Raw genomic sequence first — 71,111 nt, forward strand, 5'->3', positions numbered from 1 at the left:
AAATTAGGCAGTTTTACAATTGGGTTTGAATGCGATGCTAACTGATTACAACTGTGTTATCAAAAGGGTGATAAGATTTATAACTTCGCGAGCACAAGCCTCTCCTCTTAATGACAATAGATGCTCAATAGCAGAAATCTGGTTTCTATTTCCCAAGAAGAGACGCTGTGTGTCTCCGTTGCCCCTTTATTATCGCAGGATTCAAGATCCTCTCTAAAACAGCTCGGCACTTGGAAATCCACAGGCCAGGAATACCTTTATGGTCCCTATTAACTACTGTGTTATTTACACTTTCGCTGGTGCTTCTCACTCAATACCCGTATCACATACGAGGGGATAACACAGCCTCTCTCCTCGCCTTTCGCTGGCTGTTTTGGGTTTATATTTTGCATTTCTTTGCTTTACAAAAGGGGTGGGGGGAAAAGGGGAGAAGGGGAAAGGGGAAAAAAAACAACCCCACAGCTCTGTCCCTTACACCCTTCTCCTCCCCAGCTCCCTAAACCAACACATTAAGCAAACTTTAAAAACTGGGTTCCTATTACAAAGCAGCGCCCAGGACTAACTGCTTTAAAATTACTGCATAATTAGATTTAGTTGAATTTCACCATTAATTAGGCAGCCGCACTGCGGGGAGCCTTTGAAATCTGAGAAAATGGGAAAAATCATCTGAAGCACGTTTTTTAAACCCAACTTCAATAAATCCTGACAAGGCCTGCATTTCTCCGTGTATCTCTTTCCATTCTACAAAGCAAAGCGAAGCGAGCGCGATCCCCAGGACCCACTAAAGTTTTAATTAAAAAAAAAAAAAAAAAAAAAAAAAGAGAGAGAGAGAGAAAGAAATAAAAATAAAAAACCCACCCATCTCCATTCCCACATCCCGCTCGTTATCAGCGGCGGTTACGGAGCGCCTCGAAACATCCCATTTTCTCCTCGCTTTGCCTCGCTACCCCTCTTTCTTCATCCCCCTTTCCTTTATTTATTATTTTTTAAATTTTTTTCCTTTTTTTCTCTTTTTTTTTTTTGGGGGGGGGGGGTGGGGTGGGCGGGGAGGGGAGGCGGATGCCGCTTTCCCTGCGGGCGCGCACACCCCGCGCTATCCCACCCGGGCTCGGCGTGACCCCGGCGCTCCGCTCTCCGCGCTCGCACGGGGGAGATGCTTCCACAGGTCATTGACATGCGGATGGGGATACGGGCTCCGGGGGAAGCGCCCGCCCGCGGCCGCGGCCCCGCTCCCGGTTGCGGGTCCCGGTTGCGGGTCCCGGTTGCGGGTCCCGGTTGCGGGCTCCGGGCGCTGCGCGGGGCGCGGAGCGGAGCCGCGGGGATCCCCCCGGGCTGCGCGGGGTGAGCGGCGGGCCCCGGGGCCGCCATGTTGCCTGGGCTCCTCCGCCCCCGCGCTTTTCCCACGCGTATCTCCCGCGGCCGCGCAGCGCCGCGCGCCTCCCCCCGCCCCTCTCCCCCCGCTCCTTTTCCTCCAAACCACCAAAAAAAAAAAAAAAAAAAAAAAAAAAGACACCTCCAGAAAGAAATAAATAATAATATAATAATAATAATAATCAAATCCTCCAAAGAAACCTCCCACCGAGGCCGGCCCGGCTCTGCCCCCACGGCAGAGCTCCGCGCACGGCCCCGCAGGCGCGGAAAGGCGGCGAGGCGCGCACGGCCGGACGGACACACGGACACGCCGCCGGTGGCACGCAGCCGTCCGCGCACACTCGCGCACACACACACACTCACACGCGCGGGCTGGCACCGCCCGCCCGGCGCCTCCTCCGGCCCCAGCCCCCGCTTTTGTCTCAACTTGGGGAGCCGCCTCCTCCCGCGCCCCCTCCGCGCCCCGCGGGGCCGCCGCCCCCCCGGCCGGGCCGGGGGAGGTTTGGGAGAGCGGCGGCGGGGAGGGGAGAGCGGAGCAGGGGAGGAGGAGGAAGGGGAAGGGGGGGTGAAGAAGACCTTTCCCGAGCTGTGGGTTGCACCGCGGGCGGCTCCGCGGCTCTCGCTGTCGTTCCGGGTCGCCTTTGGGTCTTTCCCCGCCAGTGCCGGTGGCAGGGATTGGGAGAGGGGGAAGGAATAGAGCGAGCTAAGATCAGATTAAAGCAGAAAATATAATAAAAGGGAGGGTTGGGAAGAGAGGGGGGGGGACCGCAAGGAAAAAAAAAATAAAAAATTAGAGACTTAGAGGGAAAGAGTCGCCATGTTTAACAGCTTTTTTTTTTTTTTCTCCCTTTTCTTAAAAAAAAAAAAAAAAAAAAAAGAAAAAGGATCTCCTCAATTCAACATAGAACAAGCTTCTCGATCCCAACCCTCCTCTTTTGTCCAATTCAATCTTTGGATAGATCTTTTGTTCTAACTCAGCATGAAAAGAAAAACTTTCTTTAAATGCTATAAACTTAAAACTAACTGAAGTCCCTAAACAAATCCTCCTCTGAGCATTCCAAACATATATACACGGGGCTTGTGTGTGTGCGTGCGTGTGTGTGTGTTTTTATTTAACCCTGGTGCATTTTCTGTTTACTATTATTCTCTGTGAACCAAAGCTCGCTGCAAGAAACTTATAAATACAGAGATAGCTTACAGGCTTTAAAACATAAAAAGCAGAGAATGTTTTGGATTTGAAAATCATAAATTATAATTTAATGCCAATAACAATTTACAACAAATGGTTGTTTACAATAAACTAACACAAAACAAACAAGTCAAGATCCTGTGTTCTTAGTAAGCATAAAAACTTCACACACACACACTCACATGGATAGCACTTGCAATAGAAAAAGCTAAATCTAGAGGTCAGCAATTCCCCTGCAATAATAGTATATTTATATATTTATATATATTTATATATTTATAGAAAAGGAGCCATGATTCAGATGTAAAACTCTGCTCAAATTCACAGTCATACGCCCCTCAGCCCCCAGTACAGATGTGTCTAACTGGAACACACTAAAGATCAGGGTTTAATCGACTTTACAGAATGATCTCTCTCCCTCCCTCTCTCTCTTTTTGTGAAACCACAACATGGTGTAGTTACGTGTGGTAAAAAGGGAGAGGGGGAAGCCTCAGACAAGAACAAAATTGCAAGCTTTCACATACAAAGCATCTGCTATAGACCAAGGGGAGGGCGGGCGGGGGGAGAGAGAAAGAAAAGAAAAAAAAAAAATAAATGACACGCATACACACGAAATCAAATATCAACCCCTTCCAAAAAAAAAAAAAAAACAAAACCCAAAAACAAAAAAACAAAAACCAAAACAAAAAAACCAAACCAACCAAAAACCAAAAAACCACATCATCTTGCCTTCCATCAGGTTTAGGTTGGGTTATTTTGTGGGGTTTTGTTTTTTTTTTTTTTTTTTTTTTTTTCTTTTCAATCTGCCTGCTCGGGATAGCACTGAATTCCCCAGCGGTGTGTCCGGTGCTATGCCACCCGCCCAGGCAGGTCCCAGGCCCGGTGGGAGCTGTGCCTGTGCCAGGGCTGCAGGGAAAGGGCCCTGGGCCTCCACAGGGGACATCCAGGGACGCCCACGAGTGTCTGTGTGCCAGCAGACACACAGACACATCGCCCAGATGTAAAACACAGAGAGATGACCTGTGGTCATGCTTTCACAGTCTAAGGTTAAAAAAAAAAATAATAAAAAAAAATATAAAGAGATCCACTTGAGAGTATATATACATTAAAAACCGACTCCTCAGTGCTAGAAGCTAAAGCCACTCCATTTGAAGACCTCTCAATGACAACGATAGATGGCAACTACGGAGTATTATAAAAAATCACACATACTTAAAGAAAACTCATTGCAAACAACTGACCTATATTTACAATACTGCTATTACCTTGCTTGAATGATCTTGTGCGCGTATGTCAGACATTTACAAAAGATTTTTCGCCCCATTCTGATCATAAAATAGATACTGATCTCCAGATTTCTAATACTTTTTCACAACAATACCTTTCCTACGCAGGCACTTAAGTGTGACAAAAATAAGGGCCTTTTTTTTTTTTCCTTTTTTTTTTTTTTTTTTTTCCCAGAAAATCCATTTTTAATTAACAGGAGGATTAGATGAATGGGGGTTGATGGTTTACCATTTCAGCATAGTACTTCCTAAAACCAGAGATAAACCACGAACTTAAGTCCTCCACCCCCATCCCGGAATTAAACAGGTAAATACACTACAATACATCTGCTACAAACTTACTGTGACAAGTAAACAAATCAATTGCCTATGGACTTAAATGACTGCAAACTATAGAGAAGTAATGTGGTTTCTGAAAGACATTTATGACAGCCAAACAAGTTTCAGATATCAAATAATATTTTAATTTCTGAATACTTTCAATTTTCCTTGGAATATAACACACAAAGACTCGACCAAACAGTTCAGTTATTATAACTTTTACAGTATACAGAAATGTTGCACTTAAAAAAAAAAAAAAACCTTCAGTTTTTTTAAACACAAAACTGTAAACTCTAAGATACTGAATCAATCACGTTATCTATAAGTGCCAACAGTGTTATTTTGTCATGCTGATTTCAATGGTATTTTTTAAAAAGGGAAAATATCAACAATTATTATAATACAAAGGGCTTGCAAATATACAAACAGATAGAGGAGTTTAATAACAATTCATGATGAACTATGTGGAACCCAATTCAAATTACAAAAGTTCACTTTGCTTGGTTGCTTGGTTTTTTTTGCATTTTTTTTTAAATCAAAACCATAGTGTGTCTTGGACACAAAATCCTTCTACCTATGATAAATCCCCACAGTTCATTTTCTGTCTGAAATATCAAAAAAACCTAGATTTGGGGGGAGTTGTATGACACGTGTGGTTCATTCGGGTCTATATAATTATAGCTCTCTCAGCTTCAAGCTAAATTTTGGGTCACCACCTTAAGTGCGCTTCCATCATTGTGTTGTTGAGGGTTTTTTTTTTTTCTCTCTCTCTCTCTCTCTTTTCCTTTCTTCCTATGATACTTTCGTGGACTCAGTTTTAATTCTTTCAGAACATATATTTTAAGGATACACAGTTTATTTTTTTTTTTAAAGAAGCCAAGGTTATATCAAAAATTATTATAGAACCACAGAATAAACTGGTTTGAAACCAGAAAAATACAAAAAAGAACAGCTATAGGTACATAGACACATAGGACAATTAATAATTTGGAAAAAAAAGACTTACTTTCTTCCGTTCTGCTAATTTTCTCCAAATTTCCTTTAAATGCACTTTAAGCGAGATTTTTAAAAAGTTTACCCCAAAAAGAAGCAAAAAAAAAAAAGAAGAAAAAAGAAAAAAAGAAAAAGCCCACCATCGTTTCTTTTCTTCTTCTTTCTTTTTTTCTTTCCCTCCTTTTTTTATTTTTACAAAAAAAAATGATAAGTAGCAAGTTTTTTTTCTGAACGACACGGGAGTTTTTAATGCATTCTGTAAAAGTTCATTTGACAGTCTCTTTTTTTAATTCACAGTCCATTAATTTTTTCCTCTCTTCTCTTAGCAAACTTGTAACATCCTTTTACATCCTTTCTTAGCAGAAGGAAATTTAAGAAACAACCAGAACCCCAAATGTCATTTTTGCTTTCCTTTCACTCTCATCTCCCTTCTCAATTTTGAAATTTTTTTTTTATTTTAAATTTTTGTCTTGTTTGTTTTTTGTTTGTTTGTTGTATTTTTTTTTCTTTCCTTTCTCTCTCTCTCTCTCTCTCTCTTTTGAATGTTTTATTGAATGGACATGTAAGGCCAGTTAAAACTGCTGCCAGACAGTAACATATCCCTGATTAGGGTTTCTATGGGGGTTTTACCTACCAAACGGACGAAAAACAATTGCTCTATGACAGAAGAGGAGACAGTGCGAAGGGAGGGGAGACGTAGTAATAGCTTCCCGAATCGTGTTGGCTGGTTGGGATACTGGCTCCTAACATACTCTTCCAAAGCACACTGTGACTTCTCCTGTAAACTTTCAACATGGGCTACATCAGAGAGACCACAGGCATCTAGAAGAAAGTGTATTAAATTAAAAAAAAAAAAAAAAAAGAAAGAAAAGAAAAGGAAAAAAAAAAAAAGAAAGCAATCATCAGATTAAAAAGGTTTTGGTGGTTTGTGTTGTTTTTCTTTTTTTTTTTTTTAATTTTTGTTATTTTATTTTTTTTTTTTTTGCGTTTTAAAGTATGGGTTTAAGAGTAGATCGTGTGCCATCACCTTGCCCCCCAGAGTTTAAGTGGGTTCTACCAAAAGGGACAATCTCTCTGTGCATGTGTGTGTGTGTGTTTGTGTTTCTCTCTCTCTCTTCTAGAGGGTCTCCTTTAGGACTGAGCACAGCTCCCAGAGTCGAGATTTCTAATGGCACGACAGACCTGAGGGGTTGGCAAGGAGGTGCTGACCAAGCCTGATTTCATAGATCTGTATTTTTTGGGGGAAAGGCTGGGGGGGCGGGGAAGGCTGGAGTGGAAAGGGGGGAAAGGGAGCCACTATTTCTCCACAACCCCCCCCTCCTTGGAAAAATAATTGGGGAGAGCCTAACCCTGCGATGAGAAGGAATACTACTCATAGTGATAGAAATCATAATAATAATAAAAAACTGGCCCAGCCAAAGATAATGGCGCCCCGGATCCAGCAACAGATTCTCCCCCAAAGAAGACAACGCGTTTTTCTTCAGTCTTTGAAACTGATTTAAGTGGCCCTTTAAAACTGATCTTGTCAGTTTAGCCTATTCAGAGGCAGCCATGCAAACTGTGATCTCTCTGTTCATTTGAGCTGTTTCTTTTCCCCCCTCTTTTCTTTTCTCTTTCTTTCTTCCCCCCCTCCACTCCCCCCTCTTTTTTTTTTTTTTTTTTTCCTCTTCTTCTTCTTTTTAAACCTAAAGGCCCTTACAAGAAGAAAACTCCCTGATAGGGTCTGGACATTTTTTTCTCTCTCTTTTTTTTTTTTTTCCTGATACGCTAAAATACAATAAGTTCCCTTTAAATCAGAGACGTCTGTGCTGAAAGAGCACAGGTTGTGACCTGACCTCCCTGTGGCTTTCCTAGGCACAGGGCTAACACATGCATATTCTGCGAGTCATTAGAACCCAGATTTTTTCCCCCCTCCCTCTTAAAAGAGGCTGCAGCAAACATTATATGCATCTATGTGAGTCTGCTTTACATCAGGGAGGGTTATTGGGGTGCTGCAGAAGCTGCAAGCATCACCCTATATTTTTTTGCATGCGGCTGTCTTCCCCAGAATCAGATAACAAGAAACGTTTATCTAGTTGGGAGGCAATTTACACGCCAGGCCTCCCATTTTGAAAATAGTCATAAATTAAACAGTTACGACAGGATCGGACGATTGTTTTCTCAGAAGGCTAAAAAAAAGGAAAAAAAAAAGTGATTTGGGAGAAAAGGCAGGATTGGAAATAAACTCCTTGGTGTGGGTGTGAGCTGGGCAGGGGCTGGGGAGGGATGTGAGCGTGTGTGGGATCCTCGCTGAGCGGTTGAGCGAGGGAGAGGAAAATGCATCCTAGAAAAATGATAGAAAAATAAAATAAGCACCCCACGGACACCCCTGCCCACTTGGGATCCCTGTCTCCCTGTGGCTAGATGCGCCCTGCTCATTGATCACTTTAGGATTTAGCACGAGTAATTTGGTGGGGGGGAAGGAAAAAAAAAAAAGGAGAAGTTTTTTATGTGTAAAGCAATAATATATAAAAGGAAGTTTAGGTCACGACCCAGAACCTGGACAAAGTCCAGAAAATGACTTCGTTCCCCAGACCCCCTTTAACACAACAAGGAACGGATTGTGAGCCCTTCTTTTCCCACATAAACTACATTTTTTTCCTGTTTCCTGATATCAGGCTTTAAAAAACTCTGATGAGTAATTATTTTGCAGGTCCTGCTTCCATTCATATGTTTATCGCGTGGCCACTTTCCCAAGCGTCCAAATGAGTTACAGGCGAAATAGATGTATTTTTTAATTTAATCCCCAAACTTCCAGGGCTCCAGCACACTGGGTTGCCGGTGCAGCCTCAAAGTTAGTGATCTGAGATAACGTATTGCGCAAATTAGCGAGCGGATTTTTTTTTTTCCCCCTCAGAAGGAAAAAAAAAAAAAAAATTTAGCCTCCAGAGTTAATATCAGGATTATTACTCACCCAGGTTAAACTCTAGTGCAAGCTAATTAGATTTCACAACGCACTCAATTATTGCTTTATAACTCATGCACTATTTCTAGGCAGCAAAAGTTGACACATATTTCCCCCCCTCCCTCCCCTCTTTTGATTATCTAAGAAACACCTCGAGGTCTTTTCCTCGGGAGAGTCATGGTTGTGCCACCCCGGAATTACACTGCAGAGCGGCAGCTTCAGTCTCCTCTTACTTTTCCATACTATCCCTGTCTACTTATGGTAATGATCTTTTCGCACCCGCTACTCGCTTTGGACTATGCAGTTCCTGCTGGGTACAAATGCAAACTTTTCCCCTTAGCTTAAATGACACAGAACTGCTCACTGCCACATTCTGTTTAAATCAGAGACAGCTCTTTGCAAAGTTGATTTATTTTATTTTATGGGATGGCAGGGAACATATTTTAAACTCAGATTTGTGCATTTAACTTTTTTTTTTTTTTTTTAAATTCAATTTTTAATCCTGCAGGGCTTTTTTCCCTTCCTGGCTGCCCATAAAATGATCCTCTTTTTAAAGTGGTTTCACTGATAAGACGACTTGTATTTAACAACATCAAACAGATTTTGCTGCTGTTTGGATGCGTGTCATTAAATGCAACAACCCAGAGCTATACTGTTAAATAAAATATTATTTTCAATGGGAAGAGCGCAGTCTCTCGTGGCGAATGGGTGCCTCTTCCCGGGCCCCTTCTTTCCCAGTCCCCAGCATTATTCAGCTGGGGTTGGGGTGTATTTTGGGGCTGTCTGTTTGGGTTTTTTTTTTTCTTTTAAAAAAATAAATTGTGTGTATGTGTATTTTATTTTAATTTCTTTTTTTTTTTTTTTCTTTTTTTTTTTTTTTTTTTTTCTGATTTGCACTCCCTGGAAGATGGGATGCTCAGATCCGAGGCCCTGAAGGGGAGAGAGCACAGGGCACCGCTTCCTAAAAGGAAAAGAGACCACGCTGGTTCTTGGGGGCCAGGAAGTGGGGATGGGGGTAGGCAGGCAATAACACTTTGCAAGAGCAAACAGTTCTCAAGGGGGGGCCCGGGGAAGGAGAAGAAATTAAATTAAAACAAAAAAAAAAAAAGAAAAAAAAAAAAAAAGGAGCAAAGAAATGCCGCCTACCTGAGGTGAAGAGGACTATGGCCTTTAAACAGCTATATTCTGCAGAGTCGACATGCAATGCTTTCAGTTTTTCTACTTGCTCTTGGAAGATTCGTATGTGGTCCATAAAGGCGACCACTCGGTCAGCAGACATTGGCGAAGCGTGGAGGCCAGCAGCTGCCAGGAGCGGAGCTACGTGGAGGGGCATGGAGCACTGGGCAGCGTTGAGGACAAACAACTCGCTCCAGGTCAGCCTCAGGAGGGCCACCTGGTCTGTGATCTGGAGGTCTGGGAAGAAGGGGATATTCCTGGCCCACTCCACCGCGCTGAAGAGCATCCTAGCTGCCAGTTCACAAATGTTCTCGATGCCCATGATGTTGTTGGGTTGCATGCACTGACTGCCAAAGCGGGAGGTGGGGTAGGGCTCTGCTCTCAGAAGAAGGGAGATATATCCGGATAGGTAGGAATGGCAGTTGAGAGGGTCCCCATTTGTCAAGGCGAACTGACCATGAGTTGGCTGTGTGGGTGGCATTCTGCCCCTCTGGACCGCTGCAGTAAATAAAGAAGAAACTACAGCTATTAATATCTGAATTGCGACCATCGGTTCAAATACAGCCTGCTTTGTGTGCTTGTGCGTGCCTGTGTGACCCCGGACCCGGCCAGCTTCAGGGGGAACATGCATTTTCCCAGCCAGAGTTCAGCCCCAGCCCCGCTCTAAGGCTCTGCAGTCCTCGGGTCAAGTCAAAGCAACAATAAAAGCTGAGGGACGCTGTGGGCTCGGCCAGGGCTGCTGCGGGAGCCCAGCTCCTTCACTTCCCAAAACACACCACAGTCCAGTTATCCCCCCTTCCCTCCACCGCCACCCCCTCCTTCAAGAGATGCAGGATACGTCTTTGTGTGGCTTTTTTTTCTCTCCGTTACACCTAAAACAGCTCATTGATTTGAGGCCGGGGGAGCGGGATGGGGAGGGAGGAGGGAAGAAGGAAGAAACACTTCAGTTCGAAATCCCCGGCTCTGGTCCCACACGCGTTTCTCGCCCACTGAATACATTGTTGCTGCTGGTATTATACGTCCCCCCACTCTCGTAAAAAATACCAAAGGAGGCAAAATCACCCCACGACATCCCCGGCAGGTCCCCTGGTGAGGCTGAGGGCATTATCCAAAGGCACCTTCCCCCGCTGCCCATGGAAAGTGGGCCTTTCATTTTGTTAATAAATTTACACGGTGACAGCGAGAGAAAAAGGAGAGAGAAAAAGGGCTCAGAGGCAGAGAGACGACAAGGAGGGAGAACGCCTAAAAATGTGCTTGATTTATATTTGTTATCGCCTGTATTCCAAGGTTAGTTACTCTTGCAGAAACACAAAGAGAGGAGCCTGGCGAGTCCCAAGCCCCCTCACCCTTAACCTACATAGCAGCGTCCAGACACAGAGCACGCACTGGAAAACTGCAGGCTCACATTTCCCGTCTAATTTTATATCACAAAGACTCCACTTGCAGAGATCCGAGCACCCCACACTTACTTCTGGACTGCTCCTTACACCCCCTACCCCATCCCTTCTTACCCCTTCCTGCCTCTCCCGGAGGAACAAGAAAATAAGAGGAAGAAGAGAAAAGTGAGGTAATAACAACCAGGAAAGGCAGGCACACGGCAGTGTGTACATACACACACACACACGCGTGGAGATGTGTGTGTGTGTATATATATATTTTTAAAGGAGGAAAAATCCGGCTGGGAATCCACAGTGGAGTGCTGTAGAGCCTCGGTAGGGTGAGTCCCATTGTAATAGTAATTTGAACCGCCTGTGTAAAATTGCAATCTAAGGCAGGGTGCTGGAGGATATATATATATGTGTGTGTGTGTGTGTGTGCGTGTGTGTGCATCTCGGGAGGCTCCGTGTATGTGTGTACACACACGCACAGACACACACACACACAGGGCTGCTCGGGGGACGGGGGGCTAAGGCTTAGCATGCAGGAGGAAACACGAAGGAAAAGTAACCACACGTCAGAATCATCATCTCGCTCCTAAGCAGCGTGAAACTAAAAATCCACTTTCAATAAACCTCCATCAGCAAAATCAAAACAAACACAAATCAATTACGAGTGCAGGAGAAAGCATGCGAGAGCCCCTGCCTCCCTGCCCACCCTCCCCAACACCGCTTTCTTTCATTACGAGAAAGTTTCTGGCTGGTTTATTCGAGGGGGGTGGGTGGGGGGAAGGAAAGGTTCTGGTTGGGTTTGGGGTTTGGAGAGGAAGGTTAAAAATACTAAGAGCAATTATAGATATTATTTAAAAATAATTAAAAAAGAAAAACCAAACAAACCCCAAAACGCAGCGAGTGAAAAAAAAATTTGCAAAACAAATGAAATCCCAATACCTTCCCGTCTCATGCCAACTTTGAGGCATTTTTTGAGGCGGCAGTACTGACACTGATTGCGGTGGTGCTGGTCAATGGGACAGTTCCTGTTGGCACGACAAGTGTAGCTGAGATTCCTCCTTACACTCCGCTTGAAGAAACTCTTGCAACCCTCGCAGGTAAACTGGCCATAATGTTTGCCACTAGACTTGTCCCCACAAACCACACATTCAATGTGCTGCTGCTGCTGCTGCTTGTCTCCTTGGTTCTGCTGGCTCGGCGGGTTGGTCTGGGCTGGCGTACTGGGAGGGCCCCCGGGCCCCGGGGTCTGTGGGGTGTGCGGGGCCCCGGCCGGGGGTCCCTGCACCGGCGGGGCTTGCGAAGGCTGCGTTCCCTGAGCTCCGGGCACATCGTCCTGGGGGTCTCGCCACGCACCGACTACCATTGCCATATCTATTGGACACCGTTGCCAAACTTCCTGTTCCCCCTTTATTTTCAAAGTTTGTTTGCTTTGCTTTTCAGATCAGCTTTGCAGCAGTCTTTTTATTTTTTTTGTCCTCCCCTCTCTCTCTGTCTCTTTCCCTCTCTCTCTTTTGTTGTTCTGCCTTTTTTTTTTTTTTTTTTTTTTTTTTTTTTTTTTTTTTTTTTTTCAGGAGGGTCGGGGTGGGGGGGATCTCCCGGTACCGGCGAAGGTGCAGAAGCACGGGGCGATGGAGGTGTGTGTGCGGGGGGGCGAGGTGCGAGTCGATTGTCTGGGCTCCAGGAGAGCAAAGTAAAGGGGTGGTGGGGGTGGGGGAGAGAGGGGGAGAGAGAGAGAGAGAGAGAGGAGAAAAAAAAAAAAAATCTCTTCAAAGATCTCCCTCTCTCTCTCTTAGAGCTGATCTGCAGCAGAGTAGTTGAAGGAGGAGAGGCGGGTGTCTGGGGGCCAGGTCCAGGGAAGCTCGCAGTCAGCCATTCAGGAAAGCCATCAAAATAAGAATGAATAAAAGGTTAAAGATTACACACACAGCGGAAAAAAACACGCACAGCGGAGGAGACTCTTCTCGGCGCGGAGAGCGGTCGGTCTCGCCGTAGTTTTTGGAAGTCCAGCTTGCAGCAGCAACATCAACTGCGATCGCTTTGTTTTTGTGGGCTTTTTTTTTCCTCCTCCTCCTCTTTCCTCCTCTCTCTCTGCTCTGTCTCTCCTCCCTCCTTCGCTCGCTTTAATTCTTCCTCTCCGCCGCTCCGCCCGGCCGCTGCGCTCTTGCTCTCACTCGCTCCCTCTTTTGGGCTCGGGGGTGTGGGGGGGCTGTTGGCTTTTTTTTTTTTTCCTCCTCCTCGCTCTCTCTCTTTTTTTTTTTTTTTGTTTTATAAAAAAATTCTTATTATCGTTACGATCACGATTATTATGAATTATTATTATGATTGTTTATTTGTTCCTCCTCCTCCTCCTCTCGGGCGCCGCCGCTCTGCTCCGCTCTGCCCCGCTCCGCCGGTTCGCCGCTCCCGCCGCGCCGCGTCCCCGCCGCCGCTCCCGCTCCCGCCGCCGCTCGGGTGCTGCTGCCGCCGCTCCCGCCGCCGCCGCTCCCGCCGCCGCTGCCGCCGCCGCCGCGCTGCCTTATGCTGCTTCTGCCGCCTCGCAAGTGGGCTCTCGCCTCCGCGCCGCCGGTGCTCACGGCGCGGGCAGGGGGAGGGGGGCCGCGGGGCGGGGGGGAGGGAAGGAGTCAACTCGCCAGCGCAGCAGCGCCCAGCCAGCCAGGATGATAAAAGAGGGGAGCGGGAGGAGGAGGAGGAGGAGGAGGAGGAGGAGGAGGAGAGGAGGAGGAGGAGGAGGAGGAGGAGGGAGAGAGAGAGAGGGAGAGAGAGAGAGAGGGAAGGATCATAACCCAGCGCGCAGCATCGCTCCTCAGCCGGGGAGGGAGGGAGGAGGGGAAAAAAATCACCACGGGGAGAGCGCGCCAGCGCTCCCCCCCCCCCCCCCGCCCCAAAATAAAAAGAAGCAGGGGCTCCCCCCCGCTCCCCTCCCCTCGCGGCGACGGGGAGGGGCGGCGCGGGGCGGGGCGGGCGGGCGGTGCGGGCGGCGTGTGGGCCGAGGAGCGGCGAGCGCGCTCCCCGCCGGCCGCTCGCCCCGCTGGCGGGAGAGTGAACTTTGACACGGCTGCTGCAACTCAGCGCGCGTCGCCATGGCGACCGCGCGCCTTATAAGGCAACCGGGCCGGCGCCTGACTGGCCAGGCGCGCGCGCCCCGCCCCCCGGCCCTCATTGGGCCGCGCCGCCCTTGCGCGGCCCGCCATGGCCGCCGCCGCCGCCCGCGCGGTCCTAGCGCCGCCCGCCGCCCCGCGCCCAGCCGCCCCGCGCCCTCCCGCCCCGCCGGGGCCAGGGGTTAAGGCGAGCCCGGCGTGCGGAGCGCGGCGCCGCCGCCGCCTCACCTGGGGCTGCCCGCCGGGGCACGGCCTCGGGGGTCGGAGGGGCGGCGGCGGGTGCAAAGCGGAAAGCAGGCGCTAAACCGAGGTAAAACTCCACGGAATAAAGTAAAGCCGAGCCCCGCCGCTGCCGCCGCGGGGAAGGGGCGGCCGCAGGTTCCGCCGAAAGCGGTCGGGGAGCGCCGTGAGGGCTGGCGCCGGGCGGGGGGCTCACGGCGGAGCCCCTCCGGCCCCGCTCCGGGCACCTGCGCTCGCCGCGGCCGCCCCGTGTCCCGCCGGCCGCCCGAGCCGCGCCCCGGCCGCCCGCGGAGCCGCGCCGAGCCCGGCCGGGCTGCGCCGAGCCGCGCCGAGCTGAGCGTGCCCGCGCCCGGCGCTCCGGGACCGAGCGCTCGCACAGCCCGGCCCCGGCGGGGCTCCGCCGCTCCTCCGCCCGGCCGCTCCTGGTTCCCGCTCGCCCCGGAGCGAGGGCACCGCGGCTCCGCTGCAGACAGCGCCGGAGCCCGGCACGCCGCTCCGCAGAGCGTGACCGGCCGTGCCTTTCGCACGGCATCGGCGCGGCGGGGCTCGGCTCAGCCCCTTTAACTTTATTCCGGGGTTTTGCCGGTTCGGGGGTTTGGTGAGCGCACGTCCCCCGGCACTGTAACGCGACCTCCGTGCTGTACCACCAGCAGGTAACAGAGCTAAGCACGGGGACGTGTTTATTTCCCGCTGAATGGAGCTACCGGCCAGCGCAGCGGGGACTCGAGTCCGTCTCCCGGTGAAAATGGCCAAAAGACGCTCGAACAAGCGAAGGGACGGAGTGATAAAATAGAAAACATGTTAACACAGACAGATAAATGCCCGGCCGGACCGTTCCTCCTCTGCGAACACACGCGACCGTGAGCGCTCACATCCCGGCCGGTCACCAAGCACGGCCGCGGGGACACAGACCTGGCCACGACTCTGTGAGGGATTCATTGTCCCCCTCACCTCCTCACACACACTTTTCTCATGTTGCCACATGCCCACACACTTGTGCCGCAGAAACAATACATGTGGCTAAAGCCGCAGGTGCGGAGATGGTCGGAAAGTTGTAAAAAGCACCTCGACTTGAGGGTGTCCTGCCTGGAAACCTGGTGTGTTCAGACCCCACGGGCGAAGAGGTTTTTTTGCGACTCAATTTCAAAGACAAGGCTGCAGCATTCCCACTGATCCTCACGGAGCAAAAAAAAACCCCAAACAATAAACCTTTACCCGAAACAGGGACCAGGAGAGACTGGGATGACAGAAAGCGGGAAAGGAATCTTTCCTGGTTAAAATGTGGGGACCTGCCTTATGCTTTCCAAACAACCCAGAGCTGAGGAGGTCACCTCTCGGGGAGGGTAGGAGAAGGTGGGGGTTCAAAATGCAGAATAGTCGCAGATTGTTGCTGATGTTGAATTTCCTGAGGAAAAAAAATAAAAGCCAAAACCCGAACCACAACCCAACACCAACCTTTCCTGTCTCGAATCTGACAAAGTAAACAGGATTAATTCACCATATGAAAAAACATACACGCCATCCTAACAAATGCAGGAATCAGAAGAGAAAGCTGTTTTAACAGGACGCACAATATTAATAGTTTGAACGTATGATCGTAAAAATGAAAAACCATTGATACACGCTTAAAAGCCGCCGTATACGCTGATTGCTCAAGCATTAATGAAGAATGCCCCAGATTAACTATTTGCTCTTCGAGGGATGCAGCGATATAACTATCTATTAGCACCATTAGATGCTTTGCTATTTATTTGAAAACACCCCTGCGAGTGGGTTGAGACAGAAGAGATGAATGTAAAAATGAACTGCAGCTAATTTCGCTAAATAATCCTCGAAACCTGAGCGCCTCGCAAGGAAGGGGGAGATTCTCCACTGTCCTTCTCCGAGGCTAATGACAATAGAAATGCTCTGGTTTAAAAGTGGGACCGTGTTGGTTTTCCAAATAAACAAACGCATCCCTCCTGCCATTTTACTGCAGATGTAAATTTATTTTAATGAGAGGGAGTGGAAGGATTTATTTTGCTAAAATAGAGTTGAGGATAGAGCCGGTGTAAATCTTTAGGTTTCAAAAAGAGAGGAGGAAGGAGGGGGAAGCTGCTTTCCTGGCAGAAAGCTGCCTAACAGTCCTCTAATTCTTTCTAGATTAAATCGCAATATGAATACAGCATCGAACAAATACCGAGTTTCGCTCTGAACTCAGTGGAAAGCAGTTACGTCTAACAGAATTCAATGAATTCCTCTTCTCCCTCAATGTAGTATGTGTGTGTTTTTCTCTTCCACCACACTGAAGTTCCATGAATAGGGAAAGTGGCTCCTATTGTGTGCCTCTGAACTTCCAAGTCAATGCAATTTTTAACCACTGGCTTGTGGTACTTTGAAAATCACCAGGGGCTGTCAGAGTTGGGTCCTCTGAAAAATTTACAGTGCTAAATCAGAGCATATGCTGTGAGAGAGGAAAAAAAATTGCTTAAGATTGGAGCAAGTACAGTATCTGGCTGCCCCCTAGTGTAAGTCTCTTATCTGCCTAAAATTCAACTTTAAAAGAAAAGGATCTCTTAAAGGGAAACGACTTTTGGCTCACGTATGCATACGAGAATGAAACTTCTGTACATTTTAATCTGATTAATTCCTAAGGATTTAAAATTAATTGGCTTGGGCACTCCTAGACCGGACTATAAGATTTCTGCATCAGGGTTTCTGCGAGAGCTGTGCCGAATAGGTATTTTTAAGGGATAGTGGTAAGGGATTGGGGGGGGCGGGGGGAGAGAATCCTGTTTTGTGATTTTTTTTTTTTTTAACGAGGATCTGTGCCTCGCTTGCTGTTGTCAGAGCAAAACACTTCTGCTGCTTAAAGTCAGATCTACGCCTTTTGCAATAATACTTAAAAAAAAAAAAAAAAAAAAAAAGGATAAATAATTGCCTTAAAGCCTCAGCCGAACTGCCTACCACACCTTCGGATGGTGAGTATATTCCAGCTTCTTTCCATTGTACTTGCTTAACCAGGGAAGGGACCGGAGAGGGAGAGGGGGATCTCGGCGCTCTACCTTCACCACCGACCTTTTTTTTTTAAATTTTTATTTTTTTTTCCCTTTCCCCCCCCTCACCACCACCCAAATAAACGCTGCCAGCTGCCCACGGCCACCCGATCCCGGGGCAGTTTAATACCTATCACTTAAAGTTAAGAGCCTCGTCGTGCCCTCCCCAGCCTCCGGAGCAGGTCGGTCCGCTCTGCCCCCCGAGCAGCCCCGGCACCGGGCAGGGACGGCAGCTCCCGAGCTCTGCTCCTGGGGAAATGACTTGGAATCGCTTTGCCTCGGACCTGGAAGCCGGGTCCGCTCCTTGGGTTTGTTCGCTTGTTTGTTTGTTTGCTGCTTGGCTTTATTTAGCTAAAGGACGTGCTAACTGATGGTGCTGCAATTACACATACTTGGGTCTGCCCCCCTCCCCTCTTCCCCTCCTTAGAGCAACCCACGTAACCTTAGAAACGATCGTTTAAGACGCACGTTAGCTAACATTTGCTTTTTTGGATTTTTTGTTTTCCTTAAAAGAGAAACACAAGAATCACAACACATTGCCCGAAAAAAGTGTCAAAGAAGAAGAAAAAAAACTATAAGTAAACATACCAAAACCATATTTGCCTTGTTCAAGGTCCCAAATCGCTTGCATCTTCCTTTTTCTACCTCTCCTTTAGTTTGGCAGGTGAAACAAACAAATAAAAAATAATAATAATAATAAAAAAAATCAGACCGCTGTTTGCCCCCCAGAAAGATGTGCGTTGGGTAATTAAAGAGAAGTCTCCTTCTTGGTGTTTATCTAAGCGATTGTGCAAACTGATTAAAAAAAAAAAAAAAAAAAAAAAGAGCGAAAAAAAAAAGTAAAGTTACAGCCTTCAGGGGGGGAAAAAAAAGGAAGCAAGGTGAAGGGAATAGATTTCCCACAACCTAAAGGGAAGTGCTTTCGATGTATTATTAGCGATCAGCCTTGGGAGAGAGAGGAAAAAAAAAAAAAAGCACCCTGAACACACTCTAACTTTACACAGACAAGATTTCAGGGGGGGCTTTGTACACAGCTGCTTAGGAATGTGCGCCTTGCCTTTAAGAAAAAATCCCCAAGCCCAAGGTAGGAGATGTCTTTGAGTGATCCTTGTCTCATTTCATTCCTTAGAAGGAAGAGCGTCTCGCTACACCTTGTTTGGAGCTGGAAAGGCGAGACTTTAAAAAAAAAAAAAAAAAAAAAGGAAAAAAAAAAAAAAAAAAAAAAAAAAAGAAAAATATTCACAACCCACCCTTCCAATTGGGGAGGAAAAAAAAAAAAAAAAAAGAGAGAGGGAAATCTCCTAAGTTAATGACTGTGGGGGTAGGATGGATGCGACTGATTTCAGCCCCCCCTCCCCCCTTTCCCACCTCCCCCTCCCCGGCAGGGGAAAAAAAAAAAAAGAAAAAAAAAGAAAAGAAAACAAAAAAACGAAAAGGAGAAAAAAAAGCCAACCGCAAACAACTACAGGCTGGACTATCAACACATGCACCGAAGGGGAAAAAATATATAGTGTCCTGTGTAGGGTCGGCAGGGAACGCAAGCACACGCTAAAGCAAGTTGGGAAAGAATCCGAGCTAATCAGCAATCTCTTTCTCTCTCTCTCCTTCTCTCCCTCTCCCCCCCTCTCTCTCTCTCACTGCCCCTGAGATCCCAGCTCGAAAGAGGTACTCCACATTTTTTCATTACCAAAAATCCGTTGCAATAATCATTTGTTGCTAATTGAAACCCTTGGAGACATTTTTCCCCACCCCCTTCACAAACATGGCAACTTTTAGTCATGGGAAGCACGTTTAGTTTTATTTTATTAAAAAAAAAATAATAATACGGTTAGGAAAAGGCTGAATCTTTCACCCACGAGAAATATCAGCGAGTCAGCCCCCTTCCCCGGGATGGGAGGGGGAGAGTGGGGGGAACGGGACCCCGGTACAGTGAGGGCTTGGGAAAATTTGGAATACATTATACCGCATTTGGCAGGAGAATACTCTCCAACTAATGGATTCCTGCTCCTTTTTGTGTGTGTGTGTGTATCAGTGTGGGGGGTTTCTGGAAAGAGGGGTGGTGGTCGTGGTGGTGGGGGAGCCGAGCTTTTATTTTAAGAAACTGTTAGGGTAGGGAGTGTGTCATACTTGACAAATGGAACAAACGCTCTTCCATTTCTTGCTTGTCCTTGCCTTAAAACAGGAATTAAGTTAACCACAGTGCTGCATGTTAATTGCATGTTTACTGGGCTAATGAAAATTACAAAAGGGTTTTGCCACCTCGATCGGTGATGAAAAAGTATGAAGGCGATTGTCATTGCAGCCTTCGGGGAGGGCCCGGGGGGTGGCGGGGGGAAGGACCGGCCACGAACAATATTGATCAGAAGAAGGATAAATCTTTTAACTGCTTGTTAATACCATAAATATGGTCTACACAAGTTTCCACTCTTGTTAAGTCTAATCAGTACATGGAAGATGGAGACATAGCCCACTTGAATGAATTTTTATTATTGCCAGAGGGGTACTTGCATCTGTGGGCTCCTTTCCCTCCTCAATTTGAGCACCCCCCTGCCCCCCCTTCCAAAATCCCCCCTCGCAGAGGAGGATCGTGAAGGTGTGCAGAAAGCACAGGAGACAAATCCAAGCTTTTTTGTCCTTTCTTCATTTTTTTTTTCCCAAATGCTGCTTTTTATTTTTTTATTTTGTAAAGCTGAACGGGTCACGGCGGGGAAAGCCTAAAGGGGGGAGCCCCCTGCCCGACCCCCCCACCATCACCCCTTTTATTCTTGGCATCTCTGGATGAAAGGCTGACCCAGTAATTCAGTTTGATGATAACCATTTTCATGCTTGAAAACAATCTGCCAAATTAAACCTAAATGGAAAGAGCAGTGGGAAAGGTAGTGAGAGCAAGGCATTTTGAAATCCCCACCACCTCTCCGAAAGGGATTGTTTGGCCAAAGGAGGAGGGAAAGGCAATTAAATAGACTAAAGATGATTTAAATCCCAACCAAAAATAATTCCAGGGAGAAGTTTGCCCCCTCCGGTGTTGCCCAGCCCTGGATTTGAAAACTTTGGCCCAACTTGTGGCAATAGCTACAACTTTGCTCCGCAGGGGTCAGAGGTGAGGGCTATTTTAACCCTAAAAGCCTGCGAGTGACCAAGGTTGCGGCTGGGCTCGCAGCACTAATAGCCATAATTACCTCCTCCCCTTCCAGGGACATTCCTCGCAGCAGCAGCGTTAGACCCCGAATTGAAGAAAATCCTGGAGTTGAACATATCTTCGGGGGTAATAACAGCAATATGAAGGAATTTCAGAGCTCTCCCTTTTGCTTGGGGGATTGAAGCTTTTTTTTCCTTTTTTTTTTTTTTTTTTTTTTCCCTCTTTTTTTTTCCTTTTTTTTCCCTCCTTTCCCCCCCCCCCCCCCCCCCCCCCCTTGCCAGCATTCCCAAGGCGCTGGGTCTTTGTCTTAGAAGGAATGGAGTGTCTGAATGGTGTGAAAGGGACAGAGAGGGTTGCTTCAAATCGATTTTACTTGTCCTCTCTGTCTTTTCGGATCAACGCCCTTCAATGGACACATAGGTGCTCTTTCAACCAAAAACTTGTGCAACATTTTCTGCCTGTATTGGTGCTAAATACAATAAATGCTGGGCAGATTTTTTTTTCCTTTCTTTCCAAAGCAGAAAGCACCCTAATTAAATTGTTTTATATGGACAGTCAAGACAGACCAATTAAGTATGCATTAGTATAAAGATATATTCGAGAGATAAGCGCTCTATAGGAGCCCTGTCTAGGCAAGGTGTGGAAAGTGTCCTCTCGAAGAGAGGCTGTGAGCAGGGTTTCATATGGATTTTTCCCCTCCATTGCCTCCTATACTCGAGTAACGGGCTGAATAAGTTAGCGAAAAGCCATTAGTGAAAGTGGTTTCTAAACAAAGTTAACAGGTGGATGTAGCTGGTTTTACATTTGAATAACAGTCGCACATCTGTAATACACAACCCTGGATTTATGCAGCGCCTGTGCAGGCAATGCCCCTTTGCAGAGATAAACGCCTTCGACCTAGAGCTGAGGTGCAAAACGCACAGGCACGGGAATAAATAAATATCTGGGCACGTCTGTGGGCTGCAGGACACGGTGTGAGTGAGCCCACAGAGACGATGCAGATATGGCTGTGGGGCCATTGTGTGGAGGCACCCAGGCTGCCTGGGGCAGGCACCCACCCAGCAGGCACGGACACCTCGGCGGGCACAGCGCACTCCCGGGCTCACTGCGAGGGCAGGCATTGGCTTTCCCAGCAGTGAGACAGCACATCGGGGCGAAACACACACAGCCACACGCCAACTTCTCTTGCTGCCCATTTTATCACTCTGGGAAAGCTCTCGTTATGGTTAACCACAGGAAACGGGCTTTGAGCTCTTCTCCATTTCCATTATTATTATTATTGTTTCTTTTTTTTTTTTTTTCGCTGCAGATTTTCCAGGTCGTCCAAAAAAAAAAAAAAAAAAACACCAAAAAAAAAAAAAAAAAAAAAAAAACAAAACACCCCACACCAAAAAAACAACAAACCATCCCAAACAAACAAACAAAAAACCAAAAACCCGCTGGGTCCCCAGCCCTGCCTCAGCCTGGTCGTGGGGCAGGCAGAGGGATGCGATGGCGAGGAGAGGAGAAGGTGGGCTGGAAGTTGCTGGGGCACTCTCCATCCCTGGGCACATCGTTCCCAGCCGCTGAGGCTGGGCTGTGCCAGCGAACCCTGCGCCCGAAGATGCTGCAGGGTGCGAGCGGGGACTCGCCCTTTTTGCCGTGACACTTCACCACGGAGAGGTTTTTTTTTTTTTTTCCTGGAGGGGTCGGGGGCCAAGGGACCGAGGGGTTCAGGGATGCGGAGCAGCGCTGCGGGGGCCGCCCGCTTTGATCCCCATTTTCCAGCAGCGCTCTGCGTGTGTCAACCCATCCCAGGGATGTGGGAGACCGGGATGAATAAGCCATCCCTTGCTTTAGGTGCTTTAATGGCACGGTAAACAGGTTAGAAACAGACGGTTTTAAAGACTCAGTTTTTCTTTATTGGTCACCTTCGAAGATAAATCATAACAGGCGGTATGGGGGGCAAAGAATTCATCTAAAGGAGATCTCAGCAAGTCACTACCCGGACAATAGTCCACCTCCTGTTGGGTTGCGTATTGATCAGGAGAGGAGCTGAGGATGTCGCCACACTAAATATTTACTGATCACACACAAATAGCCGCGACTTGAACGATTTTCTCCTGTGAGGAGAGCAGAGAGAGAAGGGTAAATCATTTTATTAGTGTGTATAAAGCAAAGAGCACACTCTGGCTTGGAGTGTTTTAAAATGTGTCTTCAGCTGGATGAAAAGAGTTAGGGAAATCGATATGGAGTGATTAGACGAACCAGTCGTGTCAAAGAGAGAGGCTGTGAATTTCATGGATTTGGTTATACCGGGAGGGGGAAAATATACCGAGAGATTAAAGGGAGGAACCCATTGTAGCAGAGCCAATGAAAAAATAATATCTAATCAGAGCCGGCAAAGGTAGGGACGGGATAAGACCCACATTTCTAAAGAATCACATCAGCTGGAGAGGGATCAGGGACACAGATGAAAGAGGCAAACGGGGGGAGAGCTGGAGAGTAGGAGCCTAGAAATGCTACAGAGCAAATCCAGGAGAGGCAGGGAAAAGTCGCCTCTGTGGAGCAAAGCTGAGATACCACGAAAATGGGGACAAAAGGCTCAGGAGCGAGGGAGAGGGCTGGAGTAAGCGGGCGCCTGCCTTGGAGGTGAAGTTGAGGGGTGCCCAGCCCCTGTTCCCACCAGGCAGAGAGGGCTCTGACAGCAGGAGCCAGGACTCATCCAGCTCCCACCCGAGGGGTTTAAATCCTTCTCCTACAAGTTTGTTCTCCCCTCTCCTTCCCGCCCCCCTCCCTCGCCACAAGCAAATGTGGTGAGTAAAATGGATTTTAGCGTTTAACCACCTCATTTTATCCACGTAATGACAAGGCTCGTAATATGTAATCTACAGATTACTGCCATTCGAGGGTGACCACAAGTGGCATAAAAAAAAAATTAAAAAAAAAAAATAAATTCAGCATTTCTGCAAATGACAAAAGGGCTGAAAGCATCCCTTGCTTTAAGTGTTGAAGCTGGGGAGTTGCTGCTGCAGGATTTTATCGGTCGTAGGGAGCAATTTAGCCGTGGCTCAGGTACAGCCCTGGGGTGTCTCGGTGGATTAAAGAAAACTTTGCTGGAGACGAGCAAATATCTGAATGCCAAAGGGCAGAAAGATGGGAGTAGGGCAGGGCTCTGCCAGGCGACGCTAAAATACATTCTGTGGGGATGCTCGGGATTATTATTATTATTTTTTTGCCTCGAATCCGTGATGCTTGGCCCGTATTCACATGCTCCCTTCTCTCCGCGTGTTTTTCTTTAGCAGAAAATAGGATGCGACTGCAGAGAACTAAGTCAAAGCAGCGAGAGAAAGTTTGAACCGCACTTTAAATGATGCTGATTGCTGGGAGGGAGGAAAGGCATCTCAGGCGAGGAACCGAGGAGTAAAACTGATGTGAAAACAGCTTTTCACTTCTCCTCCGAGTGCTAATTTTGCTACTGTAAACAAACAGTGAAGTTAGAAACAGCTGCAAATAGCCTGCCCGGCACCCAGGGCTCAGGGACCGGAGGGGCTTGACTTTTGTTCATGTCTCGGGCTGAACTTCTCCCCCCCCCCCCCCCCCCCCCCCAGCTTCCCCAGCTTTACTTTTTTCTGTTTGCCTTTTTTTTTCTTTTATTATTATTATTATTATTTTAACCCCGAAATCAGGGGCTGATGCTGTTTAACCCCGAAATCAGGGGCTGATGCTGATTTGAGTTGTGGCGAGGGGACAAACAGCACGGGCACACTGAGAACATTTCGTGTGAGCCCGTGGAGTGCAGGCAGCTCGGCTGGATCCCCAATGCAACAGGAAACCTCGGGACAGACCCAGCCTAATTAACAGTTTTCCATCGCTGAAGCGATTTTTAAGAATCCCAGCGGATTAGCCCAATATGTTCAGGTGTGAGGCTACGAGGGCCTATAACTCCTTTCACTATAATCTTATAACCTCCTTACCTAATTCCTTAGATTGCAGATAGGAAGAGTCTGACCCTGGAGGTCGTAAAGAGCTGGGTTTCATTAACCCTTCCCTGGCCGGCGCCGCTCCAAGGTTAACTGCGCCGGGCTGTGGGCTCGGGGGAGCGACGGAGGGCGGCCAGGAGAAAAGGATTTGCAAGAGGGGTCGATCCTTCGGGAGGGCAAAGCTTAAAGTGATTTCTGCTCCCTTCATTCCCTCCCTTCAGCCAAAGGAAATATGGAAATAGAGAACTTTTCTCTTTCCCATGCAGCCGGAGGTGCATAAATGTACGGATGTTTGTGAGGCAATTCATCCCTTTTTACATCATTTCATTGTTGTTTATTATTTTTAATTTTTTTTTTCCTCTCCCCTCAAACGTGGAGGAGATGAAACATTCTAGAACCATCAGCAAAAAGCAAAGCCATCTCCATCTTCAGGACCAGCACCAATCTCTTGAGCTTCTTGTCCACAGTAGAGCTGTAATCTTTAAAGGAAAAAAAAAAATCTAGAAAAGCTTTTCAGACTGTATTTGCCTGGGAACACACCTGGTTTATATTTTAATAGGTAGTTACATTGTATTGATTCAGGGTACATCATTGATGTTGAAAGTTAATAACTCTCAAATTATATCTATCTGCCTACATACATAATTGCATACACAGTATAACACTGGAGGAATTTGCATTTTGCAGCACATTCTTTGTTCTTAAATCTTTTAACACACTGAGTTGTTCCTTTGAAGAAAATGTTATTGAACCACATGTTTAAGGAAAAGATGCTTCTAAACTATATGTTTAAGCAATGAAATTGTTGAGTGAAATACAGATTTCTTTGTATCTCACACAAACCTTGCCACACGCCAATCTTAACCTACACATCGAACTGCCTTTTTTTCTTTTTTTTTTTTCTTTCTTTTTTTTTTTTTTTTTTTTTTCCCCTCCCAGTTAGAAGGCAGAAATATGTGAACTGCTGAGAGAGGTGGGTACTTTTTGGTAAGTATGTTTAGATATGATCTTCAGATACATTTATTGTACTTTCAAATTCTTGGGATACTAATTGAGCTGGCAAACAATATCCCAGCTGAATGTCTCAGCTTCTTCCCTATTTAACAGGCTTTAATGTAGAAGTATATTGTAGCCATCCTTCCACTAAACAATGTAAGCTGAGGAGTCAGCAAAAAATGAAAAAAACATGTTAAAACCAAATTATAATTGCTGCCTTATATCTGACTCTTCTTCCTTTCCACAGTCCTAATGAACTCTTTAAAGTTTTATTTATTTATTTTTTTTATTTCTGAGTGACAGATCAAAAATAATTAGCAGAATCAGAAGCAGCCGGGAAGCTTGAAATAATGTGTCTAAATATTTCATATTGCTACTTATAATACCAGCCCTTCAGTTGTAAAAAGGAACCATTCCCTATTTATTCTGTGGTGGTTTATAAATACAGAAGGATAGATTCTTTTTTTTTTTTTTTTTTTTCCAGGGCCTGCCTCAGCGATGCCATAAATAGAGATTGAGCTATCAGGAGGGAAAAAAAAAAAAAAAAAAAAAAAAAAAAAGAGAGAGAAATAAAAAAAAAAAAGCAAAAAAATGGACAGGAATAGAGAGAGACAAATAAATGTATAACTGCATCTGAACAATGTTACGTAGCACATTAGGAGTTGGTAGAAAGAAATGAAATCTATCGCATATTTATAGCCTCATAATTAAAATACATTCTTATCTCTCTCCTCTGAAAGGTTGCAGCTTTCTTGGAAGTATTTTGAGTGCATATTTTAAACTCCATGTCTCGAATTGAATTAAGATGAGCTGTTTTGCCCAAGAGTAAAACCCTTGTTTACAATTTAATATTTAACTTTCAGCTGCCTACCCGCTGCCATATCATTTTCTTTAGATTTCACCTCCTTACATTTGCAGGCTTTATTTAAACTGTTGTTAGCTTATATCAAATCCTAATTTCTTATCATAAGAAATGAGTCAATGTAATCCAAAACAGACGCCCTGGTCTGATCGAGGTAAATTGGATGAGAATCTTTCACATTCAAAGGGTTAAAGCTAGACTGAAAACTTTAAAGCAAAGAGATACCAGCAAACAGTGAAAAATGGTCCATCTGCTCTCTCTTGACAAGCTTGCATTATATCACATGTAAGGAAGCCCAAATTTTTGAATCTAAGACCAGTTTTAGTTTTTAATAGGAAATAATTACATGGAACTTTATTTCCAGAGAGAATGTCCCTTCCAGCTACAGTGTTTTGCTTTGATCTAAGTATTAACTGGTAATAAAATAACCATATTTTGGATCCTAAGCATATTGATGCTTAGAGGAATGTTATGCTTTCAATCAAATTTTAACTTTAGATTATCCGAAGGTATTCATCCTTCTTTTGTCAGAAACCAATTTGCTCTCTTACTCCTGCAGCTACTCACATGTGGCTTGGTACACTTTGTTATTTTATAGTGGAATTTGCACTATCGGGGTGGAAAACTTTTAGGTGGAATGAGATCATGTTCCAGCCTGGCAATTTGGGCTGTTCCTCATGCAGGTCCCCAGCCCAGCCCTTCTTTACACTTGTTGTGCACCACCACCATCGCTCACCTCCGAGGGCGACCGCCGCGTCAGGATTGTGTTTGAAATATTCGGATTTTTTTTATTTAAATTTTTTCCCCCCTTTTTTTTTAACCTGGAGAATCAATCATTTGGACCCATCCTGAACAATTAACCTCCCCTTTATATTACAGCCCCAAGTGCAGTACTTCATAAAGACATGAAAAGGACATCCCAGTCAGCAGGACCCGAGCCCAGGCTTGTCACAGAGCATAAAAGGAGAGAGAAGGGGAGTTTTTATCTCTTTGCCCCGCCAATTCTTAATAGTTCTAAGTTTCAGTGTGACAATAAAACAGTTTTGATAACATAGCTCATGGGTTTCTCTGCCACATAAAGTTTTCTTAATAATAAAAAAGAAGAAACTTTATCCCTGCTAAATTAAAATAGGGCAGATGTTGGATATGGTTCATATTAGGCAGCCTTTCACCCCTTTGCCCCTGGCACTAAAGTTCTGACTTTTTCTTTCTACAATGTCTGTTTCTAACTGAAAGGTATTATTCCTGCCCTGGCTCTCTTCTTCTATTTATTTTTTCAGTGTCTAAAATTAAACCTATTCATTTAGTAATATACATTCTACATCACATTGCTAAACCTGGCCAGAGAGGGGAAACGTTTTCCAAAAAAGGGATGCACCACTGACCTTAAAAGAAAACATGAAGCAGGGAAAGCTGTTCTTAAAAGGTTTATTTCTAGAGAATTTTGTAGCTCTGTTGACATTATAGGGATAATGGCTGTATTGCAATGGGCTTTCAAGGCCCAAGAGGTTTATGTTTTCTTCTGACCGTAAGTCTAATAAAATTTTAAAGGTGCACAAAGTCTCATCACTTTAGATATTTAAAACTAGTTTGAAAAATCTCTGGGGAAACATACATTATGGTGGATAGCCCCATGGAGAAAGCAGGGGATAGACAAAAAAAAATACCCTGAGTCCAAACCCAAATAACCCCCCCCTTTTTTGCTCATGCTAGCTCTATGAAAATCCTGGCTATTAAACTCCCAAGGATAGTACAGCTCTTTCCTCCAGGGCTGTGCAGATAGAATTTATTGTCCATTTGGAATGATCAAGTTTAGGCTAATAAAAGGCCCTCTGTAAGCAGAAATGCCCAAGTTGATGTTTGGCAGAGTTTTCAATGCTGGAGTTTATACAGGACGGGGGCTCTGCACTATTTGAAATAACTCCTATCCCAGCAGCTGAAGATGATCTGACACACAAGTAAACGTTAGCAGGCAGTGACTGAAGGTTAATCAGCCCTGCTTTCTGAGCTGGGTGCTTGAAAGCAGAAAAAAAGTGAAAGCTGCTTTCTCTAGCCCTTCCCTATGCTAAGGTGCTGTTAACTTTTATGAATTTTCTTCCCCCCCTTCCTCTTTTACTATCTGTCTTTGTGCCTGAGGGCCAGTGAAAGAACACTGCAGATTCTAGATTGCTTTCAGAGTTTCCCTTTGCTGATGATGGATTACCATGTCAATTTAAACGGCATAGGATTAATTTGTTTCAATGATTTCTCTTTAGGCTGAATGCCAGTCTTTTTTTCTATCTCTCTCCTTGCTCTTCAGAAAAAATAATAACAATAATAATAATAAATCCTTAAAACCCCCCCAACACTTTTGAGATTCCATGTTAAAAAGGCAATAATAGAAATAGACAAGTTAGGTGTAATGTTGCAACACAGTTGTAGGTTTGAGTGTTTTTATCTCGTTCTGAGGGGCTGCAGCATACAGTCAGTCACATTAAAATGAAATTGGATCCAACGTTTATTCAATAAATACTTGTCTTGTAGGTAATCCAGAACAGAGTGCTTTTGACACATAAGGACTTAATTTGTCTTGGATAACAAGTTATTAATATGGCACATTTAAACTTGCCACCTACAATAAGGTCATTTAGATCTATAATACGACTCACGAGAGAACTTCATAAAGCCAGAAACAAAGTTTGGAGCTGCCTCTGAGGCGCGGAGCAGACGCACGGCTCACGGTTTGCTCTTTTCAGAAGAAAAGTTCAGAGCAAGTAGGAGCCACCCAAACCCAAATGGTGTGCATCTGCTCCTCTTTGAAAGGCAAACGTAAATGGAGCAAGGAGGGGAGAGGTAAGTAAAAAAAAAAAAAAAAAAAAAAGGAAAAAAAAAGGAACCCAAACACACATTTTTGAATGAGTAAGCTTTAAAGCTGTGCTGCGTCTGCTCGCAAACTCATCGCAGCTTTGAAAGTGAAAAAACAACATTTGGTTCAGAGTGGAAATTCGCCTGCATTTGCACCCTACCTCTTCCATGTGCTTCGCAATTTACCCGCTTTTAATAAATAAGTGAGGAAGTTGGAACATAATCCACCCATAAATGTTATTGCTGTAATTTGACTGCTCTGTGTTTGTTCATGCATTAGCTGTATATGTAAAGAGAAGTGGGGATGGATGGTGGGGATCCACGTGTAGCGTGAATAAACAGAGGTGTTTGGGATTTCAACACCCAAACATCCTGCAATTGTTTTCAGTTTTGGGGTCTTAGGTTTCAGACCTGCCCTAACCCAGTGGTGCTTGCAAGATGTGCATCAGGAGAGGAATATTGTGGGAATGCTGCTCAGGACGTGTTTGGTGACTGGCAATTCGGTCTCCACGCTGTGTCTCTGAGCTTTGTTATTCTGCTTTTCTGTACTAAGCTCTTGGTTGTTCTTGCCCTGGCAGATTCTGTCTCTTTAAGTAAGTAAATCTAATTTTTAAGCTATTCCTGGGAAAAGGATGTTACACATGAGTAGAAAAATGCAGGCAAGAAAGGCTAATTGAATGAAAAGAGAGAATTAGGTTAAAAATAGAGTACAATCTAGTATCACATTTTCACTAGTGTAACCTGAAATGAAGGTGTCTCCAAGTCCCCAGTGATGCCAGAGTGTTTAGATGTTGGGCACAGATGGAGACACCTATTGAAATGTGTCTGAAGAAGATTAATAGGACTTGTCAGTGTTGGGAAAGCACTGCTTTGCTGTAAATTTCTACTAGCACAAGATGAATTACCGATGAATGCTCAGTTATCAACCCCATCACTATCATTGGACACTAAATCAAATTGAGCAGTTATCTACAATCAGAAAATTTCTTTTAAAAGTAGGCATACACCTTTAGGCTTAAACTCTTTAATAAGACAATATCCTCGATGGTATGTGTGTGTTCACAAAGGGATATGATTTAAAGTTTCTATACAAAAAGCTTCTGTTCAGAAATGAACTCCAAGTTCAGTGTGAAATCAGCATTGTCAAACAATAGAAGATAATCGAAAATGCTGGTTATATAATACAGAGTTCTGATGGGGGCCTGATCCAAAATGGATTTTCATGCGTATCATTAGATTTTGGATCCATCCTTATTTATGAGGGTTTTTTCAATCTCTGCTCTCCCCTTATTTATGGTGATGATAACCCCCCCACTTCTCTCTACCTTCATGCCTGGGTATCCAAATCATACATTAATGCAAAATAGCTATCATGACTCAGGATATATATATAATAAGAATACCACCCCCCCAACAAATTTAGGAAATTACAGCTTAATATAATGAACTATGTGACAAAAGAGTCAATGAATAATATTTTAAATGAGAGTATTTCCTTTTCTCCTTTATGAAAGGGGAAACTGTCACAAGCAAAACTACCACAAGCATTTACCAGCCAGCTCCTGAAGAATATACCTGCATTTACCATCTGATGCTGCTGATGACAATGATATTAAATAAGCATTACATACTTTTACTTTCTAGGATTTCTTTCTCTCTCACCCAGGCACTGCATACTTTATCCAAGGAGATTTATCATGGCATGCTTTCCAAAGTCAAATTTTCCCTTTTGTTAGAGACAAGGGGAGTAATTTGTGTTTAGGGAGGGAGACAGGTACAGAGCCTTTATCTGATCTGCGTCCCCAGCCACCACCACCTTCTTAATCGATGGCAGATTCCCACTCTGGAGGATCTGGCCCTATCTGGGTTACTTCTTAGCCAAGGAATGTGTATCCTTGCCTTCATCCCCACATATCTCACCTGTGATGCAGGCTGCTTGCTGAGAAGGGGATCATGCGCTGTTTACCACGCAGCAGTTCCAAAGCCTTTGTGTGTTTCCCATCTCCAGCCAAAGCTTATTATTTACCAGCCTAAAAAATTCACTAGGGTAAGGGACAGCAGAAGTGATTTTCTTCATTTTTACACCCCGCTTTTCACGCAGCAAATACATTAGGAGCAGATTCCAGTCAGATGGAAGTTATTAACTTTCAGCAGAACGGGGCCGATTTCAGCCAGCCACAGCCTGTGCCCTTCGAACACAGTTGCTTTGCAGCATCCCTGTGTTTATTTTTTTTCTTTGGAGGGCATGATTCTTTAAACATATTTGTTTTACGCAGAGCAGCAGTTGAATCCTAACTTTTTTTTTCCTCCCCCCACACAAACACATAAAGAGAATATTAATAGGGAATATTAACAGAGGTGAGTGCAGCATGAAGCTAGTTAGGTTGTAGTAGCTGAGAAATATGAACTAGTGAACATAATCCATAAACTCCATTTGGTTACTATAATACTCCAATCTGTATTTATTACAACCCCACTCTGATGCTTATACAACTGCAATTGCTAGATTTATACACTCTAATGGTTTCACAATAAGAAAAACCTGTGTCTTTATCTTTCTTTTCCTGTCCAAAATAACCCCTTCCACATATACTTCAGGCTTCTCTGGACCTTGTCTGGGTTTAATCACAGGCTTTGGGACAAAATGTGCATTATTAAGAAGTATAAATATTTTCAGAAGCAATCAAAGGGTTGAAAGATTGATTCGGCATGTAGATTGGATTTAATTCGAAGCAGCTTTGTTCTAATGAGGACTACTGGGATACAAAGACAGCAGCCGCTTATGGCCACCAGTTGGGAACTTCGACTGGCTGCAGCAACCTGTCAAGAATTCCAAGAAACTGCCAGGTATTGCACAGAGAAGTGGTGGGGAGGATGGTGGTCTATTGTTTGCAGCCTCCTTCCGAGGCTGGTTTAAGATTTCACAAGTCCCAGTTTTACCAAAATAACAATTCAGCTTCTTGCTGCTCACTGGGCCAAATCCTGCATTGCCTCACTCAGGGAAAACCCCATGGACTTTGTGGGTGGCTTTGCCTTGAGGGAAAGGTGGCAAAGCTTGGCCGAGCCTCAACTCCAGCCAATTTGGGAGCTGCGTAGCAATTTGTCCTGCTCCCAGACCTGGTTGCTTTCACAATGACTTGTTCCATTCAGTTTTGCCATCTGCACTTCTAGATGGGATAGGACCTTTTTTAGTTGGGAGGTGTTTATCCCTAGGGAGAATTACAGCTCTGTGAGGGCTTGGAAGCTCCTGTCCTTATTGGACAGGACTGCTGGACCCGTCCTGCTTCCCACCTGCAATGTCCAACAAAACATTCTTGGGATGATGCTGAACCCAAGGGGACCCTTGACTGCTTTCCCCTCAGATGTAAAAAACCCCAACAGTGAAATGTGAATGTGGGCTTTGGGGGGGTGTCACGTCACAGGTACTTGGTCTCCTAAACACCAACCGTACAGTCAGAATCACAGGATATCCAGGATCAAACACGGACCAGTTTCTCTCTCCCCTTGGCCCCCCCCTTGCCTACTTTTGTCCATAAAAGCAATAGAAAGAGAGAAAGCTTGAATTTTCTGAACTGTTTCACCCATCCACAGCTGGAATTCCAAAGCGAAATGAAAATGCCTTTAAAATCAACCCTACATGGGAGCCTGAGAGAACAAGTTTTCCTTTGTTGTAGGGTATAGTATTATTTGCTGTAGGTTTTTGATATACATTCTAAATTAGGCCTGCAAAGGAATGCTTCATCTTTAATTCATCACTCTCAGCTGAAAGAGATTAGCAATGTCTAGCACGCACCCTTCGTATGGTGCTGACCTCATCAAGTATGGCCTGAAATTAATTAGCCTCATTCATTCCAAATGGAAAAGGATAATGGAGCTGCATTTTAGAGATGACCATCACAAATTGTATGCAGCATATTTAAAATCTTTCCCCCTTCACTCCCCTCCCCATTTAAAAAAAAGAAAAACCAAAATCTATGTAGATTAAAATTCTTTCCAGAACTTGCAATATGTCGGAGTTATCGAGGCATTAGGAGCAGAAACCATTCCGTTTTTATTTGTGGAACTGGGAGCCACATTTTGTATGTGTGGCTGTAAAAGCAGCAAGCCTGTCTTAATGGCAGAACACCTGGAATTAATTTGATATTTCCAGGTGCTCTGGCAAACTGGGACATCAAGCACTTGATGTTTAAACATTCTTCCACTGGCTTGCTTAAATCAATATGAAAGTGGTGTCCCTTTGTCATTCATACATGCAAAGTGCTAGCACAAACTCCAGCTTGGCTTCAGAGTCCTACATCACTCATAATCTAATTAGAAATCAGAGCAGAGCTGAAGCAGCATTCTTTGTGGATTCTTGGGCAGCAAATAGGGATACTTGTCTTTTGTTTCCCTCCTCGATTGCATCGTTCACAAGCTTTCACACCACATCTCTAAAGGTGGTTAGGTGCCTCAAGATGTTGACAGGCATGAAGGACAAGATTATTTAGGTGCCTAACCCGGGTGATTTCAAATGGAATTAAGCAACTGGATGTCACTGGGCTGGAAGGGGGGATGGTGGTGGTGTGGGGATGGGGAAAAAAAAAAAAAAAAAAAGCAGCCAGTGCATATTAAAAGCTCTAATTTGTTGTCCTAAACTCTAGCAATGTGGGCGATGTTTTTCCAGGGTAAAATTGCCTGCAGGGTACATTTACTGCAGCCTGTTAATTCCCCCTGAGGTCAGTGGGCACCGGGTGTTGGGCAGGGCAGCCTCTCCCAGCCGGGCACGGCAGTCGCGTCTGCTCCGGCTGCTTCCCAAGGGACAGGGACAGTAATGAAGGACGTGGGATTTCCCACAGGAGTTTGGAAGATGCCCATGTCTAAGAGAATGGCGAGGATTGGGCCAAAATCCAGATCCAGACTCGATTCCTTCACCCAAGTAACCCTGTGTTGACCCACGACTGCTGATGGATCGCAGGGACATGGATCTTCCTCTCTCCTCACTGCCCTGCACCAGATCACCAGGAGGACCTGAGAGCACTGTGAGTAAGAGATACATTTTTTTTTCCTCACACTAAACAGTTCATTGCAAAACTTCAGATTTTGAAATGACAAGGTCAGAATGGCTCATATCTGCAATGCTGGGGCTTGGGGAACATTCCTGCAGTCCTTATACCCAGGGCTGGAAACACAGGGAAACATTTTGTGGTATGTACTATAATCACCTCCTACACAGAAAAATGGAGAATTAATTATTTCTCTTTTAACACAAACAAACATTTGTCTTCCAAAGATTCCATTCATTAAGGACTGCCATTGAATCCAAGATTGAACCTATTGTTATTAATGCTAAATGAATTCAAGTTTGTCTACCATGAACAAAGCTGCTTGCCATCTGATAATCCAAATTTACTCAGGAAAAAAAGAATGAGCAAATGTTAGAAGCAGCAGGTGAAATCATACCACTGTTATTAAGCCTTCTTTCAGGGGAAGCACAGGATAGATTAAATTGTTATGTTAGGCCATGTTGTGAGTCCACGTCAATTTTGTCTGAGATCTTATCTTAGCTCAGAACTGTTTCCTCCTAAATTAAACTAAACGTTGAAGACATGAGAAGCATATTGACCCAAAGATTCGAAACTTTGGATTCAGCAGACTTCTGATCTTTCGTCCACAGACTATCGAGTTGTAAAGCTGTGGAATATTAAATAATCATGATTATCTTCAACTCGCCCATTTGTCATGCTGGGACACTGGCACAGATTTTCCTTGCAGGTTTTTTTGTCAGAACCAGGCATTGATTTTGCCTGATAGCTGACATCATTTGCCACTGACCTTATAGACCATGGTCCTATCCCAATATTAAGTCTCGTGCACCAAGTGTGGGCTGTAATTCTGTCTCTGGTGCTCTTAACCTCTCTTTTGCAAACACCATTGTCCAATAAAGCAGCAAACAAAAAATCCTACAATCAGAACAACTGAATTATGCTGGTACTTCGATCAGCTGTTATCAGGCACAGGCAGTTCTTGAGATTCAGAAATGCAGTGTAATTCACCTGGGATAAGAAATCAAATTTAAAAATGAGCTGAACAGACATTTTTAGGAATAAGTAAATTTTGAAATAAACCAGCTTTTTAATTCCACCTTTTTTATATTAGAACAAATCAATAGTCTTGGAGATGAGTTTCAACTGTCATAATTAAATAACATCCTGTTTCTTGCAGCACAGCCAAACAAGGACTTTTACTCCTGACACAAGAATTTCCTTAGGTAGGGACAACTTACTGACTTATTACAGCAATGACTTAAGACCCACATGGGTCCATCATATTTTAGGAAACAGATCTTTACCAAAAACACACAGCACAATTCATCCCTGAAGTCAGAGCACTGAAGAGATGGAGTAATAAAAGAAATAATATATTTTAAAGGCTTTTTAAATACAAACATAACGATGATACATTAAATAATGGGATCTACCCAGCCAGACTTCTAATTATCTACATGCAAACCTCACATTCACTCATCACTGCGTTCTCTTCAGCTGTAATGCTGGTTTTTGGTAGATACTAACACTGAGCCATAAGTTGGAATGGGAAGGGAAACAAGGAGAGTGCAAGGCTGTATATTAGCTTAGACAAGTAGGATGTCATTGCCAGCCTGAATTTGTTGATGACATCAGGCATTAAGCAAGTAAATCTTCAGCCACTGAAGCATGGGTTTGCTGACTTTAAGTAATGACATCCAGGAGGTTATGCAGTGGAATTACACCAGTAAGTGCCTATGGACTAATAATGGCCCTGACCACAAAATAACAAGGCAAAATAGAGATTCGCCTCTCCCTTGAAAAGAAAGATTTTGTTTTTCCTTATTCTAGTCTCATTTCAAATGTTCAAGAATCTGAGTTTGATCTTCTTTGAGGATGGGGAAGGACTTGTCTCGGAAGAACTGAGCTCATGGAGTCACTTGGTTAAATTCCCATTTCCACCCAGTAAAGACCATGGAGATGGTCAAAGGTACAAAAAGGTATCAGCTCCCAATCTGGGGTCTGAGTGTGAGGCTGGGCCTTCCTGTGGGCTGAGGTTTGTTTCCATTTGTACCAGATATTGATGGTTTATAGTGGTTTCACCTAAATCCCTGGACATTGCAGGTTCCCATGCACATGGTGACTTCATGGTGCTGAAAACAGAAGTGTTACCAGGAGCCATCATAGTTCTTTGTCCCAGCTAAACTATTCAGCTCCCCTTCTGCAATGTTTTTCTGCCACACATCCTAATTCTACCATCCCTTTCCCCTAATAACAACATAAATGAGTACTCTACAGGTGTAATTATGGTAATAGTTCTTTTACTGCAAATACTGGAAGCCTGTAACCTGTAATTCACTTTTTCTGATAGTCTCCTATTCTAACACTAGACATGTTATTTTAAAATGTCTAGGGCCTGAAAGCTAAATTTATAGTGATAGATAACAGTAATGGAAACCAAGCATCCTCCTTAATTCAGACTTTGGAGCTGTGCTGTATCTCTTGGCCAATTGTTGCCTTGTTCACCTAGAAATATCACACCCACCATTCCCACAATGATTCAAATATCAGAGTTAAACAGAAGGAAGTAAAATACCTTTCAATTTGTTTATTTTAAGGGATGAATCTATGAAAACTCAAACCACATTAACATGCAATATCTTTTTATTAATTACTCCTTGGGAAATTCTGGGACAATTATTGCTTCTCCACAGTGAGTCTGCCATATTTCAGATAATATGAGCTCGCCTTCTTTTCTAGGAGCATCACAAGACTGATTGGAGTGTGTGAGAACCAAGCACTCAGGGAGGTGGCTGATGCAGCTGGTTCCCTGGCCCTGGTCTGTGGGTCAGCTCATGGTCATGGCACAAGCCACCAGAGGCCAGAGAAACATTGTGGGGGCTGTTTCTGTCTTGGCTTCTCCTCATCAGTGCTTTGAGCTGCACAAAGCCCTGAGAACCAAGGCAACACGAGTGCACCACCAAGGATTTCCTCCTCTCATGGTCCACACCTGAAGCACAGCACAAAGTTCCACGCTTTGCTTCTGCAGGTAGGAGCTCAATCCAATTTACAGATGTAGTTTTAGTTAGAAGCAAGGCAATAATCCTAAAATAACTGATGCAAATGGTCACCCTCTTCTAGAAACGACATTGTTTCGTCATTTTCTCTCAATTTTCTTTATGAAGCAGCCAGTGTGAGGAGTGCATGCTGGCACACACCACACTTGATAGAGGAAAAGAACAAACGGACAAATATTTTTAATATGCTGCAGTTTATCAACATCTCAGTGAATAAAGGGCAAAGGAAGTTTTCCACTGGTTATTCATAGATCTACATGGAGATGCTGATAAACTACTATTTAGTCCAGACACTGGACAGAAATAAATCACTAGATAAAATACAATATTCCGAGTAAAATCCTTTCTGGAATGTGTTCTTGCCCCAGACTCCTCCTGGAATAGGCACAGCAATGCTCCCTGAGACCTGGCAGCCCTTCTAAGTGAGCATATGGTCTGCTCAGCTCTCACAGTGCTGGTGCATGGTGAGTAAACACACTGTACTGTCAGAGCAAACAGGGGGCTCTTTAATAGCATGAAATTCTCTGCCTGCTTCAAACTCCATCTACTACTCCAGAAATGGATTTCCCTTCTGTGCTGGAACATGCAGTGTTTGCAGGAGGGGCAGGAAAAAAGTGAGAAGTCTCTTGAGATGGTCTGCAACCATCTCCCATAAAGCTGGTAATGCCATGGAAGGGCCTTGATGTGTCAGAAGTTGCATTTTCTGGTGATGCTACATCACCTTCTCCATTCTTTTGAATTGTCCCCTGATGCAGTGTAACTTGGTCAGTAATTGGAATAGAGAGAGGGACCTGAAGGTAAAAACCCCAATGTTAATCAAGGCTGGCAAAGGGCAGAACATCAGCTGCAGTAATTGTTTTTCTGAGGGAGTCAACAAAGCCGGGCTCGTCTGTGCTAGCAAACAGATCTGGTCCTGCCTCTGTGCTCCTCACACTGGCAGAACATTGCCCTGAAATCACTGGAGCAGGGATCGGGCCAGGAATGAGCAGCTAAATTGCAAAGCAAATTAATTCCTGCCAAAAAAGTTCAGCTATGCTCAGAAGTATGTAAAGTGTCTGATTTGAGAAGTGTCAAGTAGCATTTGTGACCAATTATCCAAGATGAAGGGGGCAGAGCTATGTTTACATGTACTAATCTTCAGCCAAAGTTTGAAAACTCTAATTCATGGACACGCATCAAATTTCCTTTCCAAGCTTGGCATTTGCCTGTACGCACGCATGCACATTGCTCGGGGATGACAGGAAAACATGATTACCACTTGCAAATAATACAAATAAAAAAAAAAAAAAAAAAAAAAAGGAGAAGAGCTGCCATGCAGCAGCGTGGTAATTAAACCTATACTGTGATATGCAAAAAGAATCATGGACCACTGTAGGAGTAAAATAGCTTTATCAGCTGTGCTGAAATATGATGTGTGGTGTGTCTGTATTGTTATTTTTTCCACAACCTGTGAAGCCTTGGGAAATGATTTACACAAAAGAACAAGGAGTAAAAGCTGCCTCTGCCATCTTCTGTTTAATTAACATAGGTATACCAATTTAATGCAATTAATCAAGATAGGAGGGATTAAACAGTAACTCAGCTGACAATGACAGCATTAGCATTGCTGTGGCATATGAAGGGCTGCAAAATGAGAGTGGTGACTGGAAACACTGTGAGGGAGAACAAGCTGGCTGCAGTTTTGGGAGGTTTATGCAGATGTACTGAAATTTAGGGGCAGCTGATTTTTCATGTGGCCAAGTGTTTATCTGCCCCTGCCCTTTCCTTTACCCTCTCAGACCTTCCAGGGTAATCCCCAGAGTGGCAACAACTTTTAAAGTGATTCCTCTTTCTTCTAACAGATTCCTGATGCTAAAGGTCTGACCTTAAAATGAGCAGTGCATAGGGCAAGAGTGGGTACTGCAGTGAGCTTCTGGCCTTCAACCCTTCCAAAGACAGCTATTTTGGTAACCAGAACACTATATTCATGATGGGTGAGGGAACAGAGCCTTCCAGTGCAGGGCTTCTCAGCACATTAACTCTATCAGTGCTGGATCCTGTGCAAGTTGCTTTTGTCTGTTTAAAACCATAAATGCAGATTTACAGAAGTCTGCAGCGTTCTGTAACTTCATGGTTGTTCTTTAGTCCTGATGCACCTAAAAACTGACTGATTCCTGTGGATTTCTGTGTGGATCTGGGAAGGATTGTAATCACATGCAGCTGAGAGTAACTCAGACTTGGATTTCTTGTTGGCAGGAGAGGCACAGCCTGGTTTGCCACAATGCAACTGTCCTCATTAATGTTCTTCAAGCCCTGATGTACTGGGACCGCCATGGTTGGGTCAGAAGATGGCTGAGTTTTCCAGGCTCATTCTCTTGTCTTCAGAATGTTAAATTGGGTGATAATGAGTAGTAACTGTGTCCCTTTTTATGGTGAAGTTGACACTTGCCTTCTAGTAAACAGACACAGAGATGACCCTCCTCATTTCGCACAGGTCACCAAACAGCCCCGGAATGGTCGGGGTTATTGGCCATTTACCAAACTCTGTTTGACTTGGGTTCATGGGTGAGAGATGAAAGGCTCTATATTGCATTACCAGTCCCTGGGGCCAGCCAGTCTCCCTAAAGAAGCGTTTCATTTAGCAAGGCAACTCCTGGCCCATGGGAATCGGAGACTTGGGAAAAAGAGGACACAGTTTCGATTGCAAATGTTTCCTCGGGGCAGATGTCTTAAAGCCACACAGAAACTCACTGCTCCAGTGTCACAATAGTTGCTCCAGGACACTTAATGACCAGCAGATTTTCCCCTTTAATTAATCTCCCCTTTTTCCCAAGAAAACATCCGTTAGGCCACTTGTGGTGTTTCTGCCTCTGCTTTGTTTCTGTTTTGTCCATCTCCTTGGGGCAAGACCATTACAGCAGTTGTGAACTGTTACCTTTTCCAAGAGCTTTAAAATTGAAACAGATGAAGCAAGGAGGCCTGGTATCATACTTGGAGGTGCTGGGCTCCTGGGAGGAGAAATGAATACTCCTGAAGTGTCAAAATATTTTCCTTACCCTAGAGCAAAAATGCTGACTTGATTTTCTTAGTTCCAGTAGAGTGGTCATTGCTATTGGGGTAGTCCGAGCTGCCTTTTTACAGATGCAGTTATTGATGGCTACAGGAAGAAGAATATCTAGTTCAGACCAAGAATCAACTCAGACTTGTCCTGAATTTCCTATGAACTGAAAATCCAGTGTTGTTCCAAATTCATTATCCCTGATCAAAATCCTCTTTCAGTTTCCTCCCTCACTGTTTGCGATGTGAGTCGTGAGACATTCAGAAGTTGTACTTGTTTGATAGTTGTACATCATGGTTGCAATAGTGCATCTGCCAAGTCTGCAGTTTTTTTTTTTCCCTGTGTTTTTTTATTTATTTACCACTCAATTTCCAGCAAGTTCTTGTCACCCAGTTTCTGCTGAACAACAGGAGAAGAGGCACAAGTCAGCTCAGAAAATGAACGACTAGAAGGTAAGTGAAAAGAATAGTAAATGCAGGCCATTCATGTAACGGGATCCAATTCATTTTTATGCCAGGGAGATTTTTTAAATGGGACTTCTCCCAGTGGAGAGCTCACAATGCTCAAGGCCTGTTTCACTATAAAGACAATACATAATTATTCTGGGTTTATTATTATTTTTTATCACTCCTTTTCCAGTTGCAGGGAGTGAGGGCAGAGATGAGATCAGGACCCAGTTTGTTGCTGTACAGCACACCGGGCTGAAGGACCCTGTGGAGGCTGAAGGTTCAGGTGACAGGTCTGAGATGGGAGAATCCATCAGCACCAAAAAAGGGAACTCAGCCTCCCGAGGCCTTCAGTCCTGGGCTCCTGCTGCTCAGTGCTTTCAGCATCTTTTCTTTTCACACTTATTTTGAATCGTCGAAATGATGAATTGAAAAAATGCCATGTCATTTGAAGCACTCTTTATTGTAGTTATAGGAAACAGATTATCTGTTCTCTCAGGGTAGTGGAAACTGAGTATGATGAACTCATCTGGAGAAAATGTAGGTTGGGTGTGACAGAGAAACTTGTGTTTTATACCACAGTGACATCTTAATTTTCGGTTTTGGTATGGCAGATTCAGCGATACTGAACCATTCTGGTTCCTGCTTTCAGGTTGGGGTTACAAGCTGGACTTGGAGGAAGAAACTTCCATACAGAGATGTGACTGCAGTGTGAATACTGTGCCAGGGTAAGAGAAATTTTGTTTAATTTGGGGTTTATACAATGTGTAAAGTCCATACAAAGTCTGTTGTTCATCCCAGCCCAGCTAAACTGCATTTGACCACCACTTGTTCAACCCAGTAAAGTGTACCTGGGTACCACAGCAACACCTGCTCTATTTATATATTAAGATTATTTTGCCATGTCAGCCCTTTAGGATTTAGCATTTCATTCATAAAGGATTCTATAACACATGCCCAGCTGTGCTCTCCCTCTGCTTCCTGATGGTTTGGGTGATTTTCTCTGGCTAATTTATATTTTAATTGGTTGTAACACTTCTTTACTTTCTAATTTGAACAACTGAGACTTAAAAAAAAGAAAAGCTAAAAAATAACTCTCAAAGTCTGAATAGATACTCATTATCATTTTCTCTTCAGTACTTGCAGACCCTGGGTTATCTTAGGTGACATTTTCATCTTGACTGCCATGTGTTAGTTCTGCTCAGGCAGAAGGTAGTGACAGTGGATCATGTTATAGGTTTCCTTACAGATGAAACCTACAGAGTGTCCTAAAGTCCAGTAACAACTCAACACCAGAAACTCCCACATCCCTTTGTGCTCCTGCCATTGCTCTGAATAAATCTATTTATTCATTTGGGCTCTAAGTACTGGGATGCATTCCTTCTAGCTGCAACAGCAGGGGTACAGGAAAGGGTGTTTGAAACCACACAGTCATTTCCACCCTGGATTTCATGAGGAGTTATTCTTGTCTCAGAGATGACGCATTCAAATATCCCTCTACGGATTCCAGGTGAGTTAGTCACATTTAGATGCTTCCAAGTAATACACAGAAAGGTGCTGAGAAAATGATGAGTCTCTGCCTAGTCACAAAAACCACCCCCCAAAAAACAAACAGCTCAAAAAAATTAGATCTGAGCAAATTACATGCAGTAGCCCTCAAAATATTCTAAAAACACCTGGGGCCAAAGGGCTTTTACCTTAAAAACAGTGGGGATACACAGTATTTACTGACTGACCCATCAGCTGCTCTCTGTCCCTAGAAACAGTTCAGGAAATAACTGGAAGTATCTGAAGACATAAAAAGGATAATTAAGTTTCATTGTGGAAATAAGAGGGTAATCTGTCCAGACAAATCTAGGACCTAGTACTGAAAGCCATAGTATCTGAATATAAAAAATGAGTAATTTTGAAAAAAGATGTCTATCAGGACTGTAAATTCAGAGAGTAAAAAAGTAGCTTTGCTTAATAGACCATCTCTCTCTCCATCTCCTTCTAACTCATTTTCTTATTCTCTTTCTTCCTTTTGTGTTATTGCCAAAAAAAAAAAAAAAAAAAAAAAAAAAGAAAAAAAAAAAAGTGCAAAATCTGATATTGAGAATGCTTTAGCTTCATTTCAATCTTCTATTCTCAAAGTGTCTCATTCCACTGGGAAGATTCCCCCTGGGAGATAACCTCAGCCATGAGTGCACGAGGCTTGTGGGGTGACTGATTTGCAGAGAAAAACTGCATTTTTGAGGTGGCTCTGAGGCAGCCAGGTCCCCACTCTGCTGAGACTCTTAAAGATATTTGTGAGCTGCCATGAGAAATCACCTGGGACTCAGAGCAGACCACAAGTGCTTAGGACAGTGTTTTCTCTGCACCTTTTTTTTTTTTTTTTTTTTTTTTTTTGCTGAGCAGAATTGCAGCACTATAAACAAATGTGAGTTTTGCCTCATTCTTAGGTCCTGTGAGTTATGAAAGCCCACTCCAGATGTAATGAATGTATAGATCATTTTGACCAGATCATAATCTATTAGTAAATAATGCTCTCTGAAAATGTATAGGTTAAATAAAGAACTTCTTGCTACTATTGCTGTATTGGTATCAAGGATTACTGTGGGGGCCAACATGATCCTGAGGCTTTGTGCTACTGACATTTAAATACAATGCAGAATGAACTGCAGTTTGGTTTGGTTAGCAAATTCCCTTCTGGTTTAGGGATATTCAGGGTTTGCACTGCTGGAAACAGAACTGTACAAGGCTTACCTCTGCCTTGACTGCAGCTCTCTGACACCCTCACTCATATTTATAGAATTTTTCCATTAGATTCCTAATTTTTGTGGTGATATTAATTAGGAAATTGCACAATACTTTTCAGAATGAGTAGAGTCTGAAAGAGCAAACCCCTGTAACACCTCTGGCTTTTCTCTGCTGTCCCTGGAGGAAGCCCAAGGGTACCAGACTAAGACCTAAGGCAAATTGTCAGCACAGTCTATAGGCCATGGGAAGGTTAGGTTTAAAGAAGATGTCACTTTAGGGACATCTATGTGACACATGCTGCAGTGTCCAGACATTGGAGACTATGTTTTTGCTCTAAATCTAGAGAGGAAGTCACTAGGAAAAAAAAAAGGGAAAGAAGCACGGGGGAATAAAAGTACTTTTGAAAGAGAAGAAATCTACATTTCAATGAAAATCCTTTCAAGGCATTTCAAATAAGAGTCTGAGAGAAATAATTACAAAGTTTGGAGAGAAAGAACGTTAGCTTTGATATCTTTTTCTTCTATGAAGCAATTAAAATAAGCAATTTTTCAAATACTAAGCAGAAAATTACTAATGGCCGAACCCAAAAGCTTTCATTTCCTTCTTGGGGCCTTTATTCTTCTAAAAAAAGACAAAAAAAATGTGAAGGTGGTTTTCCAGATAGATTAATGCATAAAGCAGTCGCTAGTTGGATGTCATAAAAACTACAGCAGCATAGAATAGCTGAGATTAAGAGCTAGATTTAAATCATGCAACAGTCCAGTTAATATCAATGTCTAATTAAGAAATGCATAAGAAGTCTGTAATGTTGATTTGATGGAGAAAAACTCTAATAGGGTTTCTTTTGGAATTTTCCATTTCAATTGCTGTGTAGACTTTTAATGGATGTCCTATCCAGTCTTCGATATTAGCAGGAATCATCCTCAAATTAAAACCAAGGCCTAAAATGGAGCACAGGTAGACAAATTAGCTGGTCTAGGAAGCAGCCTGGGTAGAATGACAATGTGAGCTGAAGCTGAAATTTTAGTACAAATAAAAGAGAACAAACGTCTCAAATCTGGCATGGAAACCCTCTCTGCTTCTCGTTTGAAACAACCTAAAACCCTGTAATTTGAAACAAAGCAATGTTAACCCATTTCCCCACCTCCCTAAGCCTGCAGAAATCCCTGACAGTTCATACTTAGACACCTAGACCACTGAGCATTATTAATTAGTCTTTTTTATTTAAAAGACTTTCCATAGTTATGCATATTAGTAGTGTGTAGAGGTGGGTTCTTCTCTGTTTGTGATGAGATTTGGAGCACACAGGTCCCTGTCACCATCAACGGGCACCATTAATCTTCCACTCCTCTAAACTAAATCCCTTAACTAAATCCTTTAACACCCTGGACCAAAACTAAACCTGTGGTGTCTTCTGTGTACCATGGATCATCCAAGATGTTTGATCTCTAGATATGAAAGGGGAACTGGTTTTGAGCACATCACTAATACCCTGAAGTTGCTTAAAGAGGAGCAGTGCATCTCCTAGTATGCAAAAATCCACTTAGCAGGGAGGGGGAAAGCAGAGTGCTGGGTTCAAGCAGCAGTGTATTTGTTATCACCACCCTGTTGTTGATCCAACAGATCCAGAGGGAATGATCTCAAGGATGCATGAAGGTGGTACACTCAGAATAACCCCTCTGACCAATGCACGCTGGGGAGTAATTTTAAAGTTCATTAGAACACATTAACATAGAATACGTCAGCCATGGCAAAGCAAGGCATGTGATTCCATCTGTCTACGTGTCTCTTTCCAGTGCTAAATCCATCCAGAGACCTTTCAGAGTTATATCATTAAGTCTTGTCACTTCCACAGAGGGTGGAAGACTGGAGGTGAAAGTCAGATTAACAGTGAAATTTTGGCACTTTTATTTTTGGGTCATTGCCTGAAATGTCATGGTCCAAATTCATGCCTGACATTGCTCCATTGATCCATGAAGTACAAATAGGTCATATTAAAGAGGGATACCATGGCCCTGGGGGATGCTCCAAGGATTTTTGTCCTTGAAAGAGATGGGAACAAGGATGTTCTCAATGAGGCATCTGTCTTCTCAATGGTACAGAAACTCTAATGTGAGGACACTCAGGCCATCAGAGAAGTCTGAGGGTTTTTTACCCTGCTCTTGACTGTAAGACTGGGAGGTGCCATGAGTTAGGATGATGCTAGAGGATTGTTCAGGTAGAGTTCTAAGAGGGTGCTTTGTCTGCAACCTTTATTAGATTTATGCAATACTTAGGAAAAAAAAAAAAAAAAAAAACCAAGAGTACAAAGCAAGCTGTCTTTTGCAAACACATGCAACAGAAATAAACCCAAACCTTAACTTGTCCAACACACTTGAGAGCCACAAATTCTGTTACAGTTTTGCGAAATGAGAGGAATATTTCTCCTCTCCTCTATAAAACCATCCTTTTAGACATTACTGCAGTCATGACCTCACCGCAGTTCCTGGATTCCTTCTGAAAAGATTAAAATGAACTAATACACAAATGATCTCATCACAGCATAAAGGACATCTTACACAGGGGGAAAAAACTAATCAAGAGAACTTCAGTGCTGCACTTGCAGTAGCAGTAGAAAAGAACTGTAGCACCATTGTGGAAAAACAAGTTAAAGGTACAATGCTAGAGAGGCATTTTCCCATCTTATGAACCATTTGGATTTGTCTTACCTGATCCTGCCTGTCACACCTGTCATCCTCTTAGCTGTCCCCACATCTATCATCTTTCCTTTTTTCCTGCCTTTATCTACAGTTTCCCCTGTCTCTTATGTGGCTTTCCCACCTGTATTAATATTCCTGGTAACTTTGAATTGTATGCACTACTATTCTCAACTACATCCAAAATGCATTTTGCAGAGTATATACGTACAATCACCTTACACCAAAGTATTCACACCTGTAGTTTATGTTATTCTGGATTGAGCCCTTTTTCTACGTTTTCATACAGTCCTCAGGCCAAGGGGTCATAGATGATGACAGCTCCCATCTACTTTGGAGCTGTTGTATCTTCTAAGAGAGATCAGGAAGATGAGTTGGGAGAGATGCTTTACCTTCTTTGGCAGCAGAATCTATAAATTAACAAGTGAGTAAGTGAGACTCTCACCACATTTTTAATGTTGTTTCATATTTTGAGGCTGGAAAATAGAATATCTTGGAGCTAGTGGATCCTTCAGGTCTTTTTGAACCCAAGCTTTTCTATGATCTTCAGAACAAGATGAGTATAGTGCCAATAATGCAATCTTATCTCTTGTGCCCATAGGTGCTCCTCAGATCTGCCTTGAGGTGACACCGTTAAGCAAGAGGTGACAAACCGGTTTCCTTTCTCAAGCTGAATGTCATGTACCTGTCCAGGGGCACGTTTTGGTGGGGGTTGCACCCTGACTTTTCAAGGAGAGAAGTGCTGCTGTGGCCCCTTCCCACCCTGGCTGAAGGAGGAGCTGAAACTGCTCGTTTAGAGCTGTGGCATTTCTCAGGCAGAAAGAAATGCAGAAGGCATCAGGCTGTAGGGAGAGATCAGAGCAGCTACCCTTAGACACTGGCAAAGAACCCCCCAGAACTCATCCAGAGGAGATGAGCTCCCAGGGCTGGACCATGCTGGTACACAGGATGGTGGTACCTTTCCACCCACTCAACAAGACTTGTTAATCCTAAATAATGGAGAAAATACATCCAACCCCAAATTCTCTGCAGCTGATAGACCTGCTTCAGTGAAGAGAGCCTTGAGCAGCCATGAGTGTTGCAGGATATGTGCTGCAGCATTAGGAAAGCCCAAAAAGCCCAAGGAGCAGTGCAGAGCATTTGTCACCAGCAAGAAAATAGCATGTGAGAAGCTGTTGTCATTCCTGTCCCCAGCAGCCCGACTGGAGGCACAGACTTTCCAAGGCAGAGAGGACTTGGAGAACTCAGGATCTTCAGTGAGATCTCTCCCCAAGCCCTGCAGATTTACCAGGTCAGCTCAGTCCAGGCCAAAGTTGCCGGGAAAGGTCCTCGGCTCTACTCCAAGTTCAGTGCTCTATTGATTGGAAGAGGTATTTATTGCAGATCAGGGCCTTGAGCCAAGACAGCTGAAGCTGCAAGGGCTAAATTGTCTATTCTCCACCTGCAGATAAAACAAATGGCCAGTTTTAGCCTAATCATCACTTCTGCCTGAGAAAAGAGAAACTCTTTGAGGTAAGTTCCCTTGGATATAATTCTTTCTTTACAGGTTAAAGAAGGGCTACAGCTCATACATATCCTGAGTCGTAATGTGGATTTGCACCTTTCCTGTTACATATAGCTGGTTTATGTCCAAAGGATCTCTTCTCTCCCTAATGTTCACTCATATTGTTACAACTTCTGCATTAGTTGCAGGTGTGAAATGCCAACTGATCCACACTTCTCCTGCTGTCAGCAGGGGAGTAATGTGTGTCAAAGGCCTGATTCTCAGAGGGGAGGTCACCTGGATCTCCATTTGCACATCTGCTTTGCTAAACACAAAACTCTGGGGGTTTGAAAAGCTCCAGTGTGCACAAAATGGGATGTGATCACTGGGGGCCATACAGAAGGAACTGCTTGTGCCTGTAATTTAGTAGGCAGGACGCAGAATTTTCCTGCATTGCAACAGGTGATGTTTTAAGGAAAAATGTCACCGTCCTTTTTAATAAGGAAAAAACCTACACTCCTCTGCATCCCACAAGAAGACAGGATACCAAGAGGTTAAAAAAAAGAGCCTCACACATTAGGCAGCTTCAGAAAGATGTTCCTGCTTGGAGTGTGCAGACACGAAGATCGGGAAAGTGCCTGATCAGAGCTCCTGGAGGGACCATGCTGCTGGAGCCTGCCTTACACAGAGGCATCCTGGTTTGGTTCTGAGGGCTTCCAGAGGAGCTTTCAAATGTTTCTATTTCCTGCTATTAGTGGATTTTTTTCATACCTTGGAATAAGTCTTCCAATGGTAATGTGTTTGCAGTTGATGCCTAGATAATAGTTCTTGCTCAGGGGACCTCTAATACACAGTATTTTATGCTTTCTACATTTTATATGAGATCAAAGACTCATCCTATATATACACATATGCCTAATTCTCTCTTGATTCCTGCTAGAATCTAGAATATCCCTCAGTATCTGCCATAAAGATGCCCACAAGTAATCTGTACAGAATATTTTTTGGTCTTAATATATTTGGTCTTTTAATGTCATATGTTTATGACATCATGATTCTGGTCACTCTGCACTTATAGGACATTTTAAACACATGCATCCAAGCATCATTCACCACTCTGTACTGTATTTTTCCTCTCTGTTGACTATTCCCGAATTTCCTGGGGGAATAGTGAAACCTTTTTATCCAAGATGAGAAAACAGGGACTTGGTCATCAGCAGTATGCTGACATTGCATGGATGTAACATCATGTTACATGGAATTTAGACCTTGTATTGATGCATTGGGAAGGCTGGCCTGGAACAGGGACTGGACAGAGCTAGAGAACAAAGTAGATATTTATTAAATGGCCTTGAAGGGTACTCCTTGGGCAGGACAAGAGCCTGGCCAGGGCTACAGGCAAGGTGGACCCAAAATGGTCACAAAAGGGATGACCAGTCACAGGGTCTCACACTTTTATAAGTTTTGGCTCATTTGCATATTGGAGTTAATTTTCCAATTACAGCTTCAGATTATGAAGTCCCACCCTTGTTTTCTTTCTTCAATCCACCATTTTTTGTGCTTTTAGACCTGAAAACTTGTACCCATTGTCCTTGGTCTCCAGCAGGAAAAGGATTTGTTTTGTCTACCTGTTCTGTGAAGAGAGCTGACTAACACTTAAATGAGGCTCAGAACTACACCCCTAGGCAGCACAGAATCTAAAAACATGAAAGCTAAAACTTAGACATCAGTCTATCCTCACAGTAACTTAGAGAGAATTAAAGCAAAGCAATTTCTAAAGCCCAAAGCACACTGGGGAGAGTCATGAGCTGAACACTTAGGTCAGAGAATGTCTCATGAACACCTGGAATTCCAGCCCTGAGCCTCTGCTGCTTATGATGGACTTCTCCTTAAGGAAGCTGAAAATAATTTCCATGAGAATCAGAAGAGATTCACTTCTGGTTCTGAGGAAGGAGAGCACTTGCATTTTAAAGAAAAGTTTGATTCTGGAAAAGACTCTCTGTTGGTAAGCCGGAGGAGCTGTGCTGTGGATGAGAGAGGGGCTGTTTGGCTCTTCATGGAAATGTCTGTTGAATTCAGAGGTGGCTGTTCCCCTGAAATTTACACCATGAATTCAGAAATTTAATCTTTGATCATCTTGAACAGCTTCATTACCTCCCTGAGTAGTTGGAATTACACTGGTTTCCCTGGGCTGTATGTTACAGACATGATAGACCCATGAAAAGAAATAGAGAAAGCGATACTGATTTTCTTGGAATGAAATACAGAAAATGTGGGCTTGGAAAACATTAGAGAATATTACGCTGAAAGTTTAAAGAAACATTTTTAAAGAAGCATTTTCCAATAGCATGCCTGTTAGTTTTATCTTCATTTTTGCCATGTATAATTATGAGAAACACAGACAACTCATAAGATTTTTTAGTTTCTGTTGAGAATTGCCTTTTCCAAGATAATTCTGTACACTATTACTTTAGCCCACTGGGTATCATGTAGGGAAGGTGTAAGATTATGCACATGAATATTTCTGTCTACCACTTATGCGTGCTGAGACAATATCAACTTATACTTTCTCCTGTCATTGGTCCTTATTCCATAGAGGATATTCTTAATTACCAGCAAGACAATTTGGTAATATCATGTAAAGTGTAACAGCATAATTTCTGTGATGATTTACACCTGCTAAGGATCTGAATACTGAATTTTGAAACATATTTTAAGTTCAGAAGAAAGAGGGTTTTTTTTTCTACAAGACACTATTTATATTTTTAATAGGAATACTCTCATTTATTTAATTTATTGGCAAAGTTCTTTTAAATGAAATGAAGCTTTTGAACACGAAGACACCATTTTTACACATTTTCACTGCCCTGAAAAATTTAGAGCACACTTCTGTACTGGATTAAATCAACTCGAGTCTAAATGCCTAAACACTATTTTTGACAACTGTGCATGAGGGACGTGCCTGTACAGGGATTCTAAAGAATAAAAACCCTAAAAATATCTCAGTTGCAAAGAAAATTCCCTGTATTCCTTCTTATACTTCGTAATAGTGGTTATATATATATCTCCTTTAACCCTCACAGGTTTATCCCTAATTCTGTCGGAAATGATTGAAATTATTCCATTGACTTTAACAAACTCTGCTTCCTACTGGATTAAAGGTGATATTTGTGCATCAGATTTGCTGGTGATGTCCCACTAATGAAACAGGTAATTCTATAAACATGTCAGGGAGGGTAAGTGCCCAATAAAAAGACGTCAGATAGAGATCCACAAATTACAGTCTATTTGTAACGGAAAATAAAACCAGGAATTCTTACTATGAGTCATGAATTTCTTTATAATTGCTTCCATATTTGGGGCAACTTTTTCCTGGGTTGTCTACAGAAACCCTACAATTCTTGGGGCTTTTGATGGCAGCTATGATCACAACAACACATCCCATTTCTGATAAAAATTACTTACTTTGGGAAGGATTTTTTTTTTCTCAAATTGCTTGTCTGAGTCTTTATCTACGATTATTTTCTTATCCTCCTCCTCATTTTCTATTTCAAATATAAAAACAGAAGCCTTTATCAATTTAGAAGAGCAATAAAACTAAAGAAAATTCAGGCAGAACTGTAAAGTATGGTCTATTTTAAAGTTCCAGCTCAAATAATAAGACTCTGGTTTGTGCAGCACCTCACTCATGGACTCAGTTTTCCATAGTGCATTCAGTGTTGTAATAATGCAAATCAAATACAATTTTAATAACTCCTTCCATTAATGTTTTAAGACTGCAACACTTATGAGCATGATTCTAATTGCATGATTTTGCTACAGGCAAGTTTTATAGATCTGCCTGATCTTTGGATATTTGCACCGTTTGGATTATTTTAAATAATTAATTTTTGGAAGCATTTCAGTCTCAGTAACAACAGTTGGATTTGATAGTGGTTGTCTTGTCAGTAATTGCATGTATCTGCTTCCATGCCAGGACAAACTAGATAAATTTAGAACTCTTTGGAGGGAGGTGGCTGAGGTTTATACCATGGCAAATGTTATGGACAACGTTCTTAGGAGGGGAATAATTATAGACTATGTTAATACAAGGAGAAAAAGAGGTTTAAAGTGAATAAAATTTTGTCATGCAGCACAATTAGTTAATTAAATTGCAGGACTTTCTGCCAAAAGAATACCAAAAATACAATCAACTCAGAATACCATTAAAGATTCCTGTTCTATGCAACTTCTGTTGCCAGTCTCTAATGCACTGAGAGATTGGAACAAGGAAAATACCTCATGAGAAGAATTAGTTTGACTTCTGACATTTTTCTGTGTACCTGCTGGGAGTTTCTGCTACAGGGGCCATAGAATCATGGAATCACTGAGGCTGGAAAAGACCTCTAAGATCATCAGTTTGACCATTGACTCAATATTGCCAGGTTCACCACTAAACCTTGCTCCTAAGCATCTTATCCACACATTTTTTTAACACCTGCAGATATAATGACTGCACTTCTTCTCTGGGCAGCCTGTTCCAATGCTTGACCACCCTCTCAGTGATGAAATTTTCATTAATATCCAACATAAACCTCCCTCGGTGCAACTTGAGTCTTCTTTTGTCCTCTCTCTTGTTACCTGTGGGGAGAGACTGGCCCATGCCTGGCTGGAACCTGCTGTCAGGGAGTTGTAGAGAGTGACAAGGTCCTCCCTGAGCCTCCTTTTCCCTCCAGTTCCCTCAGCTGCCCCTCAGAGAAGATGGTGAGGGGCTTGCAGGACCTCTGGAGTAACCCAGCTGCTGTTTTTAGGCAAGGTAAAGTTGTTTGAAAGCTTTCCTCTCTCCAGAAACCTGTGAAAAACCTCAGGCTTTCCTGTCATTGTGCAAAATGGGATGAGGAAAATGATAGGACATGGGAAGAAGGTATGTGGGGCAGCAAAAGTCACCAAGAAAGCATTTTCTGAGTGGCTGGTGAGGACCCTTACCTTGACACTGTCCCCAGGGCTCCTCTCTAGTGGCAGACTCTTGGCTCTCCTCCTTGTACGTGCTGTTCTTCCCCTCGAGCATCACTTGAGATCTGCAGCAGAAGGTTCCCTCCTTCAAGATGAACAGAAACACCAACACAGTCTTGCCCACTCTTGATTCCACATTTCTTCTGTGGAGAATTTATTCCAAATTTTGCCTGTGACAAATGCGTACACAAGGCTTGCACAAACAAGAATTAAAAGTAGCAGTAGGAATTTTTTGTTTGGGGGTTAAAGAATGGCTATGAACCAAAAAGTTGCCAACTGTATCCTGAGAGGTGATTTATTGCCTGCAAAAAATAACGTGTTCTTCAGTGAATATGGCTTTATCCACCCCAACAGTGCAGGTTTTCCTTTTGGAAAAACCTTATCCTTTCTTTCTGTTTGGTGAATCCTGTGTCTGGCACGACAGAAAAGAACATCTCATCAGAAATACCCTGAGTGCATTTTGCTTGCAGGAAAAGGTTCTAACAGTCTTGATACAGAGTTGGCACACCGACAAAGAAACAGTGCAAAAGTTGTACAAAACCTGTGATAAACTTTTACTTCAACAGGAGCACTTTTAATCAATCCTGCTTGAGAGGAATGGAAGGGGACATAAACAGATAGACCTTTGAGAAATGTAAGTTTTCCATGAATGGATAGTCAGAAGTATGGATAACTACAGCAGTATTTGAGAATTTCACTACTGGATCAACTCAACATGACGTTCCCAATCATTCATTCCCGGAAGTCATCCGGGACAAGAACACCCTGACACACTGAATTAATGATAAACGTAGATTATGTCTAGGTTTATCCATGAGAGCATTTTCCTGGAAGACGCCAAACAAGAAAAAAGGTTTGGATTGAATAATGCAGTTTTCATGAAGCTCCTCTGCTGAAAAAAAAAGATGTGAAAGACTTTTCAAAATCATTGCAAATGTCCCAATACATATTGTTCTAAGTGAACATATATTTGCTTTGAAATATACTTTGATTTTAATTTTTAATTTATAAGTGAAAGTAGAAAAATGAAATATTTTGAAACTACTGAAGCAAATGGCTCACTTAGATTTTTCACTTTTTAGCAGCTTATTGGTTAGCCACAGAATTAGCTGGAAAAAAAAAAAAAAAGAAATCTTGAAAACTCCCAAAGGACAGAAAAAAGCACTTCCCTGTCAGCTATAAAACGAGTGAAAATTATAATGACATTTTCATTTAGTGCTGAGATTTACTAAAACACCCACATTTCCACAGAAGTTGCAAAGACTTGAACTCGGACACACTTTTGGTTTCTCACCAGGTGTGATGCTTAATGATAATGCTTTTACTAGACCTGGTCACCCACACTCTCAGATAAAGAGCTGGAGGTATTCCAGCCTCTACAGCGGTAATAATCTCTGTTTCATGTGCTACCACAAGCAGGAGGGCAGGAAGCACGGGCAGGAAATTTCACAGCTTTCTTTCAAACTAATGCGTTTAAACAGAAAATTATAATTCCTAAATAATTAAGAAGTGAGCCATCCAAGGACAAAGAGCCTCAGATGGGGTGAAGGGTTAAGCTTTGTAGGGCAGAGAGGGAAGGCCTGTGTAGCTTCACGGTGCTAATAGTGTGGGGAAAGAACTTCTGAGATGCCTGCTCAATTTGTCAGGATTTTATCTTCTGAACTATTATCTCCACTTTTCCCCAGAACACCCTTCCCAGCCCTTTTATCTGCGAGCTATCTTCAAGTTAACTGTCTGCCTATTGCCTTGGCTGAACCACACTAATAGTCAGCTAATTACACATGAACACTCTAATTTGCTTTGTCTTTCTCAAAAAACTCACGCGTGTGCGGGCACGCACACGAGCGCTCTCCTTCCTGCTCCTGCCACGGAACTGCACCAGCTGAACCAGGATGAAATTTTTTGCTTTTGTTTTTTGCCCCCTCTGATGCTTCCCCCCACCAAGCCACCACCAACGCTTGTCATTCCTGGTTTGCAACATCACCTGTTGCTCCAACACCAGGCTCCTGTAGAGAAGAAACTGGAGCAGAGAAGAGAAATACGTGTTTGTCATTGAACTGAGCTCAGAAGAAGGAAGAGGAGAATGATAAGATCATAGCCTGCAGCACTTTGTTTATGAGAACATCCTTCCAGTGATATATGTCTGCACCAGGTGAAAGTATTGTGTCACCCCTAACATATTTTAAATGCCAGGGCTGTCATGCAAGAAGACAATGATGAACAAGTTTAAACAGAATATGGTTTTGTAGCCATGTACAGAGTTACCCTTTGAAGGTTTGCACTGGTAGTGCTTCTTAGTAAAGTGTTTCCAAGCTCTGTTATATTCCCCCACAGAACCCCTCTCACACAGAATTTAAACTAAATGGAGACATTTCTATTGCAGGCAAACTGATGGGGTCATCCATAAAGCAGTGCATTTCCTCAGGCAGGATTTTCAGGCCATTTCACACATGTCCTCCCTGCCATACTCTCCAAGTTTGTCATAACTCCTCGGATAGGAAGCCTGCTCCACCCAGCAAATAGGCAAAGAAAAGTCTGTCTTCACCATGCTCTGAGGAGCAGGGACTGGCCCCAGGTCTCTGCATGGCAGAGTTTTACTCAGACCACCCCTAGGATGCTCCTGTGGACTGAATTCCCGTTAGCTGCTGCAGCTGCCTGATCACATCACCTGCTTTAATTCCACACACACACAAAAAATCCGTTTGCATGCTCCAAGGGCTGCCTGGCCTGGTGGGACAGGGGCAAGCAGGGTTATTTGGAGGATTCTCTTCAAAAGTGAAAGGCTAATGCAGGAGCACCTTTCCTCAGCAGGCAGATATGCCCAGAGCTATCATCACATGGCAGTTCTCTTCCAGATATTTATCTGGAGCTCAACTGCACGAACACCATCCCTGTGCTATAGCACTGTTGCACAACACCCCTCATTGGCTCAGACTGACAGCTCAAACTGAGCCCTGGGGGAGCCAACATCCAACACATGATATTGAGAATGGGCATGACCATATCCACCTTGGATTCAGGTGAAAGAGCTTTGGCCGTGAGTGTCACGTGGGAATGAAAGCAACCATGACACCGTGGAGTTCCTTAGTCTTGAAGAAGACTAAGGTCAGAGCCACTCTGTGACCCATCCAGGACAGCATTAATAACTTTACAGGAGAGAGAAAAGGGAGCTTCTGATTGCCTGAAAAAATCTTCACGGAAGTAGGATTTTTTAAGTACTTATTAAGGTCCTGTGTGGGCTTGTGTAAGGCGTTCAGCGTCTGCCCCTCAGTTTTCCTTTCTGTGAAATGGACATACCTTCTTTTCCTCACAAGGTTATTAGGAGGATTTTCCAATTAAGGTTCATCTTAAATGGAAGTGTCTTGCAAACAGTATTTAATCACCTGGCTCAAAATGGTCTCCAACTTCTTTGGGCAAAATGTGAGTTTTTATGGGGGCCAATCACAGTGTCCAGCTTAACAGAAGGATCACACACTGCATCTTTAAGACAGAGTTTACTTCTAAATCAGTAAATGTACTAGACAAAGCAGCCATTATTTATGCATTCCTGCATACATGGCAAGGTGAAAATAATAGAATAAACATCATATACTTCATTATGATATCGGTTTACACTTCCAGGGTACACAAAAAGAGGCCATTTCATCAAGCTAATTGCCTGAAAGTAAAAGAGAGAGAACTTTAGCTATTAGTCTATTATGGGGCTTTTTTCTTAATCACAAATAGGGGCCGTGTGTCCCCAGGGGGATGTGTATTCTAATTTACAATTGAACTACAGATCAGAGCAATCAATCTTGTGCAGCACTTTTACAGTGTAATTGCTGCAACATAACAAATAAAAAAAAAAAAAAAGGAAAAAAAAAGCAGCCTAAGTCGAGTTTCAGCTTGAGGTGGAGATATTTACCAGGCATTGGTTCGGGGTGGGAGGGAGGCAGAGAGAGGAGAGAGGCGCCAAAGCCATGAATATGCAATGAGGGCTCATTAGTGCCCCAGTGTTGCCATGACGAATGGCATTATCCCCAGACTGGTGCAGCCTAAACATGAATTTTATAACGACCCATTTATCATGACTTGTCATGGGTTTCTTTACTGTACTTTCTACTGACTCTCACACCTTCCACCATTAGCACCTCAGAATCCCTTCCTTTTGTTCTTTTATCTTATTCCATCTTAGTTTTTGGTAAGGATTGTCGGGGGATGAGAGGAGGGCTGCAAATGTTGGTGTTCAAGAGTTCAGAGTTTCCCAAGCTGAAGACCCACTGCCAAACCAAATGTGTTGGTGGTCTTCAGCCCACTTACTAGTGGATAAGTGTCCTCATTGTCACAAGTATCTGCAATCTTGTCAGTTGACTCAGCAGAAAGGTCTCGGATTGACCGAGCATCCAGACAACTATCTTTCCACCCTGGCAGATGTGATGGATGAATCTGTTTTGTTCACCTAGGCCTGTCTCCTCCTCAGCCCACTCCAGCTATGTGCACAGTGTAACAATCCACCCCACATCTTCACATCGAGAAAGGCACAGAATCAGATAAATAAACAAAAACTGCTTTCTCCCCAGTTTCACTTGAAGGAAAAAAAAACCCAAAAACAACAGTGCTAGGTGTGAGACCTAACTGATAGGGAAAGCATTTACTTTCCAGGAGCAAGCAATATTAGTCAACTCTACAGGAAAACAAAATTACTGTGAAGTAATTAGTGTCTGGCTTGAGCTCATTTTTGGTCTCTGCACGTTGTCTCTGTTTTACTGCTGTCCCTTTGGCCCACCCGATCCCACATTTAATATACCACTGCTTATAAAGAAATCCCTGTGGCTCAGAAGGCTGAATTGCCACTGCTGGGCTAGGGCCTGCTCTCTGGTATATAGAGGCTTTCATTTCCCAAGTTATGAATCTGACATCTCATGGCCAAATCCATGCCAGTTTATTTCTGAGAAGTCTGTCCTCATTATTTACCCCAAATAGTTTCACTGTCAGTCTGCCTTTTTTCCCCCACTGTGAAGTGGCTGGAGTATCTGAAAGTATCAAGCCCCTCTTTGTTGGATTTTACACTCTTGCTATTACAAGAATTTGTCTTTGGGGATAGAAAAATCAAGCAGCTTATTTCCAGCTATTACTTGGATAGGACTTCATGTTCTTAAACAAGTTGTGAGCTCCCATGATCTCTGAAAACAACTCTCCCGAGGTCTTACATCAAGGTAGTCCTACAGTTCTTTCATTACTCTACTGGATGTTTGAAAATATTAAAAGGCATCTAACATCCCAGGCCGGCAATTTATAGACTCAAAGTCTGGCTCTGGAGCCCTCAAAACCTCTATTTCTTCCACAAAATCTGCACTTTGCTGTTATTGTCACCAAGACAGGCACGTGTTTCACCAGGAGTAGTTTGTCAAAGCAACAGCCCGTTGTCCAGAGATTCATCATAGGTTCCTACTCTGGTACAGGATGGAAGAGAGGCTGGATGTCAGAAAAGGAGGAGAAAGGAAAACTTCCTCTCAGAAAGGTGCATTTGGGAAATGATACCTTGATTAATCAGGGCATAGCTGATTAGGCCAGCAATTGCTTGATATTTTGTTTCTGGTTTTTTTTTTTTTTTTTTTTTTCCAAACTCATCTGTGTTCCTTTGGAGAATGTAGATTATAAAAATATATGTACGTGCAATTTTTTAAAGCCTCAGACAGCATCTTCCACAAGTCTGTGACCTATGATGGAGAACTCCAGCTCCCACTACAATACAAACAATGTTCTGTTAATTATCAGGAGACAAAAGAAGAATAGAAATCACTCCTAAAGAAGCAAACCAGAAATGACATCTAATATGGCAGAAAATGTCCACTGTCTTCACAAGGACTCAGGACACAGCAAATATTATCATTATTCCTGAGAATAAATGTTTGCCCTATGACCCAGGTGATCTGATCACCTATTGAGTGGAGAGAATGGAGACTTGTCACAAACAATGTGGTTTAATTAAATTATTTTAATTTAGCTCCTATTAGGAGTACTAAGACTGACTGTACTCAGTCTATAAGATCAGATTGAATAATCTGATCCATTATCTGTAGTTTATGTGATGGAATAAGCAGGTTCCTGTTTGAGTTGGTTGCAGGAGCGCACAGGTCCAATCTGTGGAGGTTATTCCATTAATTTTTATCAATACTTGCAGCTTCTTTTGAGAAGCAGGCTCAAATTTCTTCCACTCCCTCATGGAGCAGGCAGACATGGAAAAAAGGAGTTTTCAGGGGCAGCCAAAGCAGATGACACCGAGCTCTGTGTCACTTTGTCACTGGAATCACAGAATCCCATCAGAGTTTTGCAGGTTGAGATCAACACCCATATGGAGGGCAGCTGCCCAGAAAAGCAAAACGTTCAGTATTCCTCAGTCAACCCACAAATAGCAGTCATTAAAATAAAATAATTGAGATCTTTAAAATATTAGGTCCTTGGTTCTAAACTGACAGGACTCTAATGATATGAAACACACAAATTTCAGGAGGAAAAGGCTACTTTCATTGTCTTATGAATCTAACCTCCAATAAAGTATCAGATTTGAGATTGTTTTGTAGAGAAATTAAGAAATTTAAGCAGTATTTTCAGGTGGGATGAAAATCTATGAGGTGGGACTAACTGTTTATCCTGAATTTAGGGTAATTTTTGTGACTGAGTGCTGTAGGATCAGACACAGGCTGTCAACAGACAAGAAAATTCTGCTCTAAATAGATGTATTTGAATGTAATAAAATTCTGACCATATAGTAAAAATCCGTGAAATTATATATGCAATAGTTTTTGACATTTATAGATAGAATTCGTAAACTTAGGACTAAAAAAAACCCTGAGAAAAATTTCAGGTGTGATTACTATTTAATGCTTTTCAGTGTCCTTCCAACTGACAAGTATACAAAAAAAATTTTAAAAAAATCCATAAACCCAGATACTATTTCGCTGTGTAGAGTGATGCTCCTTTAAAGACATGATCAAATTCTGAGCCTGAACCCAAAACTCCTTCTGAATGAATACTGAGGTGTTTGAACACCCAGGCAGTGCCAGGGACATGTCCTTATGTGCTTGTTGTGGTAAACAAAGCTGACCAGCCCTTTTTTGCTACTTTATGGAAAAATTCATCCCTCCCTTTTTAGTCCTGCTTCAATTATGACCTAATATTTTATTTTCTCTGTTCAAAGTTTGGCTTTAGTCATCCTAATGAACTAATGATATTTTCCTCTGCATATACTTCAGCTTTGTCTTTGAGGCTCCTCACCTTTCTCCAAGTGGAGCCAATGGCTTGATGCTCCCCACTTTTAAACAAACAAACACACTGTCCTTCTTCCCCCTTCCTCCCCACTTTCTTTAATGACATCTTCAGTCATTAATGAGTTAATAAAAATCTCAAAGTCATCTGGGAATAGATAAGGGGGAAGAAAGAAGAGTATTGTACACATAATGACAGGCTCCCTGCTGGCCCTAAGATGTCATGGGTCAGCCATGTCAAGAATGTGTGTGCCCAATCATCTGCTGATTTTTATCAGCAAGGCCTGAAGCAGAATCTGACACGGCCAGTTTGGGAGTTACAATGAATAAACAATGACTTCTTGGATTGTTGGCGGCTGTGTGATAGAGTGAGAGGGTTTATGTATACTAAAACATGATGACATTAGCAATCAATATACCAATTACTGGACAAGTTATTGGATGAAGAATGCACATGTCCTGAGCTTTGTGCACTTTGAACATGCTACCAGCAAAGGAGACCACAGAAATAATGTTAATTAACCCATTCCAACCTTGATATGCTAATACCTGATGATGCCTTGAAGTTTCTAAGGGCATGAGATAGAAAAAACTTTGGTCTGATACAGCACATTAAACATTTTGAATATGAGACACAAGCTTGACAAATTTATTTTTCATTAGAACTTTAGGAAGAAAGGAATAAATTTTTTCAAGTGAGTAACTGAGATTCCAACAGACTTAAATTGTTCTCTATAAATTTTACTTAAACGCCCTCAGCATACTACACAAATTTCATCACTGAGAAGTTAGGTTGGTTAAGGAAATATAAGTTGGAAATATCTTATAGAGAATATCTTGTGGTTTCCTTAAACAGCTCTTAGGTTGGTTAAGGAAATATTCCAACAGTTCTCACCTGCCTATTTTTAAGTAGAAAAAGAAAAACTCTAACGCGCTTTTATATTTCTGTGTGAATCGAAATGCATTTCTGCATCTGATCAGTCTCTTACATTCTTTAGTGTGCTTAAAATATTCAGTGTTTATGAGTTTGTCTTCTCTTATTCTGGAAGTGATTGTGAAGATAAAATGACAGTATTTTAATTGACTCCAGAATTGAATGGGATTATGAAAGTCACCTAATTCCAAGTACAGTATAGGAGAAAACTGGAGTGGAGATCAACGTTGCAGGCAGCTCTAGACTGGAGTTAAATGTGTCAGCTCTCCATTAAGATGGACAAGTCCATGATCTAATGGAAAACTCATGGGTTTTGCCCTGAGATGAATTGTTAAAATGATGTGGGAAAGACAGGTTTTATGATGGTTCTCCATCCTTTTTCTGTGTAGTCTCTGCATGAAAATTTCTCTGCCATCAGGGAAGCAACAATGCCACACACCCTTTGACTTTTGCTCAGGTGGGAGCAAACAAGGCAGGGTGCAAATATAAAATGTAACTCTGCTTACCAGGGTATCAACCAGTGCAGTAGAATTTGTGCAGGAGTAGTAGGAGGAGAGTTCAGACATCAGATTAGCCCTGTGTACTTGCTGTGTTTCAGGGGCTGAATAAAATCTGCAGATTCATCTCTTACAGATCACTTTTGTGATGTTACCCTAAGCATTGATTACAATCAAATCTGCTCCTGCTCCTCAGAGCACTGAAGACTTCTCAGAGTTGTGTTGAATGGTGATGGAAGAGGGACCAGCCTCTGACAAAGGGAAAAAATAGATGGGGCTCCATCTGGTTTTAACTGCAGTGGTTATGAAGTGTTCAGCTGGATCTTTCCAAATGGCTCCTCCCTTCCCATTGAGTAAGTTCTAGAAAAGTTCAAAAGTGAATTTGTCCAGCATGTGTGATATGAATAACAAAATGCTTTTAAATGTAAATGTTTCATAAAATAGCAGCATTACCATACGTTGCAGTGAATACAGTTTTAAAAAACAACTCAATAATCCCTCTGTAATTTACAATTAACTTTTTGCCTCAAGGTAACAGCTACATTCACAAAAATAATGGTAATAGATTGACCTTGTTATGAATGGATAACAAGCTGGAAACAATATAGTTTGTCACAGAGCATTAACTGTTACTGTTGAAATTGTAAATAATGTGTATAGAACTTACAATGTAAATGGCTCCCCTTAAAAATATTAATTATGTCAATTAAACACTTGATGCATAATGGATTATTCTGAAACCTATTTAAGTCCATGTCAGACTGAGTACACCATTTTCTAAGATCCCATTCCCAGACTACTGGAAAAATCTAAGGCTGTGCTTTGGCTGCTCAAGGTGGACAAAAGAATATTGCCTTAAATTAAAGATATATGGCTGCCCCTTTTGTTTACATGTCTCACTGCTTTTTCTCATCAGAAGATGAGACTGTTTACAGACACAAGGCTCTTCTGAAGTGCTTTCAGGCTGCTTTGGAAGCTGTTGAAAAGCATCCCTCCTCCAACAGTGCTGGCTAATCACTGGAGGATGTCCTTGGGATTCAGAGAACTCCTCTGGCTTTTGTGCCACTTTGAAATCCCTGGTGATGGGGCAGAGAAGGATAGATCAGTTATCGTCATCTGGCTGGTTTCTCTCACCAAAGTGATTTAACTCAGCATTCTCAGTGGAAGCTGAGGGTGGTGCTGTTCAAATCTCCTCCTTCCGTGTCTATTGGAGCCTGGGCTGTGCTCATCCAGGAGAAGGATCTTGCTATCACAAGGCTTTATGGAGTGATCCAAAGCTGATATATAACACATGGCTCAGAAAAAATTAGTTTTCTCCCAGTGTCTGATGACCACCAATTCATGAACAAGACACTGAAATGTACTTTTAGTTCTTCCCAGCCACAGCTCCTCAGCTGTAGCTCAAGACTGGACTTAACAGCACAATACTTCAGTGTTCTGGCCAATTACCACGTTGCCTTATAAAGGAAGGATTCCCACTAGATTATCCACATTGAGAAAGTGATACTAAAATGACAAGCCACCAAAAGGTCAAATAACCAGTTGCCAGAAGTTAAAATAACTAGACTGTGGAGCAGCAATATCTGAGGAGCTGGCATGTGTCCCAGGACTGGTTGTCATACAAATGAAAGAAAAGACAGCTGGAATCTTTTTGGATTGACTGTTATTTTCTGTGAATATAATGTAAATGTACCACTCTGGTTTTTCAACCAGATGCCTGAACTGGGAGTTGAGAAACTGATTGTGTAAAATATAAGGTCTCTTTATATCTCATTTTTCCATGTGTGAGTTTCATCTACTTTGTTTAGCTTTATCCTTTGGGATCAAGGACTGTTCAGACTGTCTGAGCACAAAGAGTCTGATTACAGCTTGGGCTCTCCAGTAATCCAAGCAAATACATTACATCCTCTCTTGCCAAAAGGTGTGTTCTCCCATCTGAGCAGCAACAAAGTCTCCACAAATGTCTAACTGAGCAGGCACCTCTACCCACCATGGAGTCAAAATCCCAGCCAGGCTGGCTAAGCCACAGTTGGATTTCCCTCTTCTCAATGATTTTCCCTGGGCAGCTCTTGTTTCACCATCAGTTAAAGTTTAGCTGTTTGCTATACGTTCAGTGCCATCTCTTTAAAGATGTGTATCTGAGTGGGCAAGAAAGTTAGGGATTAGCAATGGGCAGAGGTCAAGTCTGTCAAGACTTTAAGCATGTTGTTGGTTGTAAAAAAGATTACGTTACTGGCAGCCCTTTGCCAGATCAGTGCTTCGATGCCAAATGTTAATCCTTGCTGGGGACAAGATGGCTTGTAAATGTTATGGGAGAACACAGCTTTTCCTGTAGAAAACAGGCCTTTATGGTTAAAACATGGATTGTTTTCTCATGCTTGTGTTTGCATTTCATGCCAATTCACTCTTGCTTGCTATGAGCTTCGCTTCAGTACTTACATTTAATCACTTAAGGTCTTTATTTGTACAGTTGAGGAGAGAATGGTTGAGTTCTTGAAGCACTGGGGAGTAGAGAAGCAAGCTCAGCCTCAAGTTTTGCCAAAGGACTTGCACTGTGAAACTGGGCAAAAGCAATGTGCCCGTTGAACTTTACTTTTCTCATCTGTACAATGGAGCTCCATCCAAAAAGGATCCTGTAAAATTTTGTTTGCCACTGTCAGAAGTTCAGTGTTTATCGGATCTTTAAAGCAATCTACCTATTTCAGTGTGGCTGACTATATATCTGAAACTTTCTGAGTAATGTGTTTCCTACAGTCATAGAATCACTGAATGATTTGGGTTGGAACCTTCAGGATCATCTTGTTCCAACTCCCTTGCTCTGGGCAGGGAAATTTCCACTACACCAGGTTGCTCCAAGCTTTGTCTGACCTGACACTGGGCACTGCCAGGGCTGGGACATCCACAATTAGACGCTTTGGGAGATCTTAGTTTATCAGGTGCTTACACAAAGACAGCCAAGACATAAGCTGACACAAGATTTTAAAATAACAGAAGACTCAGACGCCCCAAAGTTTGTTCTGCTGTGGACTGAGAGCACAACTGGGTGTGAGCAGCAGCTGTTGTCAAATGTGTGCACATGGCTGAGCACAGTCAGGAAATTAATGTTGTACCAGGAGATCCCAGCAGCTGACAATGCTCACAGAGCATTGCACAAACTCTGGGAAGTCCTATGGCTGTCTCATGTGAAGGGAAAACAAGAAGATCTGGGTGCAAACTACACTCACACCTGTTTTTGGCATCTAAAGATCCTCAGTGTCCTGTGGCTCAGTTTTTCGTCCTATTTTGGGAAGTAATGAAACTCTATGCTAAGGCAAAAATCAATAAAGCTTCTCTTTAAAGGGTTTGATGAGGTCAAGAAAACACCAGTGCCTGATGCACATGAGTTCAAGAGTAGAGGGGACCATGTAAGTTCCCAGGTAGATTTGATAACAGGGTTCATAAAATAAGAAAAGCAAATTCAATCTGGGGAAACCTGAGCTTCTAGGTTTCAGGCCATGTACATTTACTAGCTGTAAAATTAGAGTACTCTGGTAGAAGGGGATTCAACACTTTTTCTGGCAAGAAATAAAAAATTATATGCAGCATCCCAAGTATTAAATTCTGTTAGTTCAGTTTTGTTATGCAGATGGATTTTTTTCCTTCTCCTCTACTCTTTAAAATGTTTTGAATTAAAATGGCTTACTCAAGGTCACCGAAGGCATATGGTCCTGCTCAAAACTTTAAACAAAACATTAGTTTTTACAACCTTTTGTAATTTGGTATTGTATACAACATGGTTATAGACGGAGTTTCTGTAATCTTTGCAGTGGGTGACAGAAATATGAGAGCCAAATTTATAAGCCATTTAGTGAAGCATTTAATCAATTTCATGCATAGGAAATAACTCCGATTGCTTTGCTTTATCAATCTTGCTTTCTCAGAGACCTGCAGTCACCCCAACCTCAAAACACTTCAGTGCATGAGGGGGGGAACCATATGCAAAAATCTAATGCTGTACACAGTGTCAGGGACTTCTGAGGGCTGTTTAAACTTGCCAGCATCAATAATCCCTCTTGAGGCTGTTAATATATTTCAGAAAGAAGGCAGAAAGCCTAATATTTATAGGAAGATGCAAGGCCTCTTTTTACAGAGAGTTTCCTTAAACACCCTTTGTCTCGAACGAGTCTTTGACACTGTGTAGAGTTATGCAGATTGAGCTTGCCTCTAATGCTAAAGTGTTTCTGAATGTTGCCTTTAATCACTTAAGAAACACTTAAACACCCTCCCTGCATCGTGCCCCTGTTTCCATAAACTATGACTGGCATATAATTCATCAAATTCAGAGACACTGCTTGGCATGACACTGCTCACGAGGTCTGGACTCTCTTGCAGTCCACGTAAGAGTTAAAAGTCACATTTCACTGGGAATGGGGGATTTGTGGGAGACTGAGCTGAAGGATTACAAAAGCTCCTCTTTTGGGCTTCAACCCATGGCTCTGGATGGACCACCTGACTTCTGGCAGTGGGCAAGAAGTTGGGAGCAGCACTCCTCACCCCTTCCACAGGACAGATGGTGAACTGGAAGTTCCTGAGCTCTGTTGTGTCTCCATCTCTCTGCATCTGTACTCATGAGGAACTGGGAAGGGTCTGATCTACTGGCACTGTTCTTTCTACAGAAAGAAAAGGAGAACCTTGACCAAACCAACCTAATCCCCTTCTCCTTTATCTAAAATCCCTACCTGGAGTAAGAGATAAGGCTGAAAAGGCTATTTCAGAGCACACTTTCTTCTCATGTGCTACAACAGCTCGTACAATACCCCGAGCAGAATACTACGCAGTGATTTTTTTTCCTGAGTGAAAAATTCCTGAAGGAGCAAAAAGCCAATCTCTCTGATAATCATCAGCTGCTCAACTATATTAAATTTAGACAAGGCTACAATAGTGCCAGAGTTGTCCCCTGCCCTCTAAAATTAGAACTGAAAGAATGGTGGCCATAGTGCTAAATATATAACTCATTTAAAAATAATGTGCTCTCAGGCTTTCCTAATGCTTGAAAAACTGATCATCATAAATCCCTAAAGATCTGTTTGCACAGCCAGCCTGCCTCCATCAGCCCCAAACATGCATCAGTGGGGTCTGTCCTTTCCTCAACATCTACTTTTTCTCACAGGATTTGGACAAGAAAAAGCAGGAAAGGTTTGCTGCTGTTCAACGGTATTAAACAATAAACTTCTGAGTTATCTACCCAGACAGAAGCTTCAGCTGGCCTCTGCTTTCTGTTTGGAAGCAAAAAAAGGAAAGAAAAAAGGGTTAAATATTTACTATCTCTCATAAACACTAGTCCTGGAAGAGTTGATGGGGACAATCCATCTGAAATGATCACAAGTATGAGTTTTAGCTCTTCAAGCTGTAGAAAACTATAATATCCCCTACAGAATAAAAAAAAAAAAAAAAAAACAAGACCCACAACAAATCAAGAAACCTAATTCTTCTCCTGTTTCTCAGCTCTAGCAAAACCCAGTGCTAACAATTTCAGAATCAATAAAATCAGCAGGATGGATTAAGAGCAGTTTTGCATAAAACAAAGGCACAGAAAACCTACATCTTTCCTCCCTTCAAGGTCAGAAAAACTTCTACCTGGAAGCAAACCTCTTCTTCCCTTCCCAATTCCCTTCTAACAATGCACAGGATCCCCCAAGGGAAGCAGTTGCATTAAGGAAATTTATAGAGAGTTGGGGCCTGGATGTAAATTGGACTAAAGGAATTCTGGGTTCTTGCAGGATGTAAAAATCTCCACCATGAGACAAGTGCCTTGGAAAAATTAAGCTTTTATTTACCGACTGTTTTTCTTTTCCTGTTATTTTGACTATCAGAAAATCTACGACAGACATCTTTAAGGATAGTGAAGTGAGGAGAGAGGAAATATTTGTTTGGGAGGGTTTCATGGAAGTACTGAGAAATCACTCTGCTGTTGAGTGTGCTTCTTCCTTGGGGTGGGGAAACAAACCTGGGGTCCATGAGAACCTAAAAGCCACGTAGCTGGAACAACTAGAGATGGAGTCTGTGTGAAGTTGGGGGCCATGATTAAAAGACAAAATGCTGCTTCACCACAAAATTTAGTTAAAAATTTAGTTAAATTTAGTTAAAAAGGAGTGGGTTTTTTCCTTCTACTTCAGCTGCTCTTCCCCCCCACCCATGCCTATGGGATGCTGCAGAGGGCTCAGGTCTGTACTCAGGGTCTCCTGAAGGGCTGTGAGAGGTGCCTGTGCTACAAGAAGTGGGTCTGGACTTGATCTGCTGCAAATAGAAATGCTTGTTAGGGAAGCAAACAGGTCATATTACACTATTCTTGTACCTTAAATAAATCAAGAAAGGTGTAAATGTGCTAGTCATGAACTTATTTCTCCCTTGGGCTACTTCCATGAGATGTTTCTTTCTCTTCCTTCCCCCCTCCTCGTTCTACCTTTGCTCTTTTGGATGCCATCAGCTGATTGGAGGGGTTTGCTGAAAATAGAAATATTAAAAAGGCATGTTTTCTGTTTGCTCATCTGGAGCATTCTGGGGAGGGTTAACTCTTGGAATTCTTCACCGATAAATTTGGGGTTTCCACTCTAGTTTTGCCTGGCAGAAACACTGAGGCAAGAGAAGTATCAGTAAAAGAAACTGAAAAGATTTTTCTGCATAAATATACTTTTGCAACCTTAATGAGCAGGTGATCTCCTTTTCTTCTTTCCTTTTAAACAGTACCTAGGATAAAAAAACTCCATGCTTTTCTGCTGGAGGAGGCCAGATGCTTCCTAGAAAAGTCTATCACAATATGAATGCAGATCTTTGGAAGGGGAAAAGTAGTACTGGAAGTCAAGGTTGATTTTTTTATTTTTGTTTTTTAAAGCAATGGTTTAAAAGGGCTGTTTCTGGTGAAACTGGTGTTTTTAATGACCTCACTCTAAAATGAACACTTTGCCACCCCTAGGAGCTGTTTGCTGCTCTGTAGAATTCTCTGGACATAGTCTAGAGCTGTTCAATTTTTACTAATGAAAGTAAATGAGAATGAAAAAAAAATCCTACTACCTGGTCACTTGCCAAAGCTGGTTTTCTTGAAGCAGAATAGACACAATTAAAAAAACCTCAATCAAGTTTTTTACTCTTTGAAGAGCACAGTATTTTATGGATGTAATTTATAAGCAGAAAAGAAGAGGGCTATTCCCAATATTATCTTTATCTTCTAGACATAAATAACAAACAACTTCGGTAATCAAAATTTACTGCAATTGTAATAGGTTTTGGCATCATTTATGTATCACAGGGAATGTTAACATAATATTGACTTTCAGGATTCAGGCCAATTTTTTTTTAATTTTATTTTTTGGGCTATATTCATTCGGTATATATATATCTATATATATACAAACCTATATATGTAAAACTTCCTCCCCTCAGTATATTTGTGACTTTTATGGCATTGGAGAGATTAATTCTCATAAATAACACTGTTTATATCTCCTAATCAGAAAGTTGAAATTATCTGTGACAATGTGAACACTAAAAAGTTGTATACTATGAAAATATTTCAATAATTAATGCATGCACTATCTAGAGCAATTGACAGTGAGGTCATAAACATAATGGGCCATCTGTGTTTGATTTGTATCTGAAAATGCTTAAAGGGAAAGGCAGGTAATTCAGGCTTCTCTTACAAATGTAAACAGGCAAGATTTTTCACCTTCTCAGAGGGTTGTTGAACCATTTCATTACTTTAAAGAAGAAGGAAAGAAAAGGGTTTTCCAGGCTAGAGCCTTTTAACACACTTGCATTTTGCTCCTGTGTCCTCTGACAAGCAGCACACACTGGTGGGGCTTTTAGTCTTCTTTCGGAGTACACACAGGGTTGTCATTCTCCTTTATTTACTTTATATTGTTTGCTCTATAAAAAAATGCCACTCCAGGCTCCTGAGCAATCCCACCAGCTCACTTTGCATTCTGGGACCTGGGTTTAAATAGTTTCCTTTGGATCTCTCCAAGTTCAGATCTGCACCGGGCTGTTGAAAGACAGCAAAAGGTTTGTGGAGGGATCTGGCTCCTTGTGCCTTTATGACCCTTCTCTGGATTTGTCCCAACTTGTCTCCCGAACCTTTTCTCCCTTGTGAAAGTCGAGATTCAGGTTACCTGCATATCTGGGGTTGGATTTAATTTAGCCCCGGATTTCTGCGCTGCGATGGGGAGAAGCGGACTGCCTTGCCATGGTCAGGAATAACTCTTTATCTCTGGACTTATATGCATTGGCACAAAGCCAATATCAGGCTGGAATGACTCAATAAATAAACAACCATATACCCCTCTTGTTTTCACTGGCTGATCCGATGACAGTCGGGCTCCTGCTCTTGGCACCGACCGAGGCTCCACTGAAGGAAATGCCATTATCTTCCCTGTGCCAGGCAGAGATTAATACATTCTTAGAAATTGAATCCAGACAGGACTTCTAAATGATTTCATGTGACCTCCTGTATATCAGGGCTATTAAATACTACAAATTACCTATGATAAGACCAGAGATTGCAACCCATTTAAAACTCTGGGCATTTTTTTTTCCCTCTCTGCTCTGCCCTTTCTTGTTCCTTAAATATTAAGTGTAGTCAGGGAATGGGTTGTAGCAAGGCAATACTAAAGTCCAGAAAAACTGACTGAAATTTATCTGGGTGTCCCTGTCCGGTAAGAATTCCCTCGCTGTCCCTGATAATCTGATCTGGGCTAATTTCACTCTCAGATGTGAAACTGGTGATCAGTGCAACCCTGAATATGACAAGAACAGACACCATTTGTGAGAGCCCTTCATTGCCCCCCCAGACTTTGATCATCTCTTCAGCATTTCATGTCTAACATTGCAAAATCCTGCATGTAGCCAAGGGAAAAAATACTGGCATGCAGAACCAGAAGTTGAGTTATATACCGAGGTGTGAGAGTTATTCTTGACATTGCAAATACCTGTCTAATGCTTGGGACTCTAAAGCATAAATATTTTCCTAATGCTGAACCACAAAGAAAATAAAAGGGGAAAGGCAAAGGCCTAGATTCACAGACTGGTAAAGAGAAAGACTCTTCTTTATGCATGTTGATCATTTGCATTATCTCAGTTGCATAAGAATCCTCCTCCTTTCCCCATATCCTCTCAAACACGAGGCTGTGTAAATTGCTGGGTGTTCCAAGCCAGATGATGAAGGAGATAAATTCTACATTGTCCAAGCCCAATGATCTCAAAGTTTAACAGTTTGCAGCACTGGGAAATTGCATCTTACTTCAAAGCTGACTTTCTGTAACTCCTATTTCCATTTTTTGCATCTTGTCATGTTGTTGGCAGCAAGGTCAAATGCCCCATGTTATCCAATATTCTCCCTGTGCACAGGTCCCACTGCTCAGAAATCAAGTCCTCTTCCTCTTTTCTTGCTCAGCTGAGGAATTTGAGTTTATATGTTGCACAACAGTGCTGGTTTCTAGTACCTAGACTATTTTACTCTCCTATGGTTTTACTTTGGTATGTCTCCCTTTTGAAAGTAAAGTCAGACCCAGCTGTCTAATAATTTCAATTACCAGTTTTTGTCAGAGCAGGTAATTTCCTTCTTTCTACTTGAATCTCTCTCTTTCTCTCTCTTTTATTATTTTATTTTATTTTATTTTATTTTATTTTATTTTATTTTATTTTATTTTATTTTATTTTATTTTATTTTTATTTTTATTTTATTTTTTATTTTTATTTCTGACTCTGAACTCCAGAGAGTTTTGGCCTCGTTATGCTGAGTAGAGGTGGAAATTAAATACTTCAGGTTCAAATGTTTTGAGACAATTTCCCACTTTATGAAGGTAGCCTTGTTCCCTGATTTTTGCATTGTTTAGCTACATTGTAGTGAATACAACATAACAGACTGCCCTGAATCAGAACCTCATCCTCTCCCATCACTTTCTAAAATAATAACTCTTCCTGTCATCTATAGATTTTATTGGCACAATTTTATGTGCTATGTGAAAATTTCATAATAAAGTTCATGATACTATAAACTGCAAGTTGTGTCAAACCAAAGTAAAACCTGGCAGAGCCATAGTCTGTGACAAATCAGGGAAAGATTATTGGAAGGAGAACTCTGTA

General features: G+C 42.8%; 1 protein-coding gene and 3 long non-coding RNA genes across 8 annotated transcripts; 3 read left to right on the forward strand and 1 right to left on the reverse strand.

The window, feature by feature from the left end:
- Positions 1 to 4,934: 4,934 nt before the first annotated feature.
- NR2F2 (nuclear receptor subfamily 2 group F member 2) lies at positions 4,935 to 18,224 on the reverse strand. 2 transcript variants are annotated; one of them, XM_066328275.1, is made up of 3 exons: positions 17,630 to 18,224; positions 9,251 to 9,778; positions 4,935 to 5,982 (listed from the first exon to the last, which is right to left on the reverse strand). In XM_066328275.1, exons 1-3 carry the CDS (start codon positions 17,670 to 17,672, stop codon positions 5,708 to 5,710), a joined length of 846 nt encoding a protein of 281 aa, XP_066184372.1. In that variant the 5' UTR covers positions 17,673 to 18,224; the 3' UTR covers positions 4,935 to 5,707. The 2 variants fall into 2 exon arrangements, with proteins under 2 accessions (XP_066184372.1, XP_066184371.1); XM_066328274.1 differs by lacking the exon at positions 17,630 to 18,224 and adding an exon at positions 11,608 to 13,124.
- Positions 16,422 to 34,640, forward strand: LOC136366957 (uncharacterized). Of its 3 annotated transcripts, XR_010744607.1 has the most exons (5): positions 16,422 to 16,725; positions 16,836 to 16,966; positions 25,082 to 25,129; positions 31,443 to 31,691; positions 33,680 to 34,640. It is a non-coding gene; the product is annotated as an uncharacterized lncRNA (long non-coding RNA). The 3 variants fall into 3 exon arrangements; XR_010744608.1 differs by lacking the exon at positions 33,680 to 34,640 and having other exon boundaries at positions 16,443 to 16,725; positions 31,443 to 32,815; XR_010744606.1 differs by lacking the exons at positions 31,443 to 31,691; positions 33,680 to 34,640 and having other exon boundaries at positions 16,471 to 16,725; positions 25,082 to 26,755.
- A 5,450-nt stretch (positions 34,641 to 40,090) lies between these two features.
- Positions 40,091 to 42,000, forward strand: LOC136366958 (uncharacterized). 2 transcript variants are annotated; one of them, XR_010744609.1, is made up of 3 exons: positions 40,091 to 40,413; positions 41,022 to 41,135; positions 41,657 to 42,000. It is a non-coding gene; the product is annotated as an uncharacterized lncRNA (long non-coding RNA). The 2 variants fall into 2 exon arrangements; XR_010744610.1 differs by having other exon boundaries at positions 40,092 to 40,413; positions 41,060 to 41,135.
- Positions 42,001 to 45,922: 3,922 nt separating this feature from the next.
- Positions 45,923 to 50,644, forward strand: LOC136366959 (uncharacterized). The gene is made up of 2 exons (XR_010744611.1): positions 45,923 to 46,270; positions 50,409 to 50,644. It is a non-coding gene; the product is annotated as an uncharacterized lncRNA (long non-coding RNA).
- The last annotated feature ends 20,467 nt before the right edge of the window (positions 50,645 to 71,111 follow it).

Source organism: Sylvia atricapilla, chromosome 13, assembly GCF_009819655.1.
Source record: "Sylvia atricapilla isolate bSylAtr1 chromosome 13, bSylAtr1.pri, whole genome shotgun sequence".
In the NCBI taxonomy this organism is placed as follows: domain Eukaryota; kingdom Metazoa; phylum Chordata; class Aves; order Passeriformes; family Sylviidae; genus Sylvia; species Sylvia atricapilla.

Bases quoted from the DNA above. Each gene is read 5' to 3' on its own strand.
- NR2F2 (XM_066328274.1), bottom strand. From the start codon at position 12,037: ATGGCAATGGTAGTCGGTGCGTGGCGAGACCCCCAGGACGATGTGCCC. The intron at 9,779-11,607 runs GTATTGGGATTT...TATTTACTGCAG, and splicing joins AGTTGGCATGAGACGGGAAG to CGGTCCAGAGGGGCAGAATG. The intron at 5,983-9,250 runs GTAGGCGGCATT...ACTTTCTTCTAG, and splicing joins CATAGTCCTCTTCACCTCAG to ATGCCTGTGGTCTCTCTGAT.